General features: G+C 44.8%; 2 protein-coding genes across 2 annotated transcripts; both read right to left on the reverse strand.

The window, feature by feature from the left end:
- Positions 1 to 5,396: 5,396 nt before the first annotated feature.
- Fate1 (fetal and adult testis expressed 1) lies at positions 5,397 to 8,801 on the reverse strand. The gene is made up of 7 exons (XM_042680405.1): positions 8,696 to 8,801; positions 8,095 to 8,222; positions 7,728 to 7,758; positions 6,603 to 6,682; positions 6,363 to 6,469; positions 6,007 to 6,085; positions 5,397 to 5,581 (listed from the first exon to the last, which is right to left on the reverse strand). The coding sequence occupies exons 1-7, from the start codon at positions 8,799 to 8,801 to the stop codon at positions 5,450 to 5,452; spliced, it is 663 nt and encodes a 220-aa protein (XP_042536339.1). The 3' UTR covers positions 5,397 to 5,449.
- A 13,737-nt stretch (positions 8,802 to 22,538) lies between these two features.
- Positions 22,539 to 28,383, reverse strand: Prrg3 (proline rich and Gla domain 3). Its single transcript, XM_042680384.1, has 4 exons — positions 28,356 to 28,383; positions 24,663 to 24,700; positions 23,455 to 23,615; positions 22,539 to 23,066 (listed from the first exon to the last, which is right to left on the reverse strand). The coding sequence occupies exons 2-4, from the start codon at positions 24,667 to 24,669 to the stop codon at positions 22,539 to 22,541; spliced, it is 696 nt and encodes a 231-aa protein (XP_042536318.1). The 5' UTR covers positions 24,670 to 24,700; positions 28,356 to 28,383.
- Between the last annotated feature and the right edge of the window lie 43,706 nt (positions 28,384 to 72,089).

A 72,089-nucleotide genomic window follows, 5' to 3' on the forward strand; every position in this document is an offset into this window, starting at 1 on the left:
AAAATGTAAAAATCAAAACGTGCAATCAGAGCAGGGTTTCTGATCGAAGCAGCTCCTTTGATGTACAGAGCCCTCAAGTATCAAATAGCCCTGTGCCAGTGTTCAGCGTTGGGCAGGCAGTGAGGACAGAGCAGGCAAGGCCCACAGGTTCCCTACTCTCTCCTAGAGCCATGTATAGCCAAGCAGTCCTTAAAGCCCTCTGTGCCAAGCTACCTTCCCTACCACCTTCCTAGAAGAGAACAGTGTCTTACATATGTGCAGACAAACCTAGTGTTGCATTACTGCATGAGTAGAGCCCCCAGGAATTCATTTGACTTCTTTGGTGGGAGGCAAATTCCCTAACACAGCCATTTTCTCAGCCCCCTGTGCAGGCCATACACACAACAGTCCATGGCAATCTTGGGTCTAGGGCCTGCGCACTTGAGTGAGCTCCAGCCCCATAGAGGCCACCAGCCAGTAACCATAGGAAGATGTCACCCAGCATCCACCCTTTTCCTCACCGCTCAGATGGCTTCAGAGGCAGGGAGTCCTGTGCTCAACATCTGTCGGTCCGTCCACACAGCCTCCAGTCAGAGAAAAGCCCTTGGGGGCTCATGAGCACCAAAGCCAGCAGAGACTTTCTGGTTCTCCTGTCCCCTAGCTGGTGGAATCCTTGCGTCCCCAACAAGCAGCTGGCAGCCTCCCAGTCACAGAACTGTCCCACCGTGCCTGATGTTAGCAAAGGAAGCCAGCAGAGGCCCACAGGAGCTCATGCCCACAGCTAAGATGAAGTGTTGACCCTGGCCCAGGATGCCACCTGACCACTGGAGAAGCCCTTCAGCCCAGGGGCCCTGCACACCCCAGGCTGTTTGCAGGTGAACACTGGATACTAGGTTGTCTGGCTGCAGGAGCTGCTTGTCTTCCAGGACCTAGGAGCTAGCCCCTCCCAACTCCCCCAGGGACTCTCCCTTTCATGGAGCTTGTTCAGGGCTTTGTATCTAGAGACTGAAAGCTGCCAACTCTCAGCTACCTTGCAGTTGTCTTAAGGTGTTGACACAGTACCAGCCAGTCCACCTGACTGAAGGCCCAGCCAGAGAGACCTCTAGGAGAGAAAAGACAAGTGTAGGCTCAGGCTAGTCTCAAGGAGTTCACCCTTTCTATCCAAATCCCCTCAGACTTTGTCTCTAAGAGGGATGGGAGCTGGAAAGGGAAAGGAGTTAAGAGCCCCAGAGTAGTAGCAGAGCCTTTTTCTTGTTTGGGACGTTGAGATTTCAGGCTGCTCTGAAAGGCACCAGGGCCCCTTCCTGCAACTTCATAGTCCTGTCCTCACAGGCTCACTTTCCTATATCCGTCTTCTTCCTCCTGCTACAAAGCCAAATTGAAACAGAAGTGGAACACTGACTATCAGCTTTTGCTGGGAATCTACATGGAACAACAGAGTTTAGAGAGGGGCCCACCAAACCAGCCTTGGGGACTTCCTCTCTGGAGGACTGGGGCTCCGCTAAGAATAATTCTTTTTCAATGTAGTGGGTATGGCACCGCAGAGGTGCACCGTAGAAAGAGGAGTTGGATGGGAAAAAGACATGTCCTAAAGATCAAGTAGCTCTAACCACAGCCAGAACAGCTCTCTAGGGAATCTGGTCAGAGGAGAGGTCTCCCACCTTCCTTCTATTGGATACCAATGATGCAGAATAAATGGAGTCTGCCCTCCAGAAGCTACTGCTCCAGTCAAGGTCTGACTAGACACCCCTCTACTACCAGCCTAGATTGTCCCTTCCCCAAATCCAAGTGTACATGGGACATACTGCTTCTCCATGGGGCACTTCATGGCTGCTTGACAGAAGGTCTGGGCTCAGCAAAGAGTATTTGAGACAGCTGAAGACAACTTGGAAGAGAGACAAATACTCCAAGTGTTCACAGCCTGAGGGACAAGCAGAGGTGTCAGTCTACCTGTTGACATCCCCTTCCTGCAATAGTGCCCCTATTCCATTCAAAAGCACTACACAGGGGCCCAAGGATGGTCTTCTAGCTTGCCGTGCAGTCCAGCAATGGCAGCTCTAGATGCTGTTCCTCTCAGGAGGTGTCTGAGGCATCTTTGCAGGAACAGGAGCCAGTCAGTGGTCATCCTGCAAGGCAAGGGACAGACAGAGCCACAACCCAGCCAAGAGCTGCATCTGAGCTCACCTTGCTCAGGCACTATTTCTCCAGAGGGGCCACCAAGCTGTTTGTTTGCAACTAAGCTAAATTGCTCCCAAGAGACACCTTTGTTTCACAACATATTTTCAACTCAACTTTTCCTGCAAACATGTCCATGTCTGCGCACGCACACGTACACACTGGCCCTAAAGGGTAGACTTGGCCAGGCGTGGCTGTAGCCCTTTCTTCCCTGAAGTTTCTCTAACGATGCCAATTAGAGCTAAAGAGACGGGCCTCCTTAACAGAATCCTGTCTTGACATTTACCTTCTAGGCCCTGTTCCTTCCTTGTCTTGCTCTCCATGGCACAAAGGCAGTGCAAGCTTTGTTCTGGGGACAGGAAGTGCTATATGCTGCCTGCGTCTAAATGGGTGGGCTGCTTCATGTCTCTGCTTCTCTGAGCACTCTTCTGCTCTTTCCTGTGGCTGGGGAAAGCACCAAGGTGGCCTGTAAGGAGGCCTTGTTTGCAACCCTGCAATCATTCCTGATCAGAGGGCAGAGGAACATTCTAGGCTTTTCTAGGCACTCTTAACTGTTGGCAAGAAGGGCTTGTCATCCGTCTCTCTATTCTGCTCAGTGGTGTTTCCTGGCACTGTGTAATTCCACTGTATTGGGACTGGAGAGAGAATCTGCCAAGTTTCTCTTCATTAGGTGTCCTTGTCCCCACCTTTAATTGGGCCAAAGTCCAGGAGCCATATGTACAGGGTCCCATGGGGCTGACAGGGGGTTCTGAATCCCCATCTCAGAATCTTTGTAAATCCCAGTGTCAGAAATAGAAGAATTCCCTTAGCCACTGAGAACCCAGGAGAGGTGATGGGTACTAGCAGTGCAGGCCCCAGAGTTATAAGGTGAGAAGACAGAGAAGCCACATTTGGAGAAGTCAAATTTTGGAGTGTTCATTAAAAGGCCAGTGACTACATGGTAGGCTCCTATCTCAAACACCAGCAGCCAGCAAATACACTTAACATTGCTAGAAAACTGAGCCATGAAGGCCAGAGAGGAAAGAAAGAACAAAAACAATACCAACAAACGAATTCAGCTGCAATGGAAAGCTGAAGTGGGATGCCATGGTGACCAGAGAACAGCCAGGAGCCAGGAGACACAACTCAAACACGGAGACACGTAGCATGGCCCGATGGGCCTGAGCTGGTCCAAGCCTAAATAGGGTTAGGTCAGGGGGCAGAGTCATAAGAATGTCCCAGTCTCAGGCACTGGACTGACAGGTTTAGTAACCTATCAGCCAGTGCCCGCCCCTGCTTCCAGGGATTCAGGCATACCCATCACCTGTTGGGTGGGGGCTTAACCTTCCCCCACTGTTAGAGTAAATTACACTCAGCCAAAATACCATGTGGACATCCATGTGGGAAGAACAAAGGAAAGGTTTATTGCCAGTAAGGAAACTGGCAAGACCCCATCTCACCAGGTGAGAGGAAGTGAGAAGAAGTGCTATTGTCTCAGGTGACCTTTTATAACCTCCAGGATGTGGGGGATCTTGCTGCCTTATATGGTTATAGCTATCCCAACAGGTTGCTCTCTCTGGGAAAGGGGGTAGGGATTGATCATTTGCTGCCTTTACTACATGGGCCTAGTGTTGCCTAGGGAAAGAGCATGTTAAGCCATGAGGGAGGAGGCTTCTGGGCTAACACCCACCATGAAGACAAGATGCCAGATCTTCCCATTCACCACATGGCCAAGATGGCGTGGGCCAGACCTGAATTCCCTATTTCACTTGTACTTAAGCTTCTTCCTTTCTCAATTGCCCCCTCACCTGCTCTTTTCCTCCCCTCTTCTCTTTCTTCCTTTTCTTTTCTTTCTTTCTTCCTTTTCTTTCTTTCTTTTCTTCTTTTTTTTTTTTTTTTTGGTAGTCATGGGCTTGAACTCTGGGCCTGGGCACTGTCCCTCAGGTCTTCAGTTCAAGGCCAGTGCTCTACCACTTGAGCCACAGGGCCACTTGTGGCTTTTCTGGTGGTTTAGTGGAGATAAGAGTCTCACAGACTTTCCTGCCTGGGCTGGCTTTGAACCGCAATCCTCACATCTCAGCCTCCTCAGTAGGTAGAATTACAAGTGTGAGCTACCAGCACCCAGCTCTCCCCTCTTTTCTTCCCTCTCCCTCTCTCTCTTTGGTTCACTCTCTGGCTTGGTGTCTGTGTCCCTCGTCCCTGTCTTTCTCGTTTCCCCTATTCTCTCTCTTTTCTCCTGTCCTCCTGGTCTACTCATGGTTTCACTCATTTTATATCTACTGATATACTCTGACATCTTTGTAGGCAGATTTGGGGATCTAAGAAAGACCCACTTAGCCACAAAGCCAATGGAAAAAATCCCAAGTCTGCACCCACAGCCAACTGTGCATTGATCCCTTGATCATGGGAAAGTGAGCAGGTCTTTTCCTGGAACTGCAGCAGCCTGGTACACATACCCTGCGGATGACATGCTTGGTGCGGCTGTGTGCCCTAGGGATAGATGATTCAGCTTTCAGAGCTGTAGAAGAATCTCATCCTCTCTCGGAGAATCTGTAGGACACTGGCCACTCCCTATGTTAGGAGTAAAGAAAACCCATCCTTGGCCCAGCCCTGCCCCTGTCTTTTCCCAAACCTCAGGGCCACATTTCCCCTCTCCGGAACTCAATTTCCTCTTGGGCTAATGAGCTGTTTTCTGGTCCCTTCCAGATTTCCTCTGATTGTGTCCCTGCACCAGCTGGACTGGTCATCGACACCAAGTGACAGGGAGGACTTTGTGAGTTCCAGGGGACAGGGAGCAGATGGCAGCAGCTCAGTCCCCAAAGTCTAAAGGCTTTTGATGAGATGGACTGTTCCTCATCAAACCTGACCACCATGGTCACAAGTGAGTCTTACATGAGAATCTCACGCACCAGGTTTTGATGCTGCATTAAAATTTTATTACGTTCTTTGCGCAGAGCGGGGTGAGCCACGTGGAATGAATCAGGGAAGGAAGAAACAGCCACCACCGCCCACCGAAGATGGAACAGCAGGTGTATTGGGGTCACAGAGGTATGGCTCAGTGAGGCTTGAGCTGGTATTATTGTAGGGAATGGTGTTACTTTGTCTCCCGCCTCTGTGACACACACCAGAGGTCCTCCACTCTGGCAGCAGCAATGACGTCACCTGACCCAGGCAGGTGGTGTGACTAGAGCTGAAATATGGCCCCAGTGTTGTCTGAAAGCTGCTGGAAGGAGAACAGGCAAGGGTGGCCCAAAGAGAAAAGGAAAAACGGGAAGAGGGCGAAAGCTCTTAGCGGGGTTACACTGGCTGTGGAGCATTACTGGCGCATCCACAGCCACAGGTTGACAATGCAGGCAGACAGCAGCAGAGTGAAGAGCAAAGTCTCCTTGTAGCGCCAGGTGGCATCCTGGTCCTCCAGGACGCGCAGACGCGCAGTGATCACCTGCATCTGGGGAGAGAGCAAAAGTAGGGCTAGTATGAAGTGAAAACAGTAAAGAGCTTGGTTGTCCTTCAGTGAACCCAAGTACCCTGGGGAGGGGAAGGACCTGACTTTATACTCCTACTCCTCAGTGTTTCTTCCTATGCTTAATTTGTACCCCAAGCACCCCACTCGCAAATCTCTTAGTACTGATCTTGAGACACATTGTTCCGCTTTTGTCTTCTCTGATTCCTTTCCAGTATGTTAGAGATGAGCGGGCCTTGAGAGCGATCATCAGCATAGGGTGTGGGAAGCAGTGAAGGCAGGCTAATTTTACCTTGAGTGCTATGGAATAAGATTATACAGCTGTGGTTTCGTTGCTGTCAACACACCCACCCTAAGGCATTATGATACTGCCTCTACTTGATAAGGGTCCATGACCAGCAGCTGCTCACCTGTCGTCTCATGATTTCCATCTCCAGTCCATTGAGCTCTTCCAGGCCTATCTCTGCCACCAAATCTGCCCCTGGGTTGCTGGTGGGAAAACAGAGAGCTAGGCTGCTGCTGGCCCCATGTAGGACCAGTGGCAAGGAGATAAAGCAGGGGACTTCTTGCATAGGGACTGTTTTGCCTCCAAACCTTCCCTTCTGGGATAATGATGGCTTTTGGTCTGGACACTGTATTTGGAGGACTCAAGTGGCCAGAAAGCAACAGAACTCCAACATCCCAAACACACTCCTTCCAGGCCAGACTACTGACCTTGCCACGTCCATGCCCAATCAGCCAGGGCCCAAAGTGCTCCAGCTCTTACCGATCATACTTGTATCTCATGTTTGGGGCATTGCCAGTATTCTCCTGGGCATGGGTTTCACCATGGCCTTGGTCTCTTTGCATCCTGGGCAGCTGTGAGTGATGTCCCTATAAAAAAGAAAGGTCCCTCCAAGTCACCTGCTCAGCTCCACCTAAGCAGCTTCCCCACACTTTGATGGGCAGACCTTTTGGTATGTGCTCCTCCATAATCAAGGACTAGAAGAGTCAGCACGACACCCACCCTCTGCCTCTCAGGTGCTCTGGCTGTTTCAGATTGTGGTGAGGAAGGAACAGTAACAGGGTCCCTGTCTCCTGCCACAACTATCACAGATCAATACCACCTGGACTCTGAGCAACCAACTGAATCATAATATAAAAGCCATTTAACAGGAGGTATTGGCGCCTGACCTTCACTCTGGCTTCTGCGAAACCACCTACTTTTTCAGGTCAGGCCCATGGCATTCATTTTCAGAGAGAATCTTGCAGGCCAAAGGCACCAGGTACTTTTACTTATTTTTTTCTTTTTTATCGTGAAAATACTGTTACAAAGAGGAGTTACAATTACATGGGCAAGATAATGAGTACATTTCTTATCAAGCATTGTAGCCTCCTCCTTTGTTTCCCCTTCCCATCCCTTCCCATCCTCCCCTCGCCCCCCCCCACTCCTCCCCCACCACCACCAAAGTTGTAAAGTTCGTTTTCAACATAACGACTTGTACATCTTATGCACCAGGTACTTTTAAAGAATAAGGTGGCAACAAGGAGTCAAACATAACATGCGAGTGCCAGAATTTCCTGGCTCTGGGTTTCTGGCTATTATTTCACGTAATTTTACCACTTCGCAGGGATAATGCCATCCTCTAAGCCCTGATCAATATCAAGTGATCAAATCCAGGCCATCACAATGTACATCAGGTGTTATCATCTCAGTTTGAAAGATGAAGAAACTGAGACGCAGAGAAGTTAAGCAGTGGGCTCAGAGCCATACTTGGAGCATTGTGCACCAGAGGTTGTCCTGTGAACCATTAGTCCACATGCTCTCACAGTTTCCCCTGAAGTCCCCACTAAGTGACAGTCATAGCAGCATTTCTCACTCTACCTTCCTGGCAGCCACACACTTATCCCAAGCCAAAAGAATCAAAACCAAATTGATAAGAAAGCTGGGGTGTTCATGCCACCAAATAAAACTCACTTCCTCCTGGCACTCAGGGGTTCCTATATGCCCTCGTGTTCCTTGCCCATCACCCTGCTGAAGCAGAGCCTACTATTTGGCAGGCCTGTCACAGATATACATGTGCACAAGTCTAGAGTTCCTCTTCTATTGCTTTCATTCTTACTTACCCAGGAACAGACATCCAGGGCTCACCTGTCACCTGAAAAGGGCCTGAAGCCTTCCTCTGTTCTTAAGCAACAATATGAACATGAAAGTTATTGCTGTCAAAGGATTTCTTAGGAACCTGGCCACTAGGCTCTGTGAGTGTCATTAATACCAAGTGTCTCATACAATTCCTACACTAGCCCCTTGATTTTCCTGTAGATTGGAATCAAAAGTATGGAAAACATTTTTGAGAGATTGGAAGAGAAGATTACAGTGACCAATGCCTCCCAACAACCAACTTCTGGCCTCTTTGACTCTCATAGTCAGGCCGTAGCTCCGACAGGCAGTAGCTGCTCCCTGCCTCCCCTTCCCTACCCCCAGGCCATCTGCCACATAGCAAGGACCCGAACCTTACCGTTTTCTTGGCCCGAGGGGTAGTCATAGTCCAAGCTGGCTGGGTTCCAGCAGAAGTAGTAACCTTTGATTCCAACTTCTGTCTCCGTTGAGAAACACCTGGAGACCAGGGTCCACGCTCTATCATTTCTACAGAGAACAACACAGATACCCCCAAAACATCCCATCAATTGTGACAGTACACAGTGGCAGCTTAGATGAGAGGGAGACCGGAGCCTCTTTCCTCTTGGACTACAAACTGTTTTTTATTGTGAAAATACTGTACAGAGGGGTTACAATTACATGGCAATATAATGAGTGAATTTCTTAGCAAGCATTGTAGCCTCCTCCTTTGTTTCCCCTTCCCATCCCTTCCCATCCTCCCCCCCCCCAAATCCTCCCTGCCCCCCCCACTATAAACTTTTTACATCCATTTCCCCCCTTTTCTCCCTCTCGTTGTACTCTTATCTCCAGTGCATATATTTGAGACCACATGTGTGTAACCAAATACAAGTTGTCTAGACACACAGGCATATTCTACAATGTATGGATGCAATCCATAACGGTAGTTCAAAGGCCAACATAAGTGGCTAGAGCCTTGGGGCATTTTACTGACTCCTTACCTGTGATCGCCATGTGCTCTTGGCTTTGGGAATGGTTTCCCGGCACCGAGTCCTCATCCAGGGACATTTCTAACTCTTCCTTGACGTTGGCAGGGTTTCCTGCCATCACTAGCAGTCGTTCCCTTTGCCTCTTCACAGGGTGGAAGGCGCTGTGGAGGCACCTAGACAGTGAGTTTGTCAAGGGCGAGGAGCTCAAGGCAGATATACCCCAGCATAGGGGTGGAGACAAACTCCCTCTCTAGCTAGGATCCGGGACTGGGTACCTTGTGTTCCAGCCCTATCTCGTGGGCTGTGCCTCTGGTTGCCTCCCTGTTACTCTGTAAGCATCTTAGAAGAGATACGGCTCAGAGCCTGGCTTGTGAGAACCACTCTGTCTTGCTAGTCCCATGATTTAGTTAGTGGGGAGAGGGGTAGGTGGGGTTGAGCCTCCGTCACTTCTAGGGAGAGGCAGGAACTGGCACAGGGCCCAAAACAGGACATGTCCAAGGACTATCACCATTTTGACCTACCTCAGGACAACAATGAATGGCACGCATTATATCAGAAGAAGTTCTCTGAAGAGTGCATAGTGCCTCCCACCTCCCTCCATCCAGAGTTCCAGGACAGCAGAGATGCCTTTTGTTGTTTTTAGTTTTTAGCTGAATCCGCCTGGGAAGAAACAATGAGAACAAAGGGGCAGAGAAGAAAAAGCAGAGCGCGGATCCTCGTTCCCTGATCTGAGTTTCAATTGTCCTTGCTGATTAAACCACCATGTTGGTCAGCTTCATGTGTCAGCTTGGCCAGGTTCTAGTCCCCAGTGAGCTCAACATTGCTTTGGAGGCACTTTTTAAACTATTACCTAGTAATACAAATACATTACAATTCTTTGTCAAGTTGTGCATACAATGCTTCTTGATCAGAGTCACTCCTTCCATCATTCTCCCCCATTAGAAGAAGTGCTTACCATCCTCAATCAGTGAAAGATTTGAAGAGCAAACAGTTAAGTTGATGTTAGGGAAATGAACCCTAAGATATGTATTTAAATGTTTTTTTTCTTTCTTGTGATGGTTTCTAACACATTTATAAGATTATTTCTTTGTTGCTTTGTATGTCCCTCCCCCACGGTATAACTCCTGCTTTCACTATATTTGATGTTGGTATAATTTGTGGAGGGGAAAGGAAAAAAACAAATTGTTTAAATAGGGATACAGGTGGACTCATTGCAACAATCAGACGTACAACTCGTTATGTGGAAAACGAACTTTACAACTTTGGTGGGTGGGGGTAAGGATTGGGTGTGGGGGCGGGGGTGGGGAGGATGGGAAGGGATGGGAAAGGGAAACAAAGGAGGAGGCTACAATGCTTGATAAGAAATGTACTCATTATCTTGCCCATGTAATTGTAACCCCTCTGTACGGTATTTTCACAATAAAAAGTAAATATATAAATAAATAAATAAAAAGAGCAAACATCGAGGTTTCCCTAAGGAAGAGAAATGTCTACGACAAGCCCAAAGCACTAACTCCTACCTGAGTTCCCAGCCTGCGTCCAGTGTTACAGAGCTCAGCCTCGCAGTCTCATGAGCCAGTAGCTCAAATCAATCTCTACACACACACACACACACACACACACACACACACACACACACACACACACATCATGTTCCCATACACTCTTCCAGAGGATCCTGATTAACACAACTACCAAATATGAAGACTTGGCTCTTAGGAACAGTTCCAGAGTCCTTGAGGAAAGAAGGGGCTATTTGTCAAAGGAATCAAGCAAAGCTGGGGCCAGCTGGGAAGAGAAAAAAAAAATAGGAAAATGAAGGAATAGAGGGAAGTACTGAGGCCAAGACCAGGTGAGAGAGAGTAGTGTGGTCTTGATCTGCCTGCCTGCACCAGTCCCACCTGTGCCATTCACATACACAGGCCCTGCATGCATTCCTGAGGACTCCAAGGAGAAGGCCCTCCCTTGCCAGCTCCAGCAGAGCAACTGGACTGAAACCTGAGCTTTCTGAGGGGCCCTGCTAGGAGCAGAGAAAGTGCTGAGAGAATGTATTAGGACTCAGGAGTCCAGGAAGCTGGAGCCTTATGTTTCTGTCCAGCCACAGCTGCCGAGCTGAGCAAATGAAAATACAGGAGACCCAACAAATTTTAACTTCGCATAGACAAAGCATTGTGTTACTATTATGATCTGTGCCACATTTGGGACATACTTCCACTGAAAACTACTCCTGACTTATCTGGCATTCTAATGCAACTGGAGAGCCTGTATATTATAGTGGCAAACCCTTGCCCTTCTCATTCTTTCACTGAGCTCAAGATTAGACGTTGGATGAGTGTTTTCCTTCTTTGTGCTCAGTGGCTTGATGGGCAGTAGAGTTGCATCCCCTCCATACAGGGCTGGTAGAGTGGGAAAAGACTCAGAAAGCAGGAGAGCAAAATGGTGCTGGGGCTAACTTGTCACAGCTATCCATTACCAGAACAGAAGCAATTGCTTTCCACTGCCTACTTGCCTTAATCCATGGAGGCTTCCTGGGAACAGGAACACTGAATCCAGGTGCCTGAGAGCCACTGCCCCCTGGTGGCATAGGAAGCCATCAGTGGAAGCCAAGGAAAGCCTGGGCAATCTTTCTTCCCAACCCTGGGGTCTAAAGAGTGGCATCAGGAAACTGCCTTAGCATGCTTGCCTCGCTTGCACTGGGTACCCCTGTTCAGTAGCATAATCTTGGAAGCAGGAAGGGCTAATGCACCCAGGGTACAGAGCAATCTGACAAGTCTTACTTTGTAACTGGGTCCAGGAAGACGACTATGGCTGTGCATGTAGCTGGTTGCTGAAAGCTGCGCTCAAATGGCACACTTCCAGGGGAGGCCAGGGAACGTCCCTCACTTGGACAGATGCCCCTAGGAAAGGGAAAGAGGGGTCCAGAACACATCTGTTATATCCATGTCTACTTGTGTAGTGTGCAGGGTCTTTAACCTAGTGAGTCCTTGTGTCTGAGGTGCATGTTGTTCTCCAATTTACTTTCTTAACTGAATAATGTGCCTCGGAGATCTTATAAGGGAACAGAGCTATCAAATTTCTTTTAAACCTAACTCCACTGCCTCCCTCCACCTACCCATGGACATTTTGAGTATGTAGACATTTTACTTTTACAAACAATGTGGCAATGGGCACTTCTGCACTTCCTTCTTTGTGCACCAGTACAAATGTGTTTGTACAGCAAGTGCTTAGAAGTGGAGTTGTGAAGTTCTGGGGTCCATGTTGAGTTCAGGTTATACTATCCATATTGCTAACAAACCCTCTAAAGACTGTAGCAAATGGGAGCCATGAAACCAAAGGAAATGTTTGTTTCTTTCCAGTCAGTCCTCTCCACAGAAAATATTATGGAACTTTTAAAAAGGCATCATTATCATGGATGAAAAATGATATCTATCTCACTGTTGCTTTAATCTATTCTGCTTTAATTATGAATAAACCTAGTGATTTTCCATTTGTTTATTGATCTACTGTATTTATGTCTTGTGAACTACCTGCTGGAGGGCTTGGCTCTTTACTAAAATAAGAGCGGTTTTATTAGCAGAAAGGGGTGGGGGTGAAGGCTCTCTGTTCCTCACAGACAAACCTCTCCAAAGGAAACGTATACTCTTTTTCCCTACCGTGATCTTGAACACATGGTTTCCACTGGGGACCAAACGCAACCTTTGTGTGCAAGTTTTCCACTCAAACCTAGAGGACATCCAAGCCCAGCACAGAGCAGGTGTTTATCTCAACACACGCTGTTGCCTGCCTGCCTGCTCACCTGCCTTTGGGCCTGCCTGTCATTCCTTTGGCCTGTGCTTTGCCTGCCTGAGGAGCTGCCTCCAATAATGCCTCCCATACACTGGTTCTTTCAGCTGTTAAGCCAACTGGTCCAGTCTTGAGTTTCCCTCTCCCTAACCAGCAGCTGTAGAAGGTGGCTGAAGTCCAGCCCTAGGGCCAGTACCCAAGAGTGACTCTTAGGCCTGTTACTGAGCACCTTTGTGTTTTCAGGGAGGTGCCTTGGTGTCTGGCCTTCAAGGTACAACCTAGCTCTCTTCTTGTACAACATGCTGCTCTTACTGTTTTTTTGGTGGGGAGGGGAATTCTATTAAGAGGTCATTCAAATACATCTCAAAGGAGAGTCTAAATGCCATTGGGTGCCCCAATCCAAGTGAGTGACCCACCAGCCTAGATCTTTCAGGAAGCTAGCAGCTTCCTGTATTTCTTTTGCTACCAAAGCTTTGGGACCTGTAAACAATTCTCCTTCCTGCAACTCCAAGATCCTTCTCCCAACACAGGAAGTGGAAGGGGAAATAACGAAGCCTTAAAGAAACAGGAAGGACAGACACAGGGAGATAGGTTCAAATTGCAGAGATTGCAGCTGCTCCAGGGAAGGAAGGCTATGGCATGAGCAGGGCAGCAATGGTAATGAATATAAAGTAGCAGGGCCATCTAGAGCTGGTGTCAATTCCTATTTCTATGGGCCCAGAATCGCCCACTTTTCCCTGTCTCATGCAATATGGCTATCAAGACTGGCCATGTGTTATGAGTAAGTGTTGGAACAAGGTTCCTGTCCTTACACTGCTTATGTTCTATAGGCAGATAGAAGCAAGCTGATGGAGAGAAAGTTCATGGGGCTTTGGGAACAGTGATAGGGAACCAGTCGTGTGTAGCAATCATGCTTACTGCTTGGGAATCTGGTGGATGCTCACTGGAGCTTTGTGAACCTAAGAAGGAAAGACGATAAAGACATTTGGCTCAACCGTTATCCAGCTCCCACAGGCCCTCAGGGACATCTTGGAACCTCCCAAGGGACTCACATAGATAGAAACACCTCTCCTGCATTGAATGGAAAGTATGGAACAGTGGCAGGGAGGAGCAGCTCCAGCCAAGTAAGCTGAAGACACAGACACAGAGCACAGCCATGGCTTACACACCAGCAAGAGTGCATGACACTAAGCAGTGTTCCCACAGTCCAGTCCTGAGCTAGTGCTCACAGCCAGAGGCCATTCTGCAGCATTCCCCAGTCCCTTCAGAGCAGCGCCTAATGCCTTCCACGGGGGAGGGAGATTCCCTCAGCCATACAAGAGCTTTTGTTCCCAGAGGGATAACTCAAGACTGCCCTGCCTATGGGACAAAGAGCAGCCCCAAAGGGTACAAGACCTCCTAGTGTCACCAGCTGATATCCCCGCTTGCTTCTTTCTTCTGCTTTCCTCTCAGCTAGCAACAGATTCAAAGAGCTTGGGGCTTCAGTTCCCTGCCTGTCATTCATATAACAGTCCAACGTCCATGCCTGCTAAGAGGCCAGGGCACTTTGCTTCTTTGCAAGGACAGGCAATGGACAAAAACCTTTTTCCTGATCTTCAGGAAAGGGTTGGTGTATAACCCAGACCCTCAGCCATGTAGTGATTCCTGCAATGGCAATGCAGCTGTTTCCACTTGTCTCTGTGCCCACTTACCATGATGTATGTGTTAGTCAGGAGAATCAGAGACTGAGGAAAAATTGTCAGGGGGTGATGAGCAGGTGGAACAGGGAGAACTCAAGCAAGCAGAAGGAAAGCAGCAGCAGTATGAGTGTGGGCTCCTATTAACCAAGGAGCATGGTATTTGTAGAGAGGAAGAGTGGACAATGATAGGAACTGCTTCCTCGATGTCAAGCCTGTTGCCAACTGAAGTGGATTCATTGGACTAAGCCATCAGGAGGTCCTTGAAGATCCCAGAAAGGTTTGATTTCAGTTGCATAAGGAAGGGAGACTACACTGAGTAGCAAGCTGCCTGGTGAGTAAAAACGTCGAGATAGTATGCAGGGCAGATCCCCAATTTCAGAGCCTGAGAAAGGATAGTAGTATGGGAGGAGAAGGGGCAGTTCCTAGCAGTTCATGTGCTCACCTGTCAGAGGCAGGATTATGGTTGCACAGAGAGGCCAACCGAATTACCTAAAGTCACAGCTAATAAGTGAATATCCAGAAGTCAAACCCAATGACTTGGAATGGTGGACAGCAGGGTTGGCCTCTCTAATTGCTGGGCACCTGCAGCTTATTTTACATATGGCAAGTGATTACAGCCGCCAATGTCCTCTTGCTCGTTAAGGCGCTCCTTGATGGTCTTCCATTGTTACTGGGACCAACTCTGCATTTCTAAGCATGGTGTAAAGGGCCCTACATAGACTGAGTTCTCTCTAACTTTACCCAGTCTCATCCTGCATAAGATGTTCCCCTCATGGTGAGTGGACTTCTTCACACGGTCTCCCTCTGCCTCAGGTCATGCCTTCCCATGCTCTTTGCCTAAATGATATCTACTACTCTGTCAATTGGGCTGGCTCGGACTTCCTCAGGAAGGCTTTCTCTGAAGATCTCAATACCCAGACCCAGACCCATCACAAACCAGTGCTACGGCTTGTTCCATGCACCTTCATCAAGCTGTGCCCACTGATCCATGTAGTTGGCACCTGGTGGGCTGCACTATATACCCTTCTAGAGGCTTGTGGCTGGCTTAGGGCAGATACTACTGGCTTGCTGCCAGTATATACTGCTGCCACACTAAGATCCTAGGGCACCAACACTGACACCCACATCCCCTGTATTCCTGATTCAGTGCAACCACATTTCACCTAATGAGAAATGTTCTCCAGCTCTATCACAGTTTGACCTCTTCAGAGAAATTGGGGAAAGCCACTGTTACTGGGGCTGCCACTTTTGTGATTCTTGGGAATGAGACAAAACAGAGGTACAGATATTATGTCTGTTCCTCAGATGTTGAGTTGTCACATTACATCCCACAGGGAGGCCCTGGGTGACATTCTCTTTTCCCCCTCCCAACTCTACTGGCTCTATATGGAACCTTTGGTAGCTCCTCCCGGTCCTTCCAGCTGTGGCAGTGGCCTGGATTGAGACTGACAAGATGCCATGGGCGTTGTCAGCATTTCAGCAAAGCTGTGATGTCCACCCCTATGGCTCTGGTGGGTGGTGTATAATGCTCTCAGGTTGAGGAAAAGAAACCCAGACTCTTCCTCATGAGTAGACTATTCTGGGCCAAACTGTATTCCTCTCCCCAAAATTCACTTGTTGAAGGCCAGGACCTTAACATTTGAGTATTTGGACACAAGTTATTTTGAATCTAAGTAAGGTAAAATAAGTTTATTAGGGTGGGCCCGAATTCAGTTGACTTGTGTCAGACACACGTGGACAAGAAAGGTGATCAGGTGGTCAGAAGCCATGTTAACCTTGGACTTCCAGTCTTCATAACTGGGAAGAGATGAGTTCCTGTTGAAACCACCAGACTGTGGTATTATATGGGAGCTTTAGAAAACTAATATATGGAGCTAAGGCTTGGATCAGAGATTACAGTCAATCAACACTTTTTTTTTCTAGTCCTGAGTCTTGAACTCAGGACCTGGGCACTGTTCCTGAGTTTTTCTGCTTAAGTCTAGCTCCTACCAATTGAGCCACAGTTCTACTTCATGCTTTTTGGTGGTTAAGAGTGTTACAAACTTTCTTCCCCAGGCTGGCTTTGAACTACAATCCTCAGATCTCAGCCCCCTGAGTAGCTAGGATTACAGGTGTAAGCCATCAGTGTGCCTTGCGGACACATTTTTAAATTGGGAAATTACTAAAAGCCAGGTACCATTATGCATGGAAGCCTGCAGACCTGCCATGTACCAGCTTTTCTGCACAGGCTAGCCTGGGCTAAGTGTTCTATCTCTGTCAAAAGAAGCTCAAGTTCTAAATCCAGCTACAGAACCTGACCCCATCTTTACGCTAGGGCCTATTTGAAGAGATTACATTTCACTTCCCAACATTCCCACATTCCCAGAGGGGTAGTCATCACTCAACAAGTCAGCCTGGGCCAAGAAGGAACCCAAGGCCTTGGCTGCCTTTCCTGGCATTTAGGCTGCTCATGGACTTGTCTATGAGGCCCCTCACTTCATTAACATGGGTCTATCTCTACCAAGATTGTCCTTAATAAAGTCAGGATTTCTTTCATCACTGAGAGGGCCGGAGACACTTGATCACCATGCATGAGACCCTGAGTTCAGTCCCTAGCACCACAATTGTGTTTTGTTGTTAACTTTCATTATAGGGATTTAGCACAACTTGTGGCAGCAACTTCCCATGTCCCAGCTCGGAGTCTTTGGGCTACGCCTATATCTTCTCTGCAGAGACAGGGAGCTCCCTGATCCTTACTCCCCACAACTCTGAAAGCCTGGCCAGGGGGCTGGGAAGGTGGCTCAGTGGTAGAGCGCTTGCCTTGCATGCTCAAGGCCCTGGGTTCGATTCCTCAGCACCACATAAGCAAAAAGAAAAAAAGCCAGAAGTGGCGCTGTGGCTCAAGTGGTAGAGCGCTAGGCTTGAGCTGAAGAGCTGAGGGACAGTGCCCAGACCCAGAGTTCAGTCCCCACGGCAGGACCCAAAAAAAAAAAAAAAAAAAAAGAAAAGAAAAGAAAGCCTGGCCAGGGCAAAGGCTAGGCACAGTGTCCTACCCACATAAGGCAGGGAATACTTCTCCCTCCTATCCCTCCTCCCCACAGCTCTAAACCCAAGCAGGGCATCTTTCTAGCAAGGGACACCTGTCAGTAAGCAAGGATCAGGTGACAAGGAATTTGCTAACCAAGATCTGTGACTGATCTTACTTAACTCATAGGAAGGGGGATGGGGGCAGTCAAGGGATCATATTACACACCATGAGCATAAACTTTGGGATCAAAAACAGTCTGTTTCCTGTTCCTGAACTGGTTTGGGCTGTTTCTTTCTCAAGGGTCTGACTTTTGAGCAAACTAAGTTTGAACCAAGGTAGTGTATACACCATAGAAGTGGAGGGGCACAGAGTAGACTAAGCCAGAACACAAGTGAATGCCATTTGCACTTTATTGTTATACATTATCTTCTTATACAGAAAGAGACAAAAGATAACAGGTGAATTCAACAATTTCGAAAGAGCAAGAGAATGGTGTGAGCGAGAGAGATCAGAAGCAGGTTCGTTGGTGGCTCCCAGGCACAAGGGAAATCCTGACACATTACTCAATGTACAGATTTTCCAGCCGACATGGATCACCACATGAATAAGAGCACAGTTCAGAGTGGTACCAAAATTAATCCATTTCACAGTAATCATGTCTATAAGCTCAGTTGCACATAGCAGGGTTTCCAATGGCACACATTCACAATCACAGAGTGGGATAGCAGGTGTATTCAGGCCTGGGAAAGTGGCATTTGCGGAGACAAAGCTGCAGGAGGATTGGTCCCAGTCCTGCATATCTGTGTTAATGCTCAGCTGGGGGCTGGAGAAGGGCAGGCTCCGTTCAGCGGTCAGATATCAGTACAGTAAAGCAACTGTTGGGGCGTTGAGCCCAAGGGAGTGTGCTGTTTGGATATCTTTGTCAGAAATTCTTGCTAGAGAGAGGCTGGCCGCCCACAGCCTGGGAAAGGAAAGGTTCCGGAAGTCTGAACATTTGGGGGTGAATGATGGCAGTAGCCAGGCTGCTAGTGCAACATCTGCTTTACTGAATACTTGCGTGGAAATTGCAGTGACGATCACAAACTGTATTAGTCACAGGATAAACACATGAGTGGAAGGAAAGGTTGCAATATCCAACATCCTCATGATGGAAAGAGAACAGGGACCACTTTGCACAGAAGCCATACATAGGAGAAATGCCAAACCCCAAAGCTGAAGGCACACTAAAAGAAGGGATCCTTAGTACCTTAAGCCATTTCTGGGAAGGAGGTACTAATTTTAAACTAGATATTTCTTACACCAAGCACTCAGAAAACTGACTGAATGGGGAAAAAACTTCAAATATTTTTATGTAGCAAGAATTACAGCTACTGTGAATTATCTCAAATTGCAATTTTCTTGAAGTTCTGAATGAGCGGGCTTCAAATTAATGGGCTTTTTTTTTTCTGTCGTTGCAAGCAGTGTGATTAACAGTACTTTAAAATTAGCTAATTATACTGATTAGTATTAGTAGACTTCAGAGGGGAGGGTACAGTTGTCTCTGAAGGGGGGACATCCTGAAATGGACCTTTGTCGCTTATTAAGCTACAAAGCAGCCTAACCAAGCAGTTTGGCTTTGACTGTGTCTACAAACACAGAGCCCTGGCCAGTCAAGTCGCAGTCTCTCTCTGTTATGTTGCTCTCACTTGGACAAAAGAACCATCTAAAGGCAGTGTTGGATTTTTGCTTTCTTCTTATAGGATGCCATTGAGTTGTCAAACCATTAACTCTGATTGGGGATTGGGAGTCTCCCTCCACTAGGAGAGGGGAAGCACCTGGTCCAACTTCTTAACCAAAAAAGCCACTTTCCCATCCTTAATCCCTTACATGTGGGCCACTAGAAACACATTGTCCAACAAATGGGACCGATTGCTATTTGCTGGAGCACCCTAAGGCATTCACACTAATGGCAGTGGGGCAGGGAAAAGCAGGGGAAGCTGCCGCTTCCTGAGGCCAACTGCTCAGCGCTGAAGTTCGCGTCAGAGTGCACATCAGAACTGTGTGGGGTGTACACATATGACAGGCACCTGCACGCCCCGCTCTTCCTATTGTGCTTTCGTTTGGAAAACTCAAGATGATGGGTGGTAAGGGAGGGATGGGATTGGCATTTTTTTTTCTTTTAAAAAGTGTTACAAAGTTTTTGGTTGAAAACAAGTGACAGTCACATCTCAAGAATATTTAAAGCCTTTTCTGTTTATAATGAAAAATATCTAAGTAACTAGCCCCACCCTTCTGAAAGTCAATAGTCACATATCTTTACACACACACAGACATGCGTGAGAGCACACCACGTATACACACACACACACACACACACACACACACACACACACACACACACACACCACTCAACAATGTTGAGATTTCCTCCAGCCACTGATGGCACAAAATAGGAGCTGAGGCAGGGGAACACCATGCAGAAAGAGTGAGTGAGTGGAGATCTCACAGGGAGGAGACCCAGGAATGGAACTGCTTCATCTTTTTCCAAAGCATTTTGGGGGAGGAGGGAACAAAAGGCAGTGACTTTGGGAGTTCCACCAGCTAATCTCAGCTTTTCTTACACAGCGCTGCCTTGTCTCAGGAGTGACATTGTTTCCTTTACACCAGATCTCTCCTTGTTCAAATATACCCAACCACGAGCTATCACTCAGATAAGCAGTGAGAAAAGGCCATGTATACACACATACATACACACACACACACACACACACACACACACACACATACACACCCCTAAACAACAAAAATGTGGCTACTGAAGTGTTAGCATTATATCAAATCAACACCCATACAAAGACAGAGTTTGAAAAGATATGTACAGGGCATTCAGAAAGCCAAGTGTGCACCACAAGGAATTATGCCCATTGTCTTTTCTACAACATACTGCAGAACCCTCTCACAGTGCTTGACACACCCCACCTAGGAAAACTCTGAGAAGCACCTGAGCCAAGACCACAGCTGTAAGGAGTGGCCTCTGGCTCTCCTGTAGCTGGGTCCTCAGCTCCTGGGGGACACATGCTGTCAACCACAGGCCAGTCCCCAGGGTTGTATTTCCTGCTCTCTCCCATGACCATCCAGCCTCAAGCTACTGGGCAGCTCAGCAGGGGAGGCAGCTCAGATGCCAAAGGCAGTGTGTGCTCCTTTGGCATACTCCTTTTGGCTCTAGTCCATGGAGCCTGTGCCTGGCTGTCTACTACCTAGGGAGAAGACACATTAAGAAAAGTCTCTTGTCATGTCTTTCCAGGTGACAGTTGGGCACCTGGTTGCAAAAATACTTGGAGAGCTGGGATTGGCCCCAGACCTTCCAGCTTCATTATGTCCTCAAACACAGCTGGATGGGAATAATCCGAGCCTCCATCATGGAAAAAGCCAGAGCCTTCTAGGTGGAAAAAAAACCCTCATAGGGAAGGGCAAGAGTCTAATACTAGAGGACCAGGGGAGGAAAAGAAGGGAGTTGAGGTGAAATATCACCTGCCCAGCATCCACAGCATGAGAGAACTCTAGAAAAAAAGGGCAACTGGCAGAAGATTGACTTAGAAGGTTGACACTGTGCATCAGAGGCATATGAGGCCATCCGCTATATTATAGCTACTTCTGGAAGAATCTTGCTAAGAGAAAAACCACACTGGCTCCCAGGGGGCTTTAAGCAATTCACAAGCACGAGTTCAGTCAGTCTCCAATGGCCTGTGAGGTAGGGGAAATGAAGGAAAATCCTAGCCATAGGGTCCAGTTATCCATGGCAGTAGCCTTACCGGGACAAGAGTGTCCCAAGAAATGTTGCCAGCATTTGACGGGCCTCCGAAGGCCATTTGGGAGCTCAACACAGAGCTGCATGCAGGGAATGAGTCCCAATGTCTGCCTGGCAGAGCTGTTTAGACTAAAGGAAGCTTGTCAAAGCTGGTTTTAAACTACTGTGGTTGCCAGTAGACCCTTACTGCACACTCTTTTGGGCCCCACAGAAATTTGCTACATTTGTAAAGCACCACAGAGGAAAACTGGTTTGGCACAGGGGCCGGGAGAATGGAGATGGGGTGTGGAGAGATGGTATCAACAGTGTCTATACATGGTCACTGACAGTTACAGAGCAGGTTATCTCTGTCCAACTCTTCCCAAAGCCTCACAGAAAATGGGCCAGCACCTGGCCACAGCAGAGCACATCCCTCATGGGCCTTCAACCTCAGATCATTGGTTTCCCCAGCAAGAAGTTCATAAAGAGACACTATACGTTCTTCTTCCCAGGTGGGCACTGTCATTAGGAAAAATTGTCCATCAGAATGCGTCTATTCACAAAAGAGAAGTAACTTACAAGCTCAAAGCTAGAGTGCTCAGCGCCAAAGAGGCCAAGCTCCTGACTTTCATTGTTCTCATACAAGAAGCAAAACCTTCAGCTCTCTCTCCCAGCTTGTACCTTAACCACTCAAGCTATGAGACCCACAGACAGGGTGAGGACCATCCATTTTTCCCCTGGACAAAGTACCCTAAGGTTGCAAGTGGGCTCATGCCACCAGGCAGTGGTTTTAGCACATCTGGTACACTGGTCGGGGAAGCCAAGCACATCAGAAACAGGATGGCAAAGCTCATGTGGGCCCCTTGGTCAATAGAAAGGAAGGAGCTTTGCCACCCAGCCATTCGGCCTGCATCCTGCACACCCTGCCCTCCTGGCAGGTTGCTATAAACATTACTTCCAACCTGGTCAGGAGTGTGTGGGTGTGGCTCAGAGGAGGGTTACACTACAAATCTGGACAACTGGTTGCCCCTGGCTACCTGTGAATGGCCCAGGTGTGACTGTTTTATTCTAGGATGTCCATAGTTGGTTCATCTGTTATTACATAGTTTGCTTTGTTTATTCATCAATTCTTGTCCCTGTCCTCATAATCTAAGTAAGGACAGAAAGCACTGAAAAGTTGTGGAACACAGGTACTATAGGCCTGGCTTCTCTCGCTCACTTCTGGGGCCTAGGACCCCAGATATAGAGAGATCTCTAGCCAGCCCCACAGCCCCAGGGGCTGAGCCTGTGGAGATTCTGGCCACCATCAACAGAGAGGGGGGGGTGATTCCTTTGGCATAAGAGAAGCCAGTCCCAATAGGAGGGCAGGATGGTGCGAAGTTGGGGGGGGGCGGCTCTAGAGGAGGTACGCTCTTCCCAGTGGGTTTTGACTCCTGCATGTTCCATACCCCCCACCTCCACACTGGTGTGTGTCAACTGGCTTCCTAAGAATCCATGGTTAGGGAATTATTTGGCAACAAGGACGCTAAGGCTGTTCTGTGGTGACAGTCTTTCAAATGTTCAGAAGGAAACAGGAGGCCCGTGAAAGAGGCTTTCTTTGGGGCCAGGGCACGCACCACACTACTTGTCTGTGCCAGGGCTGGCAGCCACTATCTCTTCATACTTTGGAGGTGGGTCACTGTAACAGACACTGGCCTCCTCACTGTTGCCCTCCTGGGGTGCAGTGACCTCTTCATAAGACGGGGGAGGACTGGCACTGGACAGTCTGGAGAGAGACAGCTCAGGGAGGTAGAGGGTACTCTCCAGCCGGACCGTAGCTCTGCTTCCCCGGCTGGTCCCCAGCACTACCTGTGGGTTGCCCCCCACCTCACGATGCACAGAGGACTCCCCCTGGCTATGCACAGTACCCCTATACACCATGACCCGGGGGAGGCTGTGCCCAGCGCGACTGGCTAGATACCGGTTCTGAGCATAGGAAGGGTGGTGGCGAGTTGCTTTCTGCAGCTGGCATCTCCAGATGATGAACAAGGCGATGACAATCAGCAGAACTACCCCCAGAAGGGGCACCACCACGTACATGGCATCTGAGCTCTGCGAGGGATCCCGGACCGAGTAGACTGCATTCGGGTACCCCTTCCAAAACTCCATCTGTAAGAGAGAAGAGGCCACTCACATCTGGGGGGGGGGGGAAGGGTGCCACGTAATACTTACCAAACACCTGTAAACCACATGCACCTCCCAAGCCTCCCCAGACCTCAGGCCATCTCCTATGAAGTTGCTCAGGACCAAGTCTTCGGTACTCTTTCCCCTCCTCATCTGATTGGCATCTAAGGAGTGCACAAAGGTCAAAGGACAAAGCATCCCTTTGAGGAAGGCCTCAAAAAGTCTCACAATAGCACTGGATGGCCATTCTTTCAGTTTCTTTTTGGCCCCAGTGCACATGCTCCAGGCCAGGGTGGCTTTCCTCCCTAGCTTCTGACTAGTCTGAGGTACCCAGGCCTGTTCTTCCAGAAGCCAGCCCCGGGGAAGTACGTGCCGTTTTCTCTTTGTTCTCAAACACCTCCTTGACCTCCTCGTAGCTGCAGATCTCTTCCATGCACTCACGCTCGATGGTGCCCTGGCGCAGCTCCTCCAAGAACTCATTGGCCCGAGGAAACCGCTTCAACACTGCATGCGCATTCTTGGCCTCCAAAAACACTGAGGATAGAGCTGCAATGAGGCTACACAGAGGCTCTTTCAAATCATGTCCACCCAGAGACACAATTATTGAAGGGGATAAGGCAAGTCAAACAGAGGCCATGCCAGATCTTCACCCAAAGGTAAGGGGCTGTTACTTTTTGTGCCTCTAGTGCAAAAGGCCAAGCAAGAGGGACTCAGGGGTAGGCTTTTTGTGATGCCATAATGTTCTGTCTGGAATACCAAGGTCACAGCAGGCTGCAGCCGCTTGGGAAGACAGAAGTAAAGGGAAGGCAAGTAAAGAGGGAAGTTCCTGTTGCACCTGACTGAGAAAGAGGGAAAATTATAGCTATTGGAGTTCTCATAGCTGCAATTTCTCTTGAAAAAGAATGTCTCCATCCCTGTCCCGAGAATGGGTTCCTCTTGGAGGCTGACACTGGTAGGACGAATACAAGCCCAAGAAAGTCCCACCAGGGTGGCAACTCTTCGTCTGAACTATCAGGACATGTAGCATAAGTAGTGATGTTTGAAGCAGTCTAGGAGAACCTAGACCATGGAGGAGCAGGGCACTGGAAACATATGGACTTGAAAGGACCTTTTGGAATGCATTAAGAGGTCTATATGGAGAATCTGAGCAGGTGTTCCTTTGGAATTGACCCTTCCTGCAAAACTATCATAAGGCAGTAGACATATTGAGTTATTCCAGAGACAAACCTAGCTACAACTAGTTGAGACTATGACTATGAGCTATGCACTCCCAGGAGCTGAAGATGAAACTGGTAACATTTACTCCTAGTATTCACTCAAAGGTAACACTGTTTAGTTCTTGTGTCAAGTGATGGCACTCAATGGCAGGGCTGCTGGGTTTTGTCGGTAGGCCCATTATGCAAGCCTGTCTCATCGGTGTGCCTGAGGGTTGAGAAGCTACTGATCAGCTAAGCAGACAGTGGCCACAGGGCCACTGAGGACAAGAAAGCTGGAATGGACTTGGGAGATGAATTCATGCCTTTCCCATGAGCCCTTGGGCATGGCTCTTCCCCCCACTGGACTGAGCCTGAAAAAATTTACCTGCCATGATGTTCCTTTAGCGCCACCGTCTCACTTGCCTGAGAAATGAAAAAAGTAGATTTATGGTGAAATCACATCCAGAAAACTATAGGCACCTTCCTGGCCTTGAGCTGTGACCCCCCCACCACATGGCTCTAGTCTCAAAGCCAAACAGTATCATGAGATGCAGCACCCCAAGCTCCTGCTGATTCTCATTCTCCCTACAGCTCTTCTCAACAGTCCTCAAGTCTCACCACAGCCCTGCAAGGCCCAGCAGAGCCCAAAGCAAATCTTCCAGCTATTTCCTCCAGAAAACATTCTGAGTGTCCAGAAGACTTTAGGACTTTTCTTTTTAAAAAAAAAAAAAAAAAGTTCCTGTGAACTAGGGCTCCTTTTTTTCCCTCAATCCTGAAATGAATCTTTGGGCCTTCAAACTGGAAAGGACCATAGTAGCACATGAAGAAATGAAGCCGATAGACATTGATCAGGAAATGGAAGGTTAAGCAAATTGACAGTGACATAGGCAGGAGCTGAATTCGGAACAGATTTTGCCCACAGTGGCAAGTCCTAGATACCTCTAATGACAAGCTTGTTTTTTAAAACAGCAAACATAAAGCAGCAGCACAGATAACCATCTCTACAGTAACCTCCAGTGGATACCTGTTGCTGGTTTGATCCTCTATATACAACATAGCTGTTTCTTATAAATCCAGATGACCTGCTAGTTCATCTTTACAAGAAATGGAGGAAAGATACTAGGCTCTTCCAGAAGCATACATCGTCTCATCTCTCTTTACATTAAAGACTACTGCAGCAAAGTACAAAGACACAAATTTAAATGATCAATATGGAGACAGGGCTGGGGCTATGACTCAGTGGTAGAGTAACATGACTAGCTCAAGCAAGACTCTGGGTTCCATCCCCAGTGCCACAACAAAGCAAAAACAACAAAAAAGAAAAAAACAATAACAATGAGAAAAACTGAGCTACTGACTACAAGAGAGGCCTCTCATGTGGACTCTTGTCCCAAATCCTATCTCCTGCTAAGGAGCTACCAAGCTAATATGTCAACCATGGGCATGGCAGCCTTCCTCAAAATACACATACATTCTGGAACACTGGGTCACTCTACATCTGGGAGCAATCATCCCATTGTTCCTCTCCCTATGCAGAATCCTGTGTTTAATGACTGACCACCAATGGGATGTAAGGCACATGAGCAGTGTAACCCGTGGGTTACTACCCTTTCTGACTTGGCTACCAGTGTCAACAGTGACAACGAAGCACAGGTGTCCTGGAAGGTCAGCTGTTAAGCAATACACTTCTTTCCTACCGCTAGCTTCAGCTTAATATTGGTGTTTTCAGACTCATATTGTTATTATGCATGTATGACTTCTCATCCTTTTAGAAAACAAGGCAGGATACAAATCAATACATTTAAAACAATGGGAAAGACAGCAGCACTAATACCCAGCTGGGATATCACTGTGTTACTCTGCCACAATTGCAGGGAAAACTACCAAAATACAGATGAGAATTTTCCAACAGATAGGTCTGCCATTGTGACAGAGCTGGTTCTCAGTATCCATAATGGCAGAGAGGGCATATTATCTCAAAATTTTGCTTCTATCACGCATCTCCTAGATCCACATAGTACGGATGTGGAGGTAGTATACCTAAGAAAAAGGGGATTTGGTGGGGAAAAAAATGGGGGTCAGGGTTTGAAAAGAATGGGAAAAGGGTATACTGATACAGGAAGTGAACTTCAGTGTTTTCAAAGACATCTTCTATGGAAAAATGACGTAATAGCTTACATACAGCCATCTTTTTGTCCCAAACACATGGACCTTGGTACATGCATCACCACATAAACCTTAACCCCATGTTGGTGTTAGTCTGCCACCTGCAAACGTCATTAGTTCCATTTGAGCTTCAAAGAAGCCAAGATCTCCCCAAAAGAGCTCACTTGGCTTGGCCCACTCCATTAGTAATTCTGTAGCTACCATCACTGCTGCTGCTGCCGGCCACCACGCGGCCTCCCCCCCTCCCCTGCCCAAAATTTACGGCCCCGCTTCTTCCCCTATAAATACACCATCAATAGGCAGTTACTATGGCAACGGTGAGGAAGCATGAGGGCTCCAGACAGAGAATGCTGCTGCAGTGACACATGTAGATGCCCCTCCTGCCCCTGGTGAATACTGTAAAGCTCCTTGTAGGCTGAAAGAATTTTTAACCCACTCCCCACAGGCACACGAGTGAATCCTGCCAGCCAAGAAAGAAAAGAAAAGAAGGAAGGAAGGCCGGAAACCGGCCGCCACAAACACCTTCCTAACTCCACTGCAGGCCCAAGCCTCTGAATCACAGCCCTGTGGGACACAGGTCCCAGAGTCCCTCACAGGGAGACCAGCAGCCACCAGAGCACCTGGTGTGTCCCAAGGCAGAGCCTCCAAAGCCCTTCTCCAAAGCCCTTTTATTTCCTTCAGTGCTGGCCATGAAAGGGGCTTGTGATTTCCAGATCTCATGATTCATCCACCCACCCAGTGACATGGCATCGCCCCCAGTTAAGTTCAAAGTCTGGGGCCTCCTGTCCCCTGCCCATCGCACCAGCCTTGCAAGTGCCTGTCTTTGCCCACCTTTGCTTCACCCCAGCGCCCTGCTCAGGAACTCCTGCTTCTGGCCCAGCAGCAGTCTTTCTCCACCAGGTTGAATCGAGACCCCCCAAACGCTTTGGCCCTCCAAGACTCCAGATCCCCCCAACCCACAGTGCCGCGCGCCCAGCGCAGTGACCCTGACCACCGCCGAACCGTGCCCTCGGGGCTGGGGCGCCCAACCAACGGCCTCACCGTTCTGCAGGCCCAGGGGGTGGCCGCCCTGTTTGCGCACGCAGCCCGCCACCTCGCTGCGGCGCCTCTTCCAGCAGGGCCCCTGTCCCCGCCCACCTGCTCCCCGTCGGCCAAGCCCCCGGCCCAGCCCTGACGTCTCTTTCCCTCCGTCCCTCCCCGTCCTGCTCCCCACCCCTCTCCGCGCTCCCCACACACCCCTGCAACCTCAGGCGCCCCTCCCTCCCCACATCCCTTCGCCAACCCAACCAGGGCCAAAGTGTGCCGGGAGCCCCCGCCCTCACAGCCAGGCTGCCCAGGCCCTGCCCATTACCTCGGCTCCCCCCTGCCTGCCCTGCTCTCCTCTGGGGGGCTCCGCTGCTGCCTGCACCCCCCCACACACACCCCGCCGTGCCAGATCTGGCCTCGCGCCCTGCGCCCCGAGCGCGCCTCCCTCGCGCGCCACGACCGCCGTGCCCTGGGGAGCCAAGGCCGCGATCGTTGCTCTGCCCAGCGCACCAGGCCGCCTGTGGGGCCCGGAGAGGAAGCAGGGATGGGGGCGATCGGAGCAGGCCAAGGGGTTAGGGAGGGAGGGCAGGCAAGCCGGGCTGGAGGGGCGGCGGCGCGCGCCCTGCACTGCGTGCCCGCGCCCCGCTCTACCGGCGCCGCCCCTGCCCGCGCCCGTGCCCGTAGCGCCAGGAGGGGGGGCAGGGCGTGGCCAGGGGCGCGCCTCCGAGGACCCTAGGACACCTCGCGGGCCCACTGGTGACCCACACCTCAGGCCCACAGAAGACCTGGCGCAGCAGCAGCTCGAGCGACCGCGCCCAAGGCCCGCGCGTCAGGCGTCCACGCACAGCACACAGCAGCCCCCCTCTTGCTCTTTACCCAGGCTCACCTGCCATTCGGGCCGACCTGGCCCCGGGTACTTCACGGCGGTGGAAAGAAGGGCGAATGCCAGCAGGCCCGTCCTGCCCAGGCCCCACAGAAGAAGGGCTGAGTCTGGCCGCCTTCTGCCAATGACTGAGTGACCTTGGCTGCCTCACTTACCTCCCCCCACCCTATCCCGAGATGGCAAAGCTGCTTTCTTGTAAAAATCGGAGAAATGGAGAGACTCCCTTCTGCTCCCCCTCAAAAGGCTGCAGCCAGATGAAGAAGGAAATGGGCTTGGAAAACCCTGAGGAATAGAAAGGAAAGAGGAAGGAATTTGTCTGGGCCAGGAAGGAGCGCTAGGTGTGTGTGTCAGGAGGTGGGGGGGACCCCCACCCCATTCCGCCTTGGGGGAGGGTCAGCACACATGACTGGGCAAGGTTCTGGAAGCAGAGACAGGACACTAGCATAATAACCACAAGGTTTTAACTTCTAAAGACACAGGACTGACGGAGCCTAGGAAGCTGGAGTCTGAGTCTGGGGAAAAAAATTGCCAAGCTGAAGTGAGGCCTGCCCGTTGCTCCTTGCTTGGTTAAAGGAGCTCTTTGATGTTCTTTGGCCCCTAGGAATGAGCTTGAGAATCTCACAACACTACCCCAAACCCAAGCCAGGCAGAGAAACACCAACTGTCCTGCCAGGCACTTGGAGAGTGGTTGGGGAAGACCTCCTCTGCAGTTGTTCTTCCTGTTGGCTACCCTGGTTACCTTGTCTATACCTTTCTTCTCTGCCAGGGCGCATGGCACATTCCCTTCCACTCCTCCCAATATCAGAGGCCCCTTCCTTCATTGCTTCCTCTTCCCAGGCTGCCTGAGTGTTCCTTGCTATGCCGGACCCTGCGTGGCCTTTGGAGCAGATGCCACAGAGGAAAACAAGATTTCCCGGGGAAGACAATGGCCTCTTTCCATGCAAAATTCAATGGTGTATAGAAGCCCTGGTTCATGAAGTCATGATTAGGGCTTACAGAACGAATCTGCGTCTCATAGGCCCCTCCAGCCTGTTTGCATCCTGAACTATCATGGAATCTTGTTCTGATAGCATTTCCAGTATGCACACAAGGGCTCAAGGTTTCTGCTTTCCTCCGCCTCCACCATCTGCACTTGAACTTCTGGCCTAACAACACTAGCCCACTTCTAGTTCCTTCTTGGAGCTGAATGCCTGTCCTCCCACTATTAGCAAGAACATTCACATCCATTCTTCCCACACCCAGCAGATATCATCTGCATGTTGAGGTCTTGTAAGGTCCTTCCCCCGACATGAGTTCTCCACATTGTCTACAGGGAATAGAAAGCTGGGGCCCTCTATGGATGGCATGGGAGGGGAAAGAAGCAGAGCATCCTTCAGGTGTGGGCTGCTTGCTGTACCTCTTGAGAGGACTATGTACTGGTTCTGTGATGTTCAACGAGTGATTTAGTCTTTCCGAATTAGTTTCTTAAGCTTTTCAATGGGAATGAGGCTGACACCGCCTGCCTCCAAAGGTTTTTAAAGAGTAAAGGAAATAATCACATAGAGTGTGCCTAGTGCTTAAAATGAATCAGCTTCAGCTTCTCTATGATTGCATTCTGCTCAATGAGTGGCTTAGTTATGTTGTGTACTGGCCTTCTCTCTCTTGGGCCAGCACACTGTCTTCCTATGTCTCAAGGCATAAATCCACCAGGGAGTCTCATCCATACCAGGTGCTCACTAGCTCATTGTACAGTAGGGGAGGGGAGAGTGCTCAAGTTGTGAGCTTCAATAATGGTCAGCCATCAGGATGCTTCCACACCCAAAGCAGCCCTGCCATTTACTTCTTCACTGTATAAGCCTCAGCCAATCCCTCTTTTCCTCATCCCTCAACTCCACCAATTCTATCTCCAAAAAGATTTGGCCTTTCCCTTGTCCCATCCCCCTCTCCTCACTCTTTAAACGGTAAGTGCTTCCCCCCCCCCCCCACACCACATTCTTTCTTTTCCTGACACTCATCCATACAGAAAGGCGCCTTCTCTGGTTTTCATAGCTGGAGCTATGTCTGAGCGGTAGTGAATATAAAGAAAGAAAACAACTCCAGAACCAAGCCCCAGCCCATACTGCATTTACAGGTGGGTAGAGGAGTAACCTCAGATGGGAGAGGGAAGAACTGATGGGTGTGACAGGAGGGGAACTGGAAGAATGTAGATACAGGTACAGGAACTGTATCAGGAAGTGGTGGGTGCACCACCAATCAGTCCCACCACATTGGGAAATGAAGGGAGGAAGCCTTCGAGTTCAAGGCCAACCTGGGATACTTAGCAAGTTCCAATTCAGCCAGAGTTATAACAAGATTCTTCATTGAGAAAATTAAAAAGGGGGTGGTAAGCAACTAAAGTGTTCAGCACAAAGGGGTGGTTTGAGGAGAGGAGAGAGATTGAAATAGTCTCCAGGGAGACCAAAGGGTATGTGTTCTATGGAGCTCCAGCATGATTGCCAGACCACATTAAGGCTGCACTTGAAAGTAGATGACTATTGCTTTAAAGGGAAATGATTCAGCATGTCTGCATGATTTTCTCCAACCATGTTCAATTGCATTAATGCACACTCAGTATTGGGATTTTGCTAGATGAGTACAAAGAAATTAATGACAGAGGGACTTAGAAATGACATGTAGATTCAAGGGAGAAATGATCATGAATGGCTGCAGGTTTTCAACTGCATAACGAGAGAGGGAGATAAGGGCAGACTGAGCCGGTGAAGGCAAGAAAGCAGTAGAATCCTCATTCCCGTAGGTGTCAAAGATTGTTCCAATACTCAAAGGAGGGGAATGGTGACTAGAGAGTTGGATGTATGAAGTGATAGGTTTTAAAGGGAGGAGGCCTAAGCATCAGCAGACAATAGATCAGAAAGCAGAACAGGGGCTGGAATTACTGTGGGTACAGAAATCACAAGAACTGCTTAAGTTACATCTAACCAATTGTAATACTGGAGCCCTGATGCCTCATCTCCTCCCTAAAAAGCTCACTATGTCATGGACCTGAAGAGTATCCCATCTCTGAACCTCGGCCCTGAAGCTCACTGGCTCCAGAGGTTAGCTCACCACTAGGAAGGGCCTCACCCTTACCCCAGGTTCCAATTTCTCAGCTTTTACTCAGTTTTGTCCCTGAGCTTTTATGTTCCATTTCCATCTTCTTTCTAAACGGAGGAATTTTTAAAAAAACTTGGTGTAGAGCATTATAATTATAAATATGCAAACACCAGGTATGGCTCAATGAAGAGAATTAACATATGCTTCCTGTCACATATTTACCATACATTTGTGGTGAAAACATTTAAAACTTACTCTTTTAAGTTTCAAGTGTGCAATGCACATAATATTGTTACTGGACATGGTTTCCATGTGCATTGTTGATCTCCAGATGTCTGAGTCCTCCTCCAACTGAAATCCTGTGCCCTTTGACCAATGTCTTCCCAGCCCCCTCACCTCACCACCTCAGCCCCAGCTTGCCACTATTTTGTTCCCTGCTTCTGTGAATTTGATTTGTGTAGAATTCAAATACAAGTAAAAACATGTGATATTTGTCTTCCAACGTCTGCCTCACTTCACTTAGTGTAATTTCCTCTAGGCTCATTCATACTGTTGCAAAAGGCAGTATTTCCTTATTTTATGAATGAATAATGTTTCCTTTGTATATACACCACATTTCTAATGATAAGTCTAGGCGAGGATGGGAGATAAAGAGAAGCCTTCCATATACACTAGGAATGTAAATTAATACCACCATGAAGGGGTCAATATGGAGCTTCCTCAACAAAGAACTTAAATTAGAATTACCACATGAGGGGCTGGGAAGGTGGCTCAGTGGTAGAGCGCTTGCCTTGCATGCATGAGGCCCTGGGTTCGATTCCTCAGCAACACATAAGCAAAAAGAAAAAAGCTGGAACTGGTGCTGTGGCTCAAGTGGTAGAGCGCTAGCCTTGAGCTGAAGAGCTGAGGGACAGCGCCCAGACCCAGAGTTCAGGTCCCACGACCGGACCCAAAAAAAAAAAAAAAAAGAATTACCACATGATTTGGACTATATGACCCAGGCATAGACCCAAAGAAACAGAATTGAGTATGTTGGCTAAGCTGTTGAGAGATAGCTCCAGTCCATGTTCACTGCAGCACTCCTCGCTGCATGCCAGGTGTTAGGAACTCAAACAGTGTCTGTCATGCTCCCATTGCGGCTGCAGGACAGAGACAATCACATGTGTGATTCTGAGATAATGCTTCTTCATTCCAAGAGCCAGAGCCAGCCTGAGAATTTCCCTTCATTCACTCACCACAGCAGCAAACTCTGAGCTGACCTAGACAAACTGTGGTAGGGCAAACAGAGCCAGGAAGCTAGGCTGTAGAGGATACGTGACTGGGGCTGCCAGGTTTTGTGCCTTGAATTCTCTTTCAAACTTCTGTGTCCCACACATAGTCTACATATTCCATGGGAGAGCTTAGTCTGAAATCTAGACCCCTGGATGCTTAGGGACAGCTGGAAAATAATCCAAGATGGGAGGCTGAAGGTTGGCCCTTCCTGAAGTGGGGAGAATCCCTCAGTGGCACGTCAACTTGGGTACTAGAAGTTCTTCCCTTACACTGGATGATCATGGCCTCCTCTGGCCACATGCACTGCCAGAGAGTAGAGGAACTGCTAGGCCAGGATTTGTCAGAGACCATGAAGCATGAAAATCACTAGGGATACATTTTAATCATGGAGATTCTCATGGGTTCATTTGCACTCTGTATAGAAGCAGTGAATGTGAGGGGTCACCAGAGCCCTGCATTACCCAACATCTAGCATGCCTAATAACTGATGCAGGGGTCCAGGTAGAGAAAACTTTCAGAAACTGCTGTGACCTAGACTTTTATCCAAGACAGAGCACCCCCCCCCATCTTCTTCCCCTCCCTTCACATACAGATATAGGCAGACAGACAGACAGACAGACAGACAGACACACACACACACACACACACACACACACATACACACACACACCAGCACGTACCTCTCAGAAACTATAGATTATAAAAGGAAATAGACTGATCAGATTTGGGAGGTCTAGTGACCAAGCAAAGGTCTTTGGAAACACCTGGGAAGAGCATGTGAAGGTCCCCAGAGGTTTCACTATGGTTATTTCAGCATGATGGGCACACTTCAGGGCTGGGGAACCCAAATAAAGTGGCTCCTGGTATAGCCCAATTGAAGCTTTGTTATCCACATCAAACTATGCATCTCTACCTCAACCTATTCATCCACCAGAAGCCAGTAAGCTAGGCTTACACAGACAAGCTCCCCCTCAAGCTTAGCCCTGGCATATTTCATTTTCCCTTCTGCCACCTCCTGGCCACCATGGGTACTGTAGCTATCACCTCCACCCCACCCCCACCCTCAAGAGCCTAGTCCTTTCCCACACAATGCATCAGAAATACTACCAATCACCAACTATATGGCTGAGAATGGCCACTTTAATGAAGAGGAAGCTCATTGGCAGTCTTGAGAGGTTTAATAACAAGTGGTCTCCAGAAAGCCCACACGCAAGGCATCTCTGCCTGAAATTTTCCTCAGTCAAGATACTAGCCCAGTACAGAGATACACTCATGGCGGTTACAGCAAGAGAGACAGATAACATGTTTGCAAATAAGCACAATTGAGATAGAGTTCCATCAAATCTAATCTGACAGCAATTACATGTGCTACCAATTACGCTATTTGAGCCATGATACAATGTTTTCTTTTCTACTTATTGAAAGAGATCCTTCAGACTTAAACAGATGCAGATTTTTGTTATAGATCTCTTTGATGCTTACGTAAAACAATACATGCAAACAACATAAAGTGACTAGAGTATATCAGCTCACATTCTGAGTCCAATTCCCCTATACCACTTTTTCCTTACACAGACATATCTTGTGTTCGAGTCTTGTCTCAGATGCTGACACCCACTCAATAGCCACAGCATTATAATTGAAATTTATAATTATAAATTGAAATTTCTCCTGAGTTCACATAGACATATGAAAGAAAATGTGAAAATGTGAGTGACATGGGGTAAATTTATTTCGTAGACTCGTGGACCTATAGCAGCATATCTAGGGAGAAAAGTAAAGTAGAAGAGGAATATGAGAAAGGCTATAATAGGAGACTGTCATCATAGAACCACTGGCCACAGGACTCACTGAGAGGTAATTTTTGAGCAACATTTAAAGGAGGCAAGAAGGATGACGGGGCAGACAACTGGATGAATATCCTAGGAAAAGGAACTGTAAATGCCAAGGCCCAGAGGCGGCAGTGGTGGTATTAAGGTGCTAGCAGTGCAAGGGAAGGACTGTACTATGACACCCATGCAACTTGCAGAACTTCACACAAGCCACAAGGACAAGACTCACCCATGGTCTCACTAAAGATTTGGTGTATCCTCCCAGTGGGGGATGGGGCTTTCCGCATTGCCCCGATTATATATTCCAAATGTTAAAATTCCTATATAACTAGAACCTAATTCCCAATGTGATACTATTAGGAGATGAAGTCGTAAGTAGGTCATGAGGTGGAAGCCACAGGAATGGCATTGGTGCCTTAATAAAATGAGGCTTTAGGGAGCTCAATTGTCCATTCTACCATATGATCAACACTTTTGGGTTTGGCATGATCTTGTGGTAGTAGGGTCATGAGGTCAGTGTGGCTAGAGCAGAGCTCAGCATGGAAAGACTGAAGATGAGCTTGTTGAAGCCCTTTCATTCCTATATATCTCCATCACTAACAGGCTTCTCCTTGGTTTCAATGTTACCTTGTCAATAGAGCCTTTCCAAACACATCTCCAAAACAGCCTATGTTATGCCCCAGTTTCTTTTCCTCTGTAACATTTTTCCATGCTTAATGTTTTTTTCTGATCCACTCATATCCACCTCTGACCCACCAGATTGTCAGCTGTGAAAGAGCCAGGCAGTCTCTAAGGCCTTTTCTGTCTTCTTATATTGTTCTCTACCACATAGCCTAGGACTATGTTTCTTTGAAATAATCACCCACAATTCCACCATTCCGATAAAGCTATTGAAGTGTTGTTCTTACTGTTTGGGACTTTTGTTTTGTTTTGGGGCTTGAACTCAGAGCCTAGTACTCTCACTTGGCTTTTTTGCTGATGGCTCTACCTCTTGAAGCACACCTCCACCTCTCTTGTTTTGCTGGTAAATGGGAGACAAGAGGTTCATGGATTTTCCTGGCTAGGCTGGCTTCAAACCATAATCCTCACATCTCAGCTTCCTTAGTAGCTAGGATTACAGTCATGAGCCATAGATGCTTGTCTTGCAAAAGTGCATTTTCTTGTTCATGTTTTATATATAAACTCAGTGTTAAAAAGGCAATATGAAATAGAGACCCAGAAACACAACAAATCAAAGAAAGGTTGGACAAAAAAGATTGCATGAAGTTGCAGAGCTTCTGCATGGCAAAGGACATAGCTAGCAAGATCGATAGAAAGCCTACGGATTGGGAGAAGATCTTCACTAGCCATACAACAGACAAGGGTCTCATATCTAAAATATACTTGGAACTCAAAAAATTAAATCCCCCCAAAACAAATCTTCAAAGAAACAACTGCCCAATAAATAAGTGGGCTAAAGACTTAAAGAGAAACTTCTCTGAAGAAGAAAGAAGGATGGCCAATAGACACATGAAGAAATGCTCAACCTCTCTAGCCATAAAAGAAATGCAAATCAAAACAACATTAAGATACAACCTCATCCCAGTTAGAATGGCAAAAATCAAGAACTCTAATAACAACAGATGCTGGAGGGGATAAGGACAGAAGGGAACCTTACTTCATTGTTGGTGGGAGTGTAAACTTGTTCAACCACTTTGGAAAGCAGTATGGAGGTTCCTCAAAAGACTCCACATAGAGCTCCCCTATGACCCAGCAACCCCACTTTTGGGCATTTACCCAAATGTTTACAAACAAGACCACACTAAAGCTACCAGCACAACTATGTTTATTGCAGCATTATTTACTATAGCTAAGATATGGAACCAACCCAGATGCCCCTCAGTGGATGAATGGATCAAGAAAATGTGGTACATATACACAATGGAATTCTATGCCTCCATCAGAAAGAATTACATTGCCCCATTTGTTAGGAAATGGAAAGACTTGGAAAAAATTATATTAAGTGAAGTAAGCCAAGCCCAAAGAAACATAGGTCCCATGGTTTCCCTTATTTGCAATATTTAGTATATGTATGAGTCAAGCAGAAAAGATCAGATAAGGTGATGTTAGGAAAATGAACCCTAAGATATGTATTTAAATGTTTTTTTCTTTCATGCATTTGTTTCTAACGCATTTATAAGATTATTTCTTTGTTGCTTTGTATGTCCCTCCCCCACAGTATAACCCCTGCTTTCACTGTATTTGATGTCGGTATAATTTGTGGAGGGGAAGGGGAAAAACAAGTTGTTTAAATAAGGATACAGGTGGACCCATTGCAACAATGAGAAGTACAAGTTGTCATGTCGTACAAGTTGTCATGTCGAAAACAAACCTTACAATTTTGGTGGTGGGGGAGAGGATTGGGTGAGGGGGTGGGGGGGGGGGAGGATGGGAAGGGATGGGAAGGGGAAACAAAGGAGGAGGCTACAATGCTTGATAAGAAATGTACTCATTATCTTGCCCATGTAATTGTAACCCCTCTGTGCAGTATTTTCACAATACAAACAAATAAATAAATAAATAAAATAAAAAGGTAATATGAGTTTTTTTATTTTTAGCTTCATTGAATAAAAAAGTGTCAAAGGACACATTATACAAATATTCAGCTAAAAAGTATTTAAAACAGAAAATTAAACATTTCCCCAAATTACATGATGCAGTGAGAATCATGTTACCATGATGGCATCGACACATGAATTCAGTGCTCTCTGTTTGGGGGGGCGGGCTGGGAGAGTTCTTTGGCCATTGTAAGCAATGCTGTCAAGGTTGCACTGCCACAGAGTATTTGCACATACATGTTGTTTTCATGCTATACTTTTACCTTTTCATCAGTTAACACATACATTTTTAATCCGTATGGAATTGAGTTTGACTGGAGGTGTAAGTTAGGAATTCAGTATATTGTTATAGTTGTAGCAAATCCTTTTCATAGTTTGAGTCATCATCCTGAAAGATACATATTATAACCTTCAGTGCTGAAATCCCTGAAGATCAAAATCCCAAAAGTGAAAAGTCCAGAAAGAACAAAATGTTACATGAACAATTTTGGAAATAAATTAAATCTTCTAAAATATATTTGCATACATTTAAAAATGTTATTTGCACAAATTATACAAAAAGATTTCATTGAAATATTTGCAGCAAGCATATAATGTACAGTATTTGATAGGGTCATTGTGATATGTATGTGTGTGTGTGTGTGTGTGTATTGTCCTTTAAAGCACATTTATTTATAATTTTTGTGATAGTCCTGGGGCTTGAACGCAGGGCTTGGGAACTCTCCCTGAGGTATTTTTGGTCAAGGTTAGTGTTCGATCACTTGAATCACAGTTTCACTGTCATTTTTTGATGGGTAATTGGAGATAAAGGTTTCATGGACTTTCCTGCTTGTGCTGGCTTTGTACTGAGATCCTCAGATCTCAGCTTCCTAAGCAGCTAGGATTATAGACGTGAGCCATTGTCATGTGGCCACTTACACTTTTATTTAGAGGGTTTGGGAGACATAAAAGTACAACAAATTGCTTCATAGGCCACTTTGCACAGTTTGATAGGTGATCATAACATACACAGACTCAGCTATAGTCACAGCTTTAGAACTATGCTCATCTGAAATCTTGTGAAGGACAGGACAGCCACCCAGCTTGCTATCATGCTGAAGGATGCCACCTTTTCCCAGGGCAGATGCACGCAAAGGACATCTCCTACTAAAGAGGTTTCAGTATCTATGTACATGCCCACATTCACACACTCACTGTGGTGAGACTGCATTTTCCAAGAAGTAAGTAGAAAAGAAACGAATTCAAATCTTTCAAAGTCTATTCACAATGTATACTTCCATTTCCAATTATACCGTTCCAATATTGAAAAGATGAAACATAGTCTGCACATCTAATCAAGTTGTGTGAAGAAATACTGGTCATCTTAACTCGTGGAAAAACTTAAGAAAACTTGACATATGGTAAAGGAAATGGTGATAACAGAATACAGGCAATGGATTATGACATCCATTAGACCATCATGAGGTATGTAGAAGTTTGGGGTCACAATGAGTAACAGCTTTCTTTTCTTTCAGGGCCTGGTGCTCATGACAGAATGCATTCATTTGCTCCATGGCACTACTCTTCTATTTTTCTTCAAATTCTATTATGATTCAATATACAGCACTATTAGCATTCCCTATAAAAGTTTCCCATTGTGTGTGCTGTGGTTCTATGCTGCTTTAGGAACTCCGAAGTCCATCCTGCTCACCCTTGCAGTAATGTAATGATGATCCAATGCCAATACTGAAATAAAGACAATGAAGTAAGAAAGGAGAGGAGAGAGGGAGGGAAGAGAGAGAGGACACAAAGAATGACAGAGACAAGACAGACATAGAGAGAACCCAGCAGCATCACAAGTATCATACTATGGCATATGAGGTTCAAATCCCTCATTAACTTGGCTGGCTTCTGTAAGAAAATATGGCTTTAATTGATTAAAGCTTCTAGAATTTCATCTCAGGAAAGGAATGCCAATGCGTACAAATGATGGAATTTGAAACCAACTTTTTCATTGTTGCCTTATGGCACGGGTAATCAACATATCTGTATTTCCTGCCAAGAGCACAAGCTTAATGGGAAAATAAAGCTTTACTCATAACACCTTGAAATTAACTTTTACTAGCCTTGGTGGCACCTAATTTCAAATCTGTAGTTACTGTTTGGGGATTCAATTAAACTCCATTTTCTTTTGCAAAGTCCACCAAATCTTCCAATAAGCATTTATACTAGTGTTTCTTCCAGTTATTAATGCATATGAGAGAATAAGTTCAAGAAATTGTCAGGCAATGTATATATTTGGTTTCAAAAAGAAACAAAAGAAACCAGGCACCAGTGGCTCACACCTGTAATCCTAGCTACTCAGGAGGCTGAGATCTGAGGATCATGGTTCAAAGCCAGCGCGGGCAGGAAAGTCCGTGAGACCCTTATCTCCAATAAACCACCAGAAAACTGGAAGTGGCACTGTGGCTCAAGTGGTAGAGCACTACCCTTGAGCTGAAGAACTGAGGGACATCCTTCAAGCCCAGACTTCAAGCCCCACGACCAACAAAAAAGAAAAGAAAGAGGAAAATATGAAAACAAAACGTTTTGTTTTGTTTTTGCTTTTAAAGTACTACATGAATTTATTTCTTTTTTTTCTTTCATTTTGTTTTCCTTTAGTCTATCCCCTGCTGTTACTGTTTATATATGTTATCTGATTTAGGGAAGGGAAGGAGAATAACAAACTAGTCAGACAAAGGACAAAGGGTGAGCCAATGCAACAGTGATACTCACAAGACACTACGTTGAAAATGAACTTCACAACTTGGGGGGAGGGGTGTGGGGAGGAGGGAAAGCAAGAGAGGGGTAACAATATTCCACAAGAAATGTAGTCATTACCTTACTTACATAACTGTAACTTCTCTGTACATCATCTTCACAATAAAAAACAATAAGAAAAGAAAGGAGAAAGAAAAAGAAAAAGGAGAAAGAAAGACTAGCAGCAGAGTGATTGCCTAGTACATGTGAATCCTGTATTCAGTCTCTAGCAACCCTCATACCACCCCTCCCCTCACACATACTCAGGAAATTGTTCAAAGTGTCATCTATAGACCAGACAGAAAATTTCAATTATTCTATGTTAGTGTATATATACATATATATGCACATATATTCTTATCTTCTTCATCATTCAAATTATTCACCACCCAGGTGCTGCCAGTTCCTAACTACTCAGAAGTCTGAGATCTGAAGGTTGTGGTTTGGAGCCGGACCCACCAGGAAAAGTCTTTTGACACTCCTATCTCCAAATAACCACCAAGAAGCAGGAAGTAGAAGTGTGGCTCAAGTGGTAGAGTGCCAACTATGAGCAAAGAAAAAAAGACCTAAGGGATATTGCCCAGGCCCTGAATTCAAGTCCCAATATCCCATATAGGCGTGTAAAAAAAGTTCTTAACCAAGAACTTTTAATGATGGGTTTTGTATAAGCAACTGCGCTGCTCCAAAGGTTACTCAACTTGTCAGATTCTATTTATTCTCTGCTAAAGTGAGCACAGCATTGTGCCTGAAGCCTAGCCCAGGAGTCTGCATTGGAATAATCTGGCCAGTATCCTATACACAGTTGAAAATGTGCCATTCCATTCCCAAAATCCAACTTCCTATGCCTGTAGTATGACTTCCTTTTTAATATATGGCAAATGCAATTCTCAAGATTCAGCACTGAGAATTTTAATCTTCCCAGACTGACATTGTTGAGATTTTGATCTTCAGAAATTTTTTAAATTAAGCTGTCTTGATCTTTCAAGATTTCAGCATTTGGGAATTTGAACAAGCGATGTATCAGACTTGTTAGTAAATGGCCCAAGTACCATTCCACTTCGTTCTCCTCTCTGTCAATTTCCTAACCACAATTGTTCAATATTCTATGTATCTACCCTCTAGAATAGTTTCATAAAGTTACCCAAGACACAAAACTATAATTGCTATCCTGGTCGTAATTGCAAAAAAAAATCTAAATTAAATCTGGTGACACTGCTAACTTTAGAATCTAATTCTCTGCAATCAAGTTATTAGCATTTTACTATTTTTCTAACGTTCATTTGATGGGCTTTCTAGTTTCCTTATACATCCTTCAAACTTTAAAGTATTTCTTGCATAGTTGTTTTGTGTACATATAATTGTTACAGTTATGCATGAGATTTTTCCCCATTATAAATGCTAATTATTGCTGGCTTGTGAGAAATATGCTGACTTTTGTAAAATTATGTGTATCCATCTGTTTGGCTAAACAATACCTTACTCATCATTACTTCAGAGATAATTAGAGAATTTGCAAATAATGATAAATGTATTTCCTCCCCTGTTGAATTTATGCTATTTCAACCACTGTCCTGGGTACTTTAAGTGTATCATATTCAGGAACAATCTTTTTGTCCTAACCCACTACTATTTTTGTTTTAATCAGGAAAGGAACTTAAATTTTATTAAATGATTTTTATTTGAAAAATTTTTTGACAAGTATTGGGGTTTGAACTAAGAAATTTGCACTCAGATGGTTTGTTTGATTCGCTTGCTGGTGGTTGTTAATGTACCATTTGAGCCAAGTCTCCAGCAGGGCTGTTTGCTGGTTATTTTGGAGATGGAGTCTCACAGAGCTTTCTGTCTGGGCTGGTCTCAAACTGACATCCTGTACATGTCAGTACTTCACAAATGTAATATGTCTGTACCCAGCTGAAGAATGTTTTCCACTGCATGGAGATTTCAAATTTTACCTAACACTTTCTCAGATAATTGTGGATGTAGTTTTCGTTGGTCATTATTTTCTAAAAAAATATGAATTTGCTTCCTTTTTTATTGTCAGTCATGGGCTTGAACTCTGGGCCTGGGTGCTGTCCCTCAGCTCTTCAGCTCAAGGCGAGCACTCTACCTCTTGAGCCTCAGCACCACTTCCAGTTTTCTAGTGGTTTATTGGAGATAAGAGTCTCATGGACTTTCCTGCCTGGGCTAGCTTTGAACTACGATCCTCAAATCGGAGCCTCCTGAGTAGCTAGGATTACAGGCGTGAGCCACTAGCACCTGGCTTGAATCTGCTTCTTAAAAGTAGAGTTACAAATCCCTAATAATGAAATTATTGCATGTGAATCTTTTAAAGGTCCACTGTGGATCTGTATTGCTTTTTATTGTCTTTGACATTTTTATTAAAATATTTCATCGTTTTAGTTTATTTTCAGTCATGATTATCTTTTCCCCTATGATTTACCATTTTCCTTTTCTTCCCAGTGCACGACAGGGGTGGTTTCATTTTGTGCTGCAATAGCAATGTTTGTGATCAATTTTCAACATTTTCTCAACATTAAACACTTCATAGTTAAGTCTTGTTTGTCTCTTTTATTGCTTATCTTTTTGGCATAGTTCTCATTGTTTTAATGTAGATCCGTCTACTGCTTTGTTTTACTCTGGCCAGCCTTCACATTCTTTTCAAGATAGAACTGCCTTAAGGAACAGAAAGTTTTTCATATGTGTTTCTTAGCATTCTGTGACATGACCTTACAGATGAAGAAAAGAGTAAATCGAGAGACTCCAAAAGTGCCCTTAGAAGCCGGGCGCTGGTGGCTCACGCCTGTAATCCTAGCTACTCAGGAGGCTGAGATCTGAGGATCGCGGTTCAAAGCCAGCCCGGGCAAGAGAGACCGTGAGACTCCTAGCTCCAATAAACCACCAGAAAACCGGAAGTGGCGCTGTGGCTCAAGTGGTAGAGCGCTCGCCTTGAGCTGAAGAGCTGAGGGACAGCGCCCAGGCCCAGAGTTCAAGCCCCACGACTGACAAAAAAAAAAAAAAAGTGCCCTTAGAGCTGTTGCATTGCTTCACCCTTTTTCTTACCATTTTGTTGCTCCCCTTCCCTTCCCCAAATCAGCTAAACATATATACAAGATACAAGGTACCAAAGTCAAATACAGTGACAACGGGAAAACAAAAACAAAAAACGAAAGAAAAAAATCATGTAATACATTAAAAACAACAAGAAAGAAAAACCTCTTGTGTCCATGTCTTGTTTTTTTTAAGAAGCAAAATATTTTTTATTTGTATTTATTTGCTTTTTATTTTTTTAAATTTTCCTGTAAAGATGCTGTACAGAGGGGTTACAGTTACATGAGTAAGGCAATGAGGACATTTCTTACTAAGCATTGTTACCCCTTCTCTTGTCATGTCTTGTTTTTAATGTATTGCTTCTTCCCATTTCTTTACCTGGTGAGGTTAACTGGAGTCCAAGATCCAGAAGCCTTCAATGAAATGGACTTTCCATCATGTTTGTTTTCACTCAGTGAGTCCCTCACGCTTCTCCTCGAGAATCTTCTTGTCTTTCATCCTTCTACGTACAACTTCTTCGCTGAATGCTAACGGTAATGGAGACTAAACCACTGCCCTCCCTTTGTGATGCACAGTGTGAGGAAATCTGATGCCATTTGGCCCAAGGCAAGGGTACTCCAATATACCCATACCATAGGCACTGCATGCTAAAGCACAAGTGGATGCAAAGGATGCCCAGGAAAATGATCATGGAAGTCAGATTAACTCGGGTACTATATAGCACCACTCAAGGACATATAAGAAACAATTGATGTAGGATTTGGTACTGTGGTAATCCATTTTCTGGTGCATATAACAAAATACCACTGACTTTGGACATCAGAAAAAGGGCTTTTATTTTGGACAGTTTGTGGTCTAAAGGTGCGAGTCACATATGGCAACAACCACAACTGGCAAGAGACAAGGGACATTCACTTCTCTCTCTCTCTCTCTCTCTCTCTCTCTCTCTCACTCTCTCCACCTCTCTGTATGAGTGTGTATGTATATCTCTGTTCCTCTTCTTATGAAGCTACTAATAATCAGCCTTATCAAATCCTAGTCCAAATCCACCCAAAAGCTCAACATCTAAACAGCATAATAGACTTTTTTATCTCATTGTCTCCAAATGGATATGGAATTTCAATACAATTAAGCCTGGGGAGATAGCCAAAGCATCCCAACAGTTATTGTTCAATGTTTCAACATCCTTTGAGAATCTTAGAAATATTTCCTGTGGATAAAGGACAACTGTTGTATATCAGAAATGACTACATTTTCCAATGAGGCCACATTGTCAAGTGTTGATGATTAGTACTTAAGTATTGAGAGAACAGCATTTAATCCACAATCCCATGTTTCTTTATAAGACAACTAGGATGACTGAAAGATTTAGATGGTGGAAAAAAACTGGCTTGTAGAGGCATTGAAGTTATCTTTTGCGGCATATTATGTTTGTCATGAAACCTGCAATGTACGCTTAGAGTAAAAAGTAAGCACTTGTGTATATGAGTCTGCACCCAGGAAAAAGGATTGGGTGGGTGTGCATGCAAGTAGTTTAAAGCCCTAGAAGTGGATAGTATCATTTAGGGTGTGAAAGGATGTAGAAAAAGTCTAAGATCCAGTCCCATGCCTTTCAATGCTGAGAAGAAGGATTAACCAATAAGGGAGAGCAGAAAGCACAGCAGCAAAGACAAAGAAAAGAGCAGGGAGTGTCCACAGAAAGAAGGGACTGGGCAGAGAATCCACCGTGACAAGAGCCAGGATAATATAGGGACAAAGGGCTGAATGATGAACTTTGCTAACGGGATGTTACCAGTTGCCTTGCTGAGAGCTATTTCAAGGGAGTGATAGTTACTGAGGCTGCGTTGTAGAGTGTTGACAGGTGTCTTGGGAAGGCAGAGGAAGTGGAGACAGTGCATGCAGGCAAGAAAATGCAATGGGAGCAGAGAAATATGGCATTGGGTAGAGGGAAACGTGGGAATCAATGAATGATTCATTTAAGACACAAGATATTCATGCCATGTACATGCAGATGGAACTGGTCACATGGAATGATTCATTTAAGACACAAGATATTCATGCCATGTACACACAGATGGAACTGGTCACGTGGAAAGGTAGAATTTGATGATGCTGGGGAGACAAATGGGATGGGTTGGGATCCGCAATACAGATGGAGACATGAGCCTTGAGGGGGAAAAAGAAATTTCTACCCTTTTATCCTGAAGAACGATTGAGTAGAGAGGATGGTAGAGGAAGACCTCATGATGCAATTCTGACAGAATTTCTATTCTATATCTTCTAACTTCTAAATTGAGAATGCACAATGCAATCAGGGGGAAGTGGGAAGCCATGAAGAGCTTGAGCAAAGAACACATTGCAGTCCAAGAATGAGACTTGAGACATTAAACATGGCGGTCCCAAGCAAGGACGAGTGCTTCGATGAAGCTTATGATTGTGACCCTATTGATGACATGACTTGCCAGCCTGGGAGATTTTGGGTAGCAGCAGAGAGATGTTTAGTTGCACACACTGAGTGCAGACAATTCCACCCGAAGTGGAGCATTTGCCAGTCAACCACCACACAGGCAAAGAAGGGAAAGGAGTGACTCTATGATGCATGGTGGGATCTTGGAGTTCTTAAGGAAGATATAACTTAGAGTATCTGCCAGAGAGTTGAGCAAGGGCTGGGCAGAAATCTTGAGACTACATTCTGTCTGGCATAGAGCTGATCCCTCAGGATAAGTCAACTGGATCCTCACATGGGCCACTGTAGAGTTGCAATACCGCAGTTAAGCACGAGGGGGCAAAAGATGACAAGAAACGACTGTACCATGCCCCGCCTACTTTGGGGGTGTGTCCTGTGCTCCAGTGGCCCTCCAGCCTACTCTGAGCATCCTTAGAACTTCAAGGTACTTAATGCTGCCCACTGAGCAGAAGCAAGTATGGGTAGGTACCACCAAATTGATCAGGTTGTGTGTGTGAGCGGGGGTGGTGGGTAGAGGCAGACGAAACTGAGTCCCAAGTCATATATAAAGGACTGTCTTTCATTTGCCCCCATCTTGAGTTCCTGGTACAATACCTCAGATGTGAGTAATCATGAAACATACCCTAAGTGTTCTTGGCCACCTTAAACTAGGAGAAGCTGATGCCAAGAAGCCAAGTCTATGTGCTGCCATGAAAAGCCTCCATCCTTCCCTGCTGTAGGTACTACTTTCCAGCTTCTGGAGCCATGGTAATGGCTGGTCTCAGTCTACAGACTTCTTAGAACTGAATGTGCAGAATTGCCCCAATATGTCATGCCAAAAGAGGGGTCTGGGAAGGTTTGGTGGAACGGTGTACTTTGATCAATAGATCTTCCCTGATGCCTTTCCTTCTACATGTGTGATCAAAGCTGTGCTTGGGAACATAAGACAATGTGCACTCCACAGTCATCCAATCATTTTCACTGATTCACTCCCTCATTCATTTTTTCCTTCCCCATCCCTACAGTGTGTCACCAGAGGACACAGATAATTATACTTACTGGAAGAGGTAGAAAGGAGCTAGGCAGGAGTCAGGTAAATGTGTGAGTGTTGGTTTGGGAGATCAAGAAGAGATAGTGCATCTGTGAAAGGATGGAAGTGACACTGGAAGAAAGACCTAGAAAAGAAAATCCACTAGGACTGAGATGGGGAAGGGAGAACGGTGACGACACAGAACACACAGATGACCCGCTGGCCAAGTAGCAGTCTCATCCACAGCCCAAGGGTGCAGTGATGTCAGATGGCCTCAAAGAAGTAAGGTCCTTCAGGGAGTTAGGTGCAACCCTAAAACTCAGTGCTGTGCGTCCCTCACAACCCATCCTAGCTGCACACCAGTGGGCACTGACGATTGACAGGTGAGCAAAACATTAGCAAAGAACATTAGCAAACCGCGCAACATCACCTGGACTGTTGGGTAGTTTGTGGTCCACAGACATTCCTTCACATAGCAAGCCCAGGCCAGCTTCCACAGCACATCACATGCTCCACAGGTGAAGGGTATAAATCACCCCATGAGCCTGGCTTTCCCCAAATCCACAGCAGACCCTTTCCATGCTGAAATTATGCCCCACGCCCAGGCAGCTGCATTTCCAGCCCCTCTCCCACCCTGTGCCCCACAGCCTGGAACTTAGATTACACAAACACTTGCATGCACTATTCTAAATATTGCAATTTGTCTGTCTTGTCTGCTGACCTTTGCCTGTCTGCATTTGACATGTTTTCCTTCAGCTGGGTTGTGGGTCTTATTTCATCCACAAGGTGACCGCGTGGTTTATTACCCTTTGACTTCTGGGGTTAGAGCTTCCATCTGGGCAGGAAACATCCAGGGCTCAAAACTTTCAGGACTCTTGGTATTTAATTATCACTGTCAATTTTCCCTCCTTTCCCCCTTCACCGCCTCCTCCCTGCAGTGGTCCAGACTTACATGTCCCATGGAGGGATTTGCAGAGGCTGAATGGCGCCTCCACCAGGGATCCTTATCAGTATATGTGGTGCTGTGTGCTTCACGACTTAAACTTGATTTGGTACATGCAAATTCTTTCACTCTCCCTAGTCCTGCAGGACAATTGTCATCCTGGGGACCACAACTGTACTTCCTCTTTGAGGAAGAAGCCTGAGGAAGGACTGCCAGGTTACTGGCTATTACGCAGAAGTTTAAGCAGAGGTAGCTAGCCTAGAGCTAAATGGAAGGAAAACCAAGGAGTAAGAGGAGAAGAGGAGGAGACAGGCTTTTCTTCAGCTCTGGCCCACCTGGCTTTCCCAGCTGCTGGGCAGTTGCCCCCTCCAGATTTCATTCTCCAGTGGAGCAGCTAGTTTTGTTTGGGAAATATCTTGCGATGACTGCTAAGGCTCACTTCTGCAAGGCCCTGGACTAGGAGGCTACCGGGATCTTGAAAGTCAGCTTCAATCACTGCCCTCTGTGGTCAGTGGGGAAGAGCAATGGTGCATATACAGCAGGTGCTGTGCAGAGACAACTGTTCTTCGTGAGGGAGGGCCACGGGGACTGATTGTGTCCTTTGGGACTGCACATGAATAGGCCAGGTTTGAAACCACACAGACTGGAGGGAAGGGACTTCTGGAGTTTGGAATAATGACAACTCCGTGGGGACAGAAAAAGCCCAGAGCTAGTATGTAATTCAGTGATTCAACTGAGCCCAATCGTCCAATGCATGAAGGCAGGACAGACACATGGACCAAGGGTGAGAAAAGCCGGGACAGCTCATTTGATAGGCAGCAGCACGCAGCCATTGCACATCGTCTTCCTTACTCACTAAAGCTGAATAAAAAAAACCCAACACATCACCACATTGGGCATTACTGTGCGGTGCAATGCAAAATGGCATTGAGGAAGGGCATGGGTTGGGGCTGGTGATTTTAATACCAATCTTCCTCCTTTATTATAAAGTGCATTTGGGAATAGGAACATTTAGAAATTTTTGATATCATGGAAAGCACATAAATATTCAGCTGTAAGCCTATGCATGGAATATTCTATTACCTTCCAACGGAGCCTGTGAGGTCCACCTGGGAATGAGCTGTTGTGGGGGTGGCAGTGGCTGTGTCTGCGAGCGCTGTCACGTGTGGCAGCTGAGCCATCTTGAGCTATTCTGCTAATGCCACAGCCCTGGGATATATGGACCCCAAACTCCTAGCCTTTCCTACCCAGCTTGCTGACATTGTGGCTGACGGCAAAGGAGCACATGAGAAATTAGGGACAAGCATTACCCACTTGAGCCCTGGGGTGAATGTGGTGTGGGGTTTAAGAAAATCTCCAATCTTGATGGTTTTTCAGTAGTTCCTGTGGAGTGGAACAGGACAGAAGGGAAGGTAGGAAGGAGATCCTGGGTGTACTGCCTTAGGCCTGTTCCTGTGTAAGAACTCTCAATGCTCCAGCTCCTCTGTGCTCCTACTTACCCTGAGACTGTATGTGATAAGCAGATGGAAACCAGCAGCCTTTTGTCTCCCAAACTAGTTGACAAGCCATCTAGAAATGCCCAGCATGCAAGGTAGAATGCTACTGTCACGGTGGGGCTGCCACCAAGGACTGAGCTGGGTAGATGAGGAGTGAGGGTGTTAGGAGCAAGACTTTCCCTCTCTGTGGATTCTCCGTCCCTAACACTTCTCTAGGATCTGCCTGACCTTAGACTACTGAAGGGATAGCTTATTGCCACCTGCTCTCTTCCTCCAGACAGCAACCTGAGAGTCAAATCAGCATGGGCTGGCTTCTGTTGTGCACTGCATTTGGTGCCATATATTAAGTTGTTTATGGCAGTGAGTAATAGGACACAAAATATTTGACCTGAGTAGCTGCAGGGGCTGCGACCTTGCTCTCATTTGAAAGTTTTTCTGGTGAACTTTTGTGCAACAGTTTACCACCTGTCACATCTTCCAATTGCAGCATGGTCCCTAAACCTTGTTTTGTGATATGTCTTCTTGATGCAAGTCCTGCCCAGACTTCTCTCCTGCCCTGGTCAGGGCTGATACTGGCTCTGCTGCTCAGTTTTGACCCTGCCATTCTGTAGCCTAGCCGTACTCTCAACAATGCCTGGCCTTGGAACTAGGGCAAGTGGGCTTTGTGTTGTGACAGTGAAGAATGATTCCAGAGAAACTCAATGAGCTGTCCAGGCAATCAAGTCTAAGGTTTAGAGGAGGAACAAACTGGATGGGATTTGACTTGGCATAATTTGACTTGACTACATACACTATGTTAAGTAGACATTTGTGGCTCTGAGCTTCTACCTTTTGTTAGCCACCTCTCTGTCACACCAAAATAAGTTGGCCTTAATACCAATTGTGGAGGGATCTCTGGGAACAAAAGTAGGCTTCGGCCGTTCTGCCCCTCTTAATCTGCGGCAAACTGACTGTGAGCTGAGAAGTTGACTGGATGGTGACCTGGCTTCAGGATCCCAAAGCACGAGGAAGGGAGTGGTGAATCTAGTAAATATGCAACCAGATGGGATAACCCCTAGGCTAGGCACCCTCTAAACAATGGGTTTGATAAGAACCCCCACCACATGTCTCCTTCATTGGATTCCATGTCTTTCCCCAAGGCTCTTTTAGTTCTACTACTCCACTCATAGGTTCCTTTGTTCAAGGGTTGGGTATGGAAGATGTTACAACCTAAAGAAGTGACTTTCCACAGACACAACTGAGATTTTCATTGTGGGAAGTACTGCTGGGAACGAGGAAACTCCTGAGTGAACTCTGAGGCCAGAAAACTACCAGGCCAACTGAGTGGACCGAAGGAACCTTCATCCCAGCATCATTCTCCGTCCATCTGAACCCCAAGACAAAGAGGCAGCTGTGGACCGCTGAGCCTGGGCCAGTGAACTGTGCCCCCAGTGTTTATGTGACCTGTGTTTGTGTGTGTGTGTGTGTGTGTGTGTGTGTGTGTGTGTGTGTGTGTGTGTACATGAAGAAGACTGGGAAGGGAGAGAAGGTCCTCTGATGTTTCTTCTTCTAAGGACAGTAATTCCATTATGAAGGATCCAACCTCATGACCTCTTTATCCACAGTTACCATCCAAAGGTCTTTACCTCCAAATCCATCACTTTGGGGGATAGGACTGCAGCATATGAATTTTAGGAGATATATCAGTCAGTCTATATCATCCTAAAAGAGATCACACTGAGTGAGGTATGTCAGGCTACTCCTTTGCCTTTGTCCAGTGCTGCTTCATTACCTCAAGCAAAGCACACAGGGACAATTAGGACAGGCATGAAAGCTGTCCTCACCATTGCCACAATGGGGATAACTGGAAAGATGCTCTCCTCGGTACTGGAGTAGAGAGCAAAATCTCTTTCCTTCAGGGAGTACACTTGACATGCCAATGGCTACAGACAGGAGAGAGAGCCTAGACATATGACCACATGGCAAGGCTACAGCCACTGAGCTGGGTATGGGTGGCAGGGGCAGAAGTGTGAGTAAGAGGCTGAGGGAAGCAGCTCCTGTGTACCTCCTTCACACGTGTTCCCAGGATATGAAAGTCAGCCATAAATTGACAGAGAGTTGAAGTAAATAGAACATTTATTAAACCATGAAGCACCTCATGGAATTCATTTTAGATTCACAGGTTAGAAACTCATTCTTTTTGGGCTTCCCTGCAGGACTGTAGTTTTTGGTCAAGTCATAACCACAGTTCTTTGCAGCTAAGATGGAACCGCTTGCAAGAAGATAAAAATTGAGTTTGTGTAACAGGCTACAATGTTGATATCCAAATGTTTGATAACAAATTCACATTGTTCTTATTTTTGGGTGCTTCTATAGACTGATAAGAAAAGGCTATACTGAACAATGACAATATCTTTGGAAAAGAAATCCACCCTCCTCCAAACTATGGGGTTTTGTTTCCCCTGTAATTTTGCCTCCATAGATCTCAGTGGTTGGCCTATGTCAACCACTAAATGTCATCTGGATAAGGAAAATCAACCAGCTCATTAAACATGTTCAGTTCATTAGGTAGATTCAGTTCAACAGGTAGATTCAAGTCACTAAGTAGATTCAATTCACCAAGCAGATCTGACTCACTAAGTACACTCAATTCAGTAGGCTGGCTTGGCTCAGTAGGCTGGTTGGGCTCACTTGAGAGATTCAAATCAGTGGGCTCAACCTCACTGGATAGATCTAGAACAGCAGGTATGTTGAGCTCACTGGTAAGATCCAGATCAGTAGAGATGTTGAGCTCACTGGTAAGATCTAGATCAGTAGAGATGTTGAGCTCACTAGTTAGATCAAGATGAGTTGGTACATTTATCTCCCTTGCTAGATCCAGATCAGTGTCTAGATTGAGCTCAGTAGTTAGATCCAGATCACTTGGTTCATTTAACTCACTATACAGGTTGAGCTCCATATATTGATTTAGCTCAGTAAATAGTTCTAGCTCAGTAGGTACGCTGTTTGGTTCAGTAAACAGGTTCAGTTCAGAAGGTGGATTTGGCTCAGTGAACAGATTGGGCTTAGTAGGGACATTAGGCTCAGTAAACTCATTGGGCTCAGTAGGTATGTTAGGCTGAATAAACAGGTTCAGTTCAGAAGGTGGATTTGGCTCAGTAAACATACTGGGCTCAGTAGGTACGTTAGGCTCAGTAAACAGGTTCAGTTCAGAAGGTGGATTTGGCTCAGTAAACATACTGGGCTCAGTAGGTACGTTAGGCTCAGTAAACAGGTTCAGTTCAGAAGGTGGACTTGGCTCAGTGAACAGATTGGGCTCAGTAGGTATGTTAGGCTCAGTAAACAGGTTCAGTTCAGAAGGTGGATTTGGCTCAGTAAACAGATTGGACTCAGTAGGTACGTTAGGCTCAGTAAACAGGTTCAGTTCAGAAGGTGGATTTGGCTCAGTAAACAGATTGGACTCAGTAGGTACGTTAAGCTCAGTAAACAGGTTCAGTTCAGAAGGTGGATTTGGCTCAGTAAATAGACTGGGCTCAGTAGGTACGTTAGGCTCAGTAAACAGGTTCAGTTCAGAAGGTGGATTTGGCTCAGTAAATAGACTGGGCTCAGTAGGTACGTTAGGCTCAGTAAACAGGTTCAGTTCAGAAGGTGGGTTTGGCTCAGTAGTTGGTTTTAGCTCAGTGAACAGGTTCATCTCGGCACAGACATTCCCGTCACTAGGTACATTTACCTCAGTAGGCAGCTTCGCCTCAGTAGGTGGGTTTGTCTCAGTAGGTAAGTTCATCTCAGCAGGCAGATTCTGCTCACTAGGTATGTTCAACTGAGCAGATAGGCTCACCTCACTAGATGGGTCATAGGTCGGTTGCAGTGGCTCTGGAGAAGGAATGTTCTGCAGAGAAAAGGGAAGAACAAAGTGAAACCCTTTGTTAGACTTCCTAGGACTCTTTTGTGGAGGTGCAAGAAGCCCTGTAGTACAAGCCAGGAAACTGTAGAGAAGTACCTTTAGGAAATGAGTTTGTAAAGTGCTAAAAGAAGAGAGAGGTAGAGAAGATAACATTCCTCTTCCTCTGCTCTTCTCACTTATTAGCATCTTCCCTTAAATACCAGGAGAAGCAATTGTGAGATTTTTCAAATTCACCCCAAAACTTCTAGGTCTGTGTGGAGGCCTCTCTTCCCCCTTGACACACCTAGCCAAAACTTCACCCTGGAGCCCTGACCTTTCCCTGGGGAACAGTTTACTCAGTCCTTTCCATGTGGACAGAGAGATTATCTACTGCTTGCTCCATTTTAACAAAGTGGTAGGAGAGAGATCAGCCCACCCTAGGGTGTGGAAGAGAATGAGCAACACACTAGGGGTATAACACACAGCTGATTGTGGGAGTGTGTTTGAGATGAAGGATCCTTTTGACTCTGTTTTGAGGTGATCCATGACCTTGATGAGTGGTACTTAAGTGGTGAAAGAGAAAACAGAGAAAGAATAGGATGGGTTCTGAGCAGAGTGCTGGAGACTCAGACCTAGAGGACAAGAGGGCTCAGAGGGCAGTAGAGCTGAACTAGAGTAATGATCCACAGGATGGAGTCCCAGATGCCCACCCCACCCCTCTATACGACCTGTCTTGGGTTACTCAATTACTTTTTCCCAACTGAGAGGCTTTCTGGAGTCCTACCTTCTCAAGCTCCCTGGGCTATTGCTTAGCTCTATGCCAGCTTTACCCCCGTGGGCCCAAGGAAGGGTCCCATCCGTGTGGGATTTAGCACTAGAATCATCAGACCCATTGACCCCTCTCTTTTCCTCATCTGGTTCCTCTAAGGGTTTCATTTTTCTGGTGTCATGGTTGGCCGAGCTGGTGTGTCTAAAAACTATCACACCTGTAACTGTTTAAAATGTCTAAAGTTGTATTCTCCTTTCCTTTATTGGTATTTTGCTTTGCTTTTATTCAGTCATCATTGCTTGAAGAAAGTAGGCTATAGAAAGATACCAAACGCAGTACTGCCAAAAGGTATTAACCTGGTATTAACAGGCTCTGTACCACTACAGCCACATTTGCAGTGGGAAGTATCTTTTGCATGTGCTGGTTATCAGTCAGATTAAATGTTTGTTGTTGCAATGGGGCCTGCTGGGAGTTTACCTGTCCGAAAAACTGACTGTGCTACTTAGTGCCATTGGACTAACTTCCTTACACAAAACACGGCCACTGCAATTGGTCCCCCAGAATGTATGTATCTTGCCTAACTCAAGGGACCTCATAGCTAGATACCAAGGACACGAAGTGCACAATAAAAATCCCTACACTGGCCTGTAGATTTTTGTAGCAAAATACAAGCCCAGAATGAAGTCTGAACACAGGCAATGAACTCATCATTACAAAATCAGCATGATGTGGAGGGGAAGGGAAAAAAATGATTTAAATAGGGATACAGGTGAACCCATTGCAACAATGAGATGTACAAGTTGTTATGTCAAAAACGAACTTTACAACTTTGGTTGGGGCGGAGAGGAGGATTGGGTGGTAGGAGGGAGGATGGGAAGGGATGGGAAGGGGAAACAAATGAGGAGGCTACAATGCTTGATAAGAAATGTACTCATTATCTTGCCCATGTAATTGTAACCCCTCTGTACAGTATTTTCACAATAAAAAATAAATAAAAAATAAAATCGGCATGATCCACTGTACACAGCTAAGATGTGCTTACATTTAATAAAGGTCTTAAGATATATTGGGGGTAGCTCACAGTTTCAAAGACTGTAGAGAAAAGTTTTATATCAGTGAGGACTATGATGATGTAAATGTGTTCAGATATACTGGGCTTTGATGTTCCACCTGTGTAGCTGGTGTCTTGTGTGTATGCCTGTCATTTGTGGTATGTGAGGAGTGGAGATCAGGAGGTGCGTCAGGCCAGACAATGAAAGCCCACCCTAACAGTAAAAATTGGACATTGTGGTACATGCTTGCATTCTCAGCTACAATGTAAAGCATAAACAGGAGTTTGCAGTCCAGGTCAGCCTGGGCAAAAAGTGAAATCCTATTTCAAAAACAACCAAGCAAAAAAAGAGCTAGAGACATGGTTCAAGGTGGTACCAGATGAGAAGGTATGAAGCCCTGAGTTCAAACCCCATTATTAAAAAAAATGAGATTTAAAGTATGGATTTCACATACAGAGCATTGTTCCTAGCCTATGGGGAAGAGGCACAAGATCTCACTTGATCTGTGCAAGGAAGGAACAAGACAAGGCATTTGTATACCTGATCTGCAGACTGTTGATTCTGTGCCCAAGTGTATTCATTGTTGCTCAGAACGTTCACTTTAAATTTGATGGTATGGTCATACAAAGTATCCTCATCAGGGGTCCGAGGACTGGTAGACGGTGTTTCCTGCCACAACATCATAAAATCCTCCGGCGTCTGCAGAATAGGTATGCTTGATGAAGACCTAGAGCTAACATCTGTGCTGTAGTTAGATTTGTCACATGTTGGTGAAAAGAGAACATCCGTACTGAAGTCCTCCAGGTTCTTAGTAGGACAACTGTAAGAGAAGATATTTGGTCTGTAAGACACGTTCCTGATGTTCAGTAGCTATTTAGAACTCATTTGTTTTGTGTGTAAGATGTAACATGCCATAATGAAGTGGACTCTGGGAGAAATTGCAGTCACTGTGTCAGCGGATTTTATTCCTGTTACCTAAATAGTTCTCCTTCTGCCATGATTGTGCTGTATTTGGCCTTAGACAAGTTATTTTATCTGGTTCCAAATGACTCACTAAGGGAGCTGGTAGCTAAGTGACCACTATAAGACACACATCTAACTTCAAGTCCCATGCTCTGTCCACAATCCAAAGCTGGGGAACCTTGGGCTCAATACAGATTTCAGAGTCCCATCCCAATTTCTGAATTTGCACTTTGAGCACCTTCCTCAGGACAGCTGGAAAATATGGTACTAATCCATTCTGAATCTCAGGATCTTTGATTCTTAAGTAAAGTCCAGAAGGAAATCCACAGAGCTTAGGATTCTTTCAAAAAAATACTCATTGCAGCACCAAGTGCAGTGACACATGCCTGGAAATCTGACTGCTTTTAAGACAGAGTTAGAAGGATCATGGTTTAAGGTCAGTCCAGGTTAAAAAAATAGTGACACATTCATCTCAAAAACAAGCTTGAGCCAGGCACTTGTGGCTTAGGCCTGTAATCCTAGCTACTCAGGAGGCTGAGGTCTGAGGATCGTGGTTCAGAGCCAGCCTGGACAAGAAAGTCCATGAGACTCTTATCTTTAATGAAGCACCAGAAAACTAGAAGTGGTGCTGTGGCTCAAGTGGTAGAGCACTAGCCTTGAACTGAAGAGCTGAGGGACAGCACCCAGGCTTAGAGTTCAAGCCCCATGACCGACAAAAAAAAAAAGAAGCCAAACAAACCTGGCATGGTAGCACATGCCTGTAAATCCAAGCTACTCTGGATGTGAAAGTAAAAGTATCTTGGTTTGAGGCTAGTCCCAGGCCAAAGCATATGATCCTATCTGAAAGCTAAAGCAAAAATGACTAGAGGTATGTGGCTCAACTGGTAGATAGAGTGCTTACCTAACAAGCTCAGGGTCTCAGTTCAATGTTCATTTGGGGCCCACCTACATACTAAAACAATTCTTTAGTTGTTGTCCAGAACATTCTCTTCCTAGTATTCAGAGCTACAGATTGTATTACTGAGTAGATATGTACACATATCTTCATATTGCCACCCAGTAATTAGTAATTATGTGTTCTTGGCTGTTTATGGCAAGAGAGTTAATTATTTCCCACCCACTCTTATACTCAGTATCAGTGTCATTGAGACAACTTCAACTGGTCTACTGTCATGCCCAGACTCCAGGGAACTTCAAGAATGAGCATGAAAGCTCAGGAGTTAGGTGTGTCCACTCAAGACTTCCCTATAGACACCTAAGCCAAAAGCTTGGGCAAGTGAGTTCAAGGCAAGTGATTCCAAGGTCTGCGTGCTATTTCCCTAGTTTTGGGGCTTCCTTATCTGGACTTTTCATTGTGGAGGCTCCTCTATTGTATCAATGGAACTTACACCATGCATACTGAGGTGGTCAGTGGCCTAGATAAAGATGAATTGAGACCACTTTGTTAATAATATAAAGACTGCTGGTGCCTAAAGTCAGAGCACACAGTGGTCTCAGACACAGTGTCCAGCTGGGAGGAGAAAACAGTAATCTCAGCCCTTTTCTTCATCCCATCTATTTCTCACCTAAAATTGTCATCATCAGCCGGGTCAGGTTCTCTATTCTCATAGGATTCAAATGACAGTGAGTCAGTACTTCGCATATGAGCTGTGGGATGGACCTGCAAAAGTGCAACAGGGTTATTGCAGACAGAGGCATGCCAGGTTGCCCTTGCAGGTGCAGCTGCAGGATCTGATTAGTGAATGCTAATAATTTCTGGTAGTATCAGATGGTTTGGTGGGGAATTAGTTACAGTCATGGGATTGGCTCATTCAATTTCTGATCATCCTGTGCATGCCTGTAGGTATATGTACATTGTCTAGCATATACTTACTTACCACAGTTTTTTTTTTACTATCTGGGGCAAATAAACTGAGGCCTATTGGGTTATCACCTACTGTCTCAGGTGAAAGAGGTCAGCTAAAATCCTCATGAAATTGAATTCTCCTTTCAGTGACACAAATAAATGACTTTCCATACCTGGATGGAGTCAAAATAAGGATCTACAAATGCTGTGGTAAACTCCAAATCAACTAAAGTAAGGAGGGACTGAATCCACACCATCTATGGGGGATTTTTTTTCACTTCCTGAAGGTCATTTTTTTTTCTCAGGGATTGTCTGAGTCAAAGATAGATAACTCAGAATTTTCAGTAATGTAACTGGGTTATTCTGTAAGGATACACTAACACAAAGGTCGTACTGACATACTTTTCCTTAGACTCTAGGCATGGAGCAGCATGGCTCATGGCAAGCTCATGGGAAATCATGGCTATCTCTGCCAGCTATTTCACAACAGCTGGAAAGGCTGGGCTCATTTCAGTTGCTGCATGTGAGGGTGAGAGGACAAAACCTTACATCCTTGCTGAAGACTCCATGCACCGTGCTACCTTGTAGGTAGCAGTTGTGACTACTGAAGTGCTCTTTTGACTAATTCCTCAAGCATTACCAAGATTCTTCTTTCCTCCTCCTCCTGCTACTTATATAGAGCTGGTCTCTGAACTGAATTCTTGACTCTTACACTGGCACAAACTGCGCCTTTATTATTTAGAGTGCATACAGCTGGCTTCTTATGTCAGCCTGCAGCACCTGAGTCCTCTCTTAGCTGCTCCCTGAACTTCCTTACCAATTCCAGCTCACAGATATGGACCGAGGGTGAAATTGTAAGCTGACTGTGGAGAAGAATCACTTATGATTCATGGGTAAAGAATGCAGTCTATCTGAAAAGTGCTTCCTTGAAAGGAGCTTCTAGCTTTTAGCCCTATTTGATCCTCTAGAACCTAGTCTTCTGGTTCACAACTACAATGGCACTTCAACTATTTACTTGAAACTATACTGTCCAACCTCATTCTTCCCTTCTCTACTGTCTTCAACCATGGACCACATTATGTTTTTCAGCCCTTCCCCTATCTGGAGTCCCCTCTTCTAGGTATACTCCACATGTTACAACAGCAATCAGAAATACAGTCACAGAAAGGCAGATTACACAGCCTCATTCCTAGCTATCTCAGTAGTTTTGTGTAAAATCCCATCATTGGTGAAAGGGAAACCACAACTTTTTAGCATAATAAGGGCATAAATAAAGACAGAAATTTCTTTTTACAAAGTTCAAAGGAAAGGAATTTCATAGCAGCCCACATATCCCTGGAAGGCAAAATAAAGACAAAATGGACTAAAGACCTTGCCAAATTCACACTGCTGCAGCCCAACGCAAGCTCAGTTTTTCCATTAGATGAGAGTATTTTTGTAGAAATGGACTGACTCATTTTCACCATACTCATACATACAATTCTACGTAACTGACAATTTCATTTCCTTAGATGCCAATCCTGATTTTACTAACCCTCTAAAATATAAAAGATGATTATCTAAGTTGATGATGATGTTGTAAACTTGGAAGTAGTAGATGCAGAATAGCTGACCGAATTGCTAGGATTTGACTTTGGAGCATGCATTGGTTCTAACATTTGAAAACTGAATCAGTTCAACACCCTGAAAGATATGTCCCAACCTAATACAGATTACACTGGGAAAACCTAGAGAGAAACAGACAGACAGACAGAAAGACAGGGACAGAGAGACAGAGAGTCAGAGAGAGACAGAGAAAAAGCTAGAGATAGAGAGCTAGAGGCATTGGTATAAGTAGGCAGATGGTTAGCATTCCCTCACAGGAGATGAGGAATGGGGCTTTAAAATCTGCCTTTTCATGCAGTTCAGTTTCCTAGTGAGTCATTTTTTCTCTAAAATATGAAGTGTCCCTGTGTATTTCACATGAAGAGGATAATTGATCTTACTTCAAGAACCTCCAACATCTGAAAATCCAGAGTATTTAGATAATTTTAAATACAAAGAGTCTGCTTTCTGCAAAGGAAGTGTGGACTCAAGGGTGGCAATTGTGGTTTTGCAATGTTAGAGGTCCAGATAAATGTATGTCACACATCTCCCAAAGGTACCTGAGCATCCACGGTGGCTAAAGAGTAAACATTCTGCAACACCGGCATCATCGGGGTCTCCTGGTTGGTCTCCTCGTTCATTAGGCATGTCATGTCCGCTGCATGCAAAAATCCCTGCCTACATGAAGCGTTCTCACATGTTTCGGTCCAGTCTGAGGAGTCATCTGTGTTGTAGCTGTCCTCCATGAATTGGACATCATCCTGGGTAGGGGGGACCGTCCTGAAGGAGCCCCTCTGGCTTTCCAATTTCTCTGAAAGGTCCTCCTCACTGTTTTCATTATATAGGAAACTAGGATGTACTGGGAACTCAATATCTACAGGCTCTTGCCTCAATCTTGGGTCTACCTCAGTTTGCCATTGAAGGCTGGATGCAAAAGGTAAACCTGAGGAAAAGGGTACAATGAAGTTCAAGATTAATAGAGCAAATGTTTCTTCCATTGTCATCAAAGAGATTATACAACAGGGAAGTATAGCTGAATCCCACAGTAAGGATGACAAGTTTCAGGTACCACAGTAAGGATGACAAGTTTCAGGTACCAGGAATCATTTAGACCATCATTTTTTTTTTATTGTGAGAACACCGTACAGAGGAGTTACAATTACATGGGCAAGATAACGAGTACATTTCTTATCAAGCATTGTTGCCTCCTCTTTGTTTCTCCTTCTCCTACCTTCCCATACTCCCCCTATCTCCCCCCACTCGATCCTCCCCAACCCCCACCAAAGTTGTAAAGTTCGTTTTTCAGCATCACGACTTGTACATCACATTGTTGCAATGGGTCCACCTGTATCCCTATTTAAAAGATTTGTTTTTTCCCTTCCCCTCCACAAATTATACCAACATCAAATACAGTGAAAGCAGGGGTTATAGAATGGAAGAAAGACAGCCTCTCCAGTAAATGGTGCTGGCAAAATTGATTAACTACTTGTAGAAAATTAAAGGATCCTTATATATCACCCTGCACCAGAATCAACTCCAAATGGATCAAAGACCTCGGAGTCAAAGCAGACACTCTGAAAACATTACAGTTTGGAATAGGAGAAACCCTAGGTCTCCTTGGCACAGGCCGAAATTTTCTTAATAGAGACCCAGAAACACAACAAATCAAAGAAAGGTTGGACAAATGGGATTGCATGAAGCTCCATAGCTTCTGCATGGCAAAGGGCATAGCTAGCAAGATGAATAGAAAGCCCACGGATTGGGAGAAGACCTTCACTAGCCATACAATGGACAAGGGTCTCATATCTAAAATATACCTGGAACTCAAAAAACTAAATCCCCAAAAAATAAATCTTCAAAGAAACAACTGCCCAATAAATAAGTGGGCTAAAGGCTTAAAGAGAAACTTCTCTGAAGAAGAAAGAAGGATGGCCAATAGACACATGAAGAAATGCTCAACCTCCCTAGCCATAAAAGAAATACAAATCAAAACAACATTGAGATACCACCTCACCCCAGTTAGAATGGCTATAATCAAGAACTCTAATAACAACAGATGCTGGAGGGGATGTGGACAGAAGGGAACCTTACTACATTGTTGGTGAGAGTGTAAACTTGTTCAACCACTTTGGAAAGTAGTATGGAGGTTCCTCAAAAGACTCCACATAGAGCTCCCCTATGACCCAGCAATCCTACTTTTGGGCATTTACCCAAATGATCACAAACAAGACCACAGTAAAGCTACCAGCACAATTATGTTTATTACAGCATTATTTACCATAGCTAAGATATGGAACCAACCCAGATGCCCCTCAGTAGATGAATGGATCAAGAAAATGTGGTAGTATGTATATGTATACACACACACACACACACACACACACACACACACACACACACACTCACACAATGGAATTCTATGCCTCTATCAGAAAGAATGACATTGCCCCGTTTGTCAGGAAACGGAAAGACTTGGAAAAAATTATATTAAGTGAAGTAAGCCAGACCCAAAGAAACATAGGTCCCATGGTTTCCTTTATTTGCAATAACTAGTAGATATCTGAGTCAAGCAGAAAAGGTCAGATAAGTTGATGTTAGGGGAATGAACCCCAAGATAAGTATTCAAATGTTTTTTTCCTTTTCTTTCATGCAATTGTTTCTAACATATTTATAACCCCTGCTTTAACTGTATTTGATGTTGGTATCAGACCATCATTTTTAAATATTCCATTCACATTTGAAAGTCAAGAAAAAAAGAGGGAAAATTTAATTTTATTGCTGTTTGCCTTACAATGTATGCTGGTGCTTAAAATCCCCATTCAAGTTTTTAATGTAGTTCATTGTAAAAGTTTTTGAACTCTGCTTTTAGAAATTTGGTGTCATTCAACTGATAAGATAAAAATAAGCCCAGTCATATTTACGTCTGACAAAGGAAAAGGTGTGGTTCAAGTGGTAGAAAATTTGCGTAGTATGTGTAAGGACTGAGTTCATATTCTTTTTTTTGGGGGGGGGGTCTGGTCGTGGGGCCTGAACTCGGCCTGGGCACTGTCCTTCAGCTCTTCAGCTCAAGGCTAGCGTTCTACCACTTGAGCCACACCGCCACTTGCTGGTTTTTCTTTTTTTGCTTATGTGGTGCTGAGGAATGGAACCCAGGGCCTCTGGCATTCAAGGCAAGCGCTCTACCACTGAGCCACCTTCCCAGCCCCTGAGTTCATATTCTATGAAAATAGAATAAAAAACCAAAGGAGAAGTATTCTTTTATATATGAAGATTATACAAATGATCACTTTTCTCTTTTGTTTTTATTTTTAAAAGTAGTAATTATTTAACTTTTGATTTGGTATCCATTTTTAAATGATGGAGTTCCATTGTTATATTTCCATCTGTGCACACACTGAGTAAACTTTCCACCAAGGACTGAGCTGTACAACCCAACTTTGGAAATCATGTACTTTCAAGTGCTTGAATCTATGATTAGTTATATTTAATACTCTCAAATCATCATCTTCAAAAATTATAGAAGATGGAGAAAGTTGACATTTACACCTGTGATTTTGCACTATTATAAAAAGAAGGTTATGGTCATTTGAAAAATTGTAACCTCCATAGAGATCAACATTTTTGTTCTAAGAGTCCTCAGCCAAATACCTGAAGATACCCACCTGATAACTGTGCCTTGTTTTGACAAGGGTCAAATGAATCTGAGTGCTTCACTGTGACAGGAGGGGGCTCTGCCCATGTATCTTGTTGAACGTTTTCCATATTTGTGTTATCCTATGAAATTCCAAAATAAGAAATTTGGCATGTAGTTTTGGAGAGAAATTAACAGGAAACACAGATAGCCCATGAACTTTGACATATTGTACTTCACAATCCCTAATATTTGCTTTGATCAGTTTAAAGTCAAACACAACAACCATCAAACCCATCCTTGAAAAAATATTGGTGGAAGATGACAAGTGGCAATATACATGGTACAAGGAACATATTGATAATCTTAAGACAAACACAGTATATTATGTAGAGTGAAAGTACACGTGTTTACAGATCAAAGATCCCGGCTAAGCAAAATTATGTTGGCAAGATGACATCATGGAACTACCCAATACAGGAGTACCCTCATTTCTTTCCCTATTATTAAGCCCAACCATTCGGTTCAAAGCACACTGGTAAAGACTGAGAAAATATTTTCCCATAGTTTCTGGATCATCAACCTAGGCTTAGAGCAAGGGAAAGCCAACCCAGATCTGCTTAACAATGACTGCATGATTTCAGCACATTCAATTGAAAGTATCGTTAGTTTAAAGTACTGTATTTATAGCATCAGAGAGGTGAGTAGATTCACCAACAGCAGTAGTGGCAAAGTCATATAGGAGCAGATGACTGATAGTGTTTGTTAATATAAAATGCAATGTTTTTTCCCCTTTATTTCCTTGGCTACTTGCATTGAAGCCATTTGCCGCTTTTGATCATGTACAGATGCTCAGTTTATAATGGAGTTATATCATAATAAAGTTATCTGAATTGGTAAGTATCCTAAGGAAAAGTATTCACATAATATATCAAACCAGCCAAATACCACTTAATATGCAGTGAGTGTACTGTAGATGTCATTTATTTACCCTCATGACTATATGGCTGGCTAGGGGTTGTGGCTACTTGCTGCTGTCCAACATTGCAATGGTGTATAAAACAACAAATTGTGTTGGGCTGTAATGACTCACACCTGTAATCCTAACTACTCAGGAAGCTCAGATCTGAGGATAATGGTTTGAAGCCAGCTGAAGGACTCATCTCCAATTAACCAGTAAAAATGGAAGTGAGCCTCTTTCTCCTTCCTCTCCCTCTTCCTCCTCCTCCTTTCATCTGTTTTTTGTAATAATAATCATATATCTATTTAATCACTAGCTTCTCCTGGTTGCCTGGAGGCTGATCAAGATTTCCAGCTTTGTACACTTGTATGTTTCATCTTACAATTATAAACTCAGGAAGCTTCAATGTTCTTAAATGACAGAAACATGTTTAGGAATGGTAATTGGCATGGGGGAAAGGGCATACGTGATTTGGGTGTAAAAGAATATACGTGCAGAGTGGTATAAGGCCTCAAGATAGTCAACAGAGTAGGAGCAAATAAGATCAAGTTAAAATGTAAACATGGACATAGGAGAAAATGTTTATGTGATTCATTTTCTATTTTGATTAAAGCATTAGATTAATTTTTATTTGGTAATTGCATGTACATACAGTGAACCAAGGGATTTGAAAAGCATGGCTGTGGAGGCTGCATATAGCAAGATTCAAATGTAGACATATGAGCTAGAAATGAATGTCTGCAGGCAGTAGGGAACTTCAAGAACTATACACAAATGCCAGGCACCAGTGGCTCACAACTGTAATCCTAGCTACTCAGGAGGCTGAGACCCAGAGAATCATGGTTCAGAGCTAACCTGGGCAGAAAACCCCATGAAACCATTATCTCTAACCAGAAATGGAGCTGTGACTCAAGTGGCAGAGAACCAGCCTTGAGTGGAAAAAGCCAAATGAGAGCATGAAGCCCTGAGTTCAAGCCCCAGTACACACCCACAACACCTCCCCCATGGCCGTTTTCACTCTTTATATTTGACAGCTTAATGTCAAAGTGAACTCACTATTTTTTGTTGTTGTTGTTGGTCTGGAGCCTGAACTCTAGGTCTGGGAACCGTCCCTCAGCTCGTCAGCTCAAGGCTAGCGTTCTACCACTTGGGCCACAGCACCACTTCCGGATTTTTCTGCTTATGTGGTGCTGAGGAATTGAACCCAGGGCTTCATGCATGCAAAGCAAGCACTGTACGACTGAGCAACCTTCCCAGCCCAAACTAACTTTTAAAAGATCCTTGCATTTTCCCTTTTTTGGAGAGGGGAGAAAGAATCATAGGGCTCCCAAGCAAAATGGCATAGGGAAAATGTAAAAAAGAAAATAGAATGGTCTTGTTTGTGATCATTCCGGTAAATGCCCAAAAGTGGGATTTCTGGGTGGTAGGCGAGCTCTATGTGGAGTCTTTTGAGGAACATCCATACTACTTTCCAAAGTGGTTGAATAAGTTTACACTCCCACCAACAATGCAGTAAAGTTCCCTTCTGTCCACATCCCCTCCAGCATCTGTTGTTATTAGAGTTCTTGATTATAGCCATTCTAATTGGGGTGAGGTGGTATCTCAATTTGGTTTAAGCTACCAGCACAATTGCAGCATTATTTACCATAGCTAAGATATGGATCCAACCCAGATACCCCTCAGTAGATGATTGGATGAAGAAAATGTGGTATATATACACAATGGAATTCCATGCCTCCATCAGAAAGAATGCCATTGCTCCATTTGTTAGGAAATGGAAAGACTCGGAAAAAAAATATATTAAGTGAAGCAAGCCAGGCCCAAAGAAACATAGGTCCCATGGTTTCCCTTATTTGCAGTAACTAGTGTATGTCTGAGACAAGCAGAAAAGGTTAGATAAGTTGATGTGAGGCGAAATGAACCCCAAGATAAGGATTCAAATGTTTTTTTCTTTCTTGTGATTGTTTCTAACATAGTTATAAGATGATTTCTTTGTTGCTTTGTATGTCCCTCCCCCACAGTATAACCCCTGTTTTCATTGTATTTGACGTTGGTATAATTTGTGGAGGGGTAGGGAAAAAACTTGTTTAAATAGGGATACAGGTGGACCCATTGCAACAATGAGACGTACAAGACGAAAAACAAACTTTATAATTTTGGCCAGGGGGAGGGGGAAGGGAGAATGTGGGGGAGGAGATGGGAAGGGATGGGAGGAGGAAACAGAGGAGGATGCTTGATAAGAAATGTACTCATTACCTTGCCCTTGTAATTGTAAGCCCTCTGTACAGTATTTTCACAATAAAAAAATAAAAAAATAGAAGGCCAATTTCAGAATCTATCAAGTATGGAAATCTTCTCTGGACTCCATTTCTGTTCTGTCCTTTACAGCACAGCTTTGAAAAAGTGTTTTTATACTCTGCTCTGATTCTATAGTCCTCTCTTAAACCTACTGGAATCAGACATTATCTCTCCATACCTCTTCATCTTTCACCAAAAATCTCATGTGTTTTGCAATCACTTACAGGTCCTTAATGTTACTGTCAGGCTACCTAATCTATGGGCAGCATTTGGCATGCCATCATTCCTTATTCCTGGATATACCTCTTTTCTCAACGTACCTGAAGCTTCAGGGTTCACTTGTCACTATCCGTTGCAGATTCTTCCTTTTCTCCCTGATGGCTGAACTTTGGTTGTCCTGCACGGCTTAGCCCATGATCCCTGTTGCTTATCTGCACTACTGACATCACCCAGACTCATAATTTTAAGACCATCCATGCAGATAATTCTCAAACTCAAACTCTAGTCCAGTACTATGCACCTAATTAGATGTCTGATGAACAGCTCAATCCTATTTTCAAGACTAAGTCTTTGATAGTATCCACCCCATACAAACTTTCCAAGCTTCTGAAGCTTTCCCCTAATTTTCTCCACTTCAGTTATTATGCCACATCATCTTATAAGATCAACTGCCCTAGAGCCATTGCTGATACCTCTCCCCCCCCCCCCCACCCCGCCACCCTCTTTATCAAATGTCACAAACTTCAAGGGCTCTTCCTTGAAAATCTATGTAGAATCTGACAACTTTTTCATTGTGGCACTGGCATTTGAACTCAGGACTTTACACTTGCTAGGCAGACATTCTGGTCATTTTTGAGGAAAGTATGGCTTTTTGTTGGGCTTGCCTGGACTGTGATTCTCTTAGTTATGATTCCCACTGGGGCTAGGATGACAGGCATACACCTCTATATCAAGCTACTGGCTTATAAACGCTTTGCATGAGCTTCCTACCAACCATAATCGTCTCTAGTAGCTAGAATTACAGGCACCAGTCATCAAAACCCAGCTAGAATCTGAATACTTTTCACAAAGTCCACCACCACTACTCTAGTCTAAGCAATCATCATTTCCTCCCTGTACTGCATTCTCAATGAAGTGGCTATTTTAATAAATGGGTCTGGCTATATGCATTCCTCTGTTCCACGCACTGTAATGGTTTCCCAATCCATTCAGGTGAAGACCAAAATCTGTGCAGTGGCTTCCAAGGCCCTATGCAACCTGAGTTGCATGACATCTACGGCTCTATCAGTATCTCTCCCTAGCTTTCTGCTCTATTCCAATACTTTTTGTCTCCTTGATAACTCCTCTAAATACCAGACACGATTCCACCTGCAAGCCCTGAAGTGCTTTTTTCCTATTTTTGTAATAGTTTTCCCCTCAGATGTCTTCATGGAGATCTTTCTCCTCTTTTAAGTCTTTGCTTACATTTACTATTACAATCCCCACCTGTTGTGTTCCCAATCCTCCTCATCCTGTTCTACATTTTTCCAGAAGCAGTCATCAGCTTCTAAAACATAATTTATTTCTTAACCCATCCATGTGAAGTAGCCTGGCTAAATTATTACTATCTCCATTTCACAGATGAGGAAACTAAGGTTCTCCAAGGTGAAATAGATTTCCCAAGGCCACCTAAGTAGTGGCAGAATTAACATTCAAACCCCTTATCTTCTGAGGTCTCAGCCATAAATGTCTCTCCAAAACACTATTACCTCTGTGCCGATGCACCATTTTAGCTGTGTTACATGTACCATGGAGTGGCAGGTCGAGCATTGCCTCCTCACTTTCTCACTATTGCCTTCTGTGATGCCCTTTCTGTTCTTGCTATATGCCTCTCCTGAATTTTCATTTGATTTTCCAGAATAGTTTCAGAGCACTGAATGGAGATGCATGGTTTAAATTCTATTCATGTATATCCCTAAAGGATTTATTCTAATAACGGGACAAATGAATAAGGAATAAGACGTTGAAATGTCTTAGGGAAAGGATTGGGACAACCAAGGCATGGCCCATGATGGGAGGAGTGATGCGTCTACTCACATAGGCTAGCTAGTGCATGAGGAACGTCAGTTAGCTTTCATTAGGAAATGCAAAATGTTTCTCTGGGACAGAGATTAGCTTAATCATTTTTCTTTTTTTAAAAAAAAAAGTCATTACAGGGATCATTGCAAAGCTGGAAGGTACTAGTTCACAATAAGACAAGTCTACAGAATGGTAACTATGAAACTCTAACCTGCTCGTGTGCCAGGTTGATGTGAGACACTACTTGAAATTATAACCTGTGTTGGCAATATACATGAACTAAATAAAAACTTATCAATAAAATAACAGAATAAATAAAAATAAAACAAAGGGAGGATACCAGCTTCTACTCTATAGTTTTCAATATCTTCTAGTCTATAGTTTTCATATATCTAGGCAGTCTAGATCTTGTACTTACAGATTCCATTTTGTAATCTCTTATTCCATCTTTACTATCATAAGTATCTTTGATATCTTTGATATCTTTAATATCTTTCTTGTCCATTCCGCGGCGTCTTTTGGCTTCAATCCTTGTATAGGTAAGTGAAAAAAAGAGATGATAAGAATATCTCACTAGCCATGTAAGTTTGAATTTTCTATCATACAATGAAAGTTAAGCTAAAGTGAGAAAGATATTTTCATTTCCTGAGTACATAACATCATCTGTCTTAGAGCTAATGCTTTTCTGCAGAGGTTGTTCTGCACCAGTATTCACAAAATAAATCATGAGTGTCTCAGAATGAACTCTGCTATAGGTATCAATGTCTCATTTTAACAATGATTAGCAAAGCAAGATTTAAGAAAGACTGAAAGTACTCCAGTAAATATCTCCTCAATTAGCCAGGCGCCAGTAGCTCATGATTGTAATCCTAGCTACTCAGGAAGCTGAGGTCTGAGAATTGCAGTTCAAAAGCCAACACGGGCAGGAACGTCTGTGAGAGTCTTATCTCCAATAAACAATCAGAAAACCGGAAGTGGTGCTGTGGCTCAAGTAGTAGAGAGCTCATCTTGAGCTGAAGAGCTCAGAACAGTGCCCAGGCCCAGAATTAAGACCCACGACTGACATATATATATTCCCTCAATTTCTAAACAAATTGCAATTACAAAAGTGCATTAATGCCAAATTTAATTTTGTTTCCTGTTATTAGAGAACTCCATGCTCTGGCTCACTAACAATTCATTTCTACCAAAATTAGAATTTTGATACTCCAGATGAAAACATCCTATGGCATACTTGAGGTAAATAGTAGTTCACTTTTCACCAATTAATTGGAAGTTGAAAGAGAGAGAGGCAAAGTGGGAAAGAGAAGGGTGAAAAAGAAGACGAGAGACATAGCAAGAGAAAAATGAATATGAATATGTAACAGTCTAATTAAAATACTGAGATTAGGGTTTTAAGGCATAATAAAACCATCACTAAGAACTTGATTCCTACCTCGGCAAATGTGCTACCTCATACCCAGTCACTCAAGACTGAAACTCTTGTATGAAAGTTTCTGCTTAGTTATTGACCACCTTCTCTACGGGAAAATTTCTTGAAGAAAATCAATGTTTTCAACATCTTACATCCTAAGCCCTTAGCATGCTGCAGAGCACTGCAAGGTGCTTAATGGTTAATTTGTTGAGTGAATAAAAGAACAAATAAACTTAGCAGTCAATTTAGTATACATGTGTGTACACCCTTTATTTCATATTTTCTTGGATTGACACAGTTATTTTAAATGGCAAGTCAAGTCTAACATATATTCCTTAAAAGTAAGTTAATGCCTTCAGATTGGCTTGGGGGTAATAGAGCTTTTTGTCCTTGAGACAACATGTGAATATATGGCTACATTGTCCCATAAGGCAACCACAAGTCACTTGCGGCTGGATTAAAATTGAACCTAATTACAATAAGATAAAAATAAAAACTAAGAGGTAACAAGTTTGACAAGACATGTACTTATTACCTGACTTATGTAACTGTAACCCCTCTATACATCACCTTGACAATAACAACAAAAATGGAATGCCACAGACTATTTTTTTAAAAAACAGTTCTTCAACTCACACTAGCCACTTGGCAAATGCTCAGTAACTATGTGCAGCTAGTGGTTCCTGTTTTCAATAAGCAGTATACAGACCGTTTCTGTCACCAGAGAAAGTTCTTTGGACAATCCTATTTCAAAGTAGGTAGTGAGTATTCTTGGACATAATGTTGACTTTACAATAAAACCCTGCAAGCCAAGCCAAGCACTGGTGGCTCATACCTGTGATCCTAACTACTCAGGAGTCTGACATAGGAAGACCACAAATTGGAGGCTAGCCTGGTCAGGAAAGTCTGTGAGACTCTTACCTGCAATTAATCACCACAATGCCAGCAATGGAGCTGTGGGTGAATGGTAGAGCACCAGTCTTGAAAAAGCTAAGGGATAATACCCTGGACCTGAGTTTAAGCCCAGGACCAGCACATAAAAAAGACCAAATTAAAAAAAAAACAACACTGCAAAGAGAGGCAACCATGTTTTCCCTTAAGTTCAAATTGAATATCAAATATGTAATTAAAGAAAATGTAGGGCTGGGAAGGTGGCTCAGTGGTAGAGCGCTTGCCTTGCATGCATGAGGCCCTGGGTTCGATTCCTCAGCACCACATAAGCAAAAAGAAAAAAGCCGGAAGTGGCTCTGTGGCTCAAGTGGTAGAGCGCTAACCTTGAGCTGAAGAGCTGAGGGGCAGCGTCCAGGCCCAGAGTTCAGGCCCCATGACCAGACCCCCCCAAAAAAAAAAAGAAAATGTAAATTCTTCAGTGAATTTACATTCCATGGCTCACTATAAGGAAGTATATATGACAAATATTTGGTTTATAATTTGAATATAAAAGTCACACTGAGCATGTGCATTTTAAACTAGGTTGTATAAGGACATAATGGATTCAGGGTCAGGACATCAGATGAAAAGCAATATCCATTATGAGTCCTGGTTGGGAACAGACATAGCTCTTTCCAAAAAGAAAGAAAATGATCTAAAGATACTTTGTTAGCTATAGTTACATGAAAAGAACCCCTTTCTACTTCTAAAGAAAAGTAGCTGTGTTTCATTACAAAAAAAATCTCAAAACATTACTCTTTTTCTTTGTGCTTATAATGGGGCTTGAACTCAAGGCCTTAATGCTGTCCCTTAGCTGTATTGGTCAAGGCTGGTGCCCTATCAGTGGTTTTTTGTGAGTAATCTTAGATAGGAGTTTCATGATCTTTCTGGCCTGGGTTATCTTTGAACTGTAATCCTCAGATTTTAGTCTCCTGTGTACCTAAGATTACAGACATAATCCATTGGCACACAGCTCAAAATATTCTCTTAAAACAAGTCCTCTCCCTCTCTTTCTCTCTCTCTCTTCTCTGTCTCACACACACACACACCACAAATACACACACACACACACACACACACACACACACACACACACACACACACACACACACACCTCTTCTACCAAGGTTTGAAGTCAAGAAAAACTATTTCTATAAAGATACGTTAGGTCATCATTAACCAAAAAGAAATATTTCACAATTTTATCACAATACTGCTAAAACAATATTGCTGACATTGGTGTCTTTGGAGTAGCATAGGAATATTAAGAAAATAAGGATGTTTACAATATTAGTGTTCTCTGGCCTTCCCTTTTCTTTTTCTCATACAATGCTACTGGGTGAGTCACTGGAATTTGTCTGGATCCTAGCTTCAATGTCAGCTATTAACACTAAGGACATTCATAGACAAGGATGAGTGTCAAAGCTACACAGTTCCTCATCATATTTGTGGAAAACCCATTCTAGGAGAAATCAATAAATCAGACAAGACTCTATCCTGATAATAGATCTGAGGGACAAGATGAAAACTTTGCTATGTTTTTGCCAATTAATAAGCCTGTAAGGCCATCCCTTCCAGCTAGGGACCAAATTTTCCACAGGGATGCATCTCCCACTCTGAGAATAGGGCCTTTGATGGATGCTAATTGGTAGTTCAGGTATGATCTTGGTAATCCATGCTAGCTGTGTTATTTTAACATTTTACTACTTTCATTTTTAGGTCCACTATCAAATAAACTTTCCAGTTTAGAATCTCTTTCATGAATCAAGCTTCATTATTGTTTAATCAAAATGATTTGCTTGACATACCACTTTAATAAAAGGAAACATGAACATTACTTTTACATAGTGAAATAGAG

Source organism: Dipodomys spectabilis, unplaced genomic scaffold (genome assembly GCF_019054845.1).
Source record: "Dipodomys spectabilis isolate Male_0828 unplaced genomic scaffold, ASM1905484v1 ptg000060l, whole genome shotgun sequence".
NCBI lineage: Eukaryota > Metazoa > Chordata > Mammalia > Rodentia > Heteromyidae > Dipodomys > Dipodomys spectabilis.

Coding starts and splice junctions, on each gene's coding strand:
- Fate1 (XM_042680405.1), bottom strand. CDS start 8,801: ATGGCAGGAAACCCTGCCAACGTCAAGGAAGAGTTAGAAATGTCCCTG. Junction 7,759..8,094: donor CCCCTCGGGCCAAGAAAACG/GTAAGGTTCGGG, acceptor GCTTAAGAACAG/AGGAAGGCTTCAGGCCCTTT. Junction 5,582..6,006: donor TGGAAATCATGAGACGACAG/GTGAGCAGCTGC, acceptor CTCTCTCCCCAG/ATGCAGGTGATCACTGCGCG.
- Prrg3 (XM_042680384.1), bottom strand. Junction 23,067..23,454: donor TTGAGAACAAAGAGAAAACG/GCACGTACTTCC, acceptor TCTCTCTTACAG/ATGGAGTTTTGGAAGGGGTA.